The 60819-nt window shown below is 59.0% G+C and overlaps 2 protein-coding genes across 3 annotated transcripts; one reads left to right on the top strand and one right to left on the bottom strand.

Moving 5' to 3' along the window:
- Nucleotides 1–2416: 2416 nt before the first annotated feature.
- On the top strand, nucleotides 2417–17145 carry FTCD (formimidoyltransferase cyclodeaminase). The gene is made up of 14 exons (XM_072970556.1): nucleotides 2417–2470; nucleotides 3160–3343; nucleotides 4009–4137; nucleotides 4990–5078; nucleotides 5169–5348; nucleotides 6282–6419; nucleotides 6503–6634; nucleotides 10458–10519; nucleotides 10884–11013; nucleotides 11101–11262; nucleotides 14420–14463; nucleotides 14679–14817; nucleotides 15998–16093; nucleotides 17059–17145. Exons 1-14 carry the CDS (start codon nucleotides 2417–2419, stop codon nucleotides 17143–17145), a joined length of 1626 nt encoding a protein of 541 aa, XP_072826657.1.
- Nucleotides 17146–20144: 2999 nt separating this feature from the next.
- COL6A2 (collagen type VI alpha 2 chain) lies at nucleotides 20145–48469 on the bottom strand. 2 transcript variants are annotated; one of them, XM_072970542.1, is made up of 28 exons: nucleotides 48339–48469; nucleotides 37278–37417; nucleotides 36540–37138; nucleotides 36263–36283; nucleotides 35463–35528; nucleotides 33938–33991; nucleotides 33811–33855; nucleotides 33534–33560; nucleotides 33257–33283; nucleotides 33116–33160; nucleotides 32589–32642; nucleotides 32232–32294; nucleotides 31919–31981; nucleotides 31570–31659; nucleotides 30814–30876; nucleotides 30175–30237; nucleotides 29875–29937; nucleotides 29441–29503; nucleotides 29119–29169; nucleotides 28754–28789; nucleotides 28440–28502; nucleotides 28277–28339; nucleotides 28054–28089; nucleotides 27831–27876; nucleotides 27328–27480; nucleotides 26691–27143; nucleotides 26546–26584; nucleotides 20145–21257 (listed from the first exon to the last, which is right to left on the bottom strand). In XM_072970542.1, the coding sequence occupies exons 2-28, from the start codon at nucleotides 37402–37404 to the stop codon at nucleotides 20659–20661; spliced, it is 3072 nt and encodes a 1023-aa protein (XP_072826643.1). In that variant the 5' UTR covers nucleotides 37405–37417; nucleotides 48339–48469; the 3' UTR covers nucleotides 20145–20658. The 2 variants fall into 2 exon arrangements, with proteins under 2 accessions (XP_072826643.1, XP_072826647.1); XM_072970546.1 differs by lacking the exon at nucleotides 20145–21257 and adding an exon at nucleotides 22432–23505.
- Between the last annotated feature and the right edge of the window lie 12350 nt (nucleotides 48470–60819).

Here is a 60819-nt window from a genome sequence, read left to right as displayed (position 1 = left end):
TTTCCCCGGAGGCAGAGCCGGAGGCCAGGATTCAGAGCAGGGCTGTGGGCAAAACGGAAGCACAGCCCCCTGTTCAAAAGTTAGGAATTTCAAGGCCGGGGCAACAGAGCCTGAAACCAAGTGCGGGGCCCCCACTGTGTGGGTACTGCTGGTGAGGCTGGCCCGGGAGGCGGCTTACCTGGGAGGTGATTCAGGAGGCAGGACCCCGGGTGGGGGGGCCCGCACGACGTGTGCGAAGGGCCCTTGGAGCCTGCTTCCCGCCTGGCTCTGGGCCCCGGGGCCTGGGGCCCTGGTCCCTATGGCTGGAGGATGGTAATAGAAGCCAGCATCTGGGCACTGGTGAGACGGCTTTTCCCGGTGAACGGCGGGGCGTTCCAGGGCCGCCTCCTCAAGGAGATATTTATAACACCTGCCAGAGTGTCAGCGCCTCAGAATCACCCCCAACAGCTGGCCCCAGCATCATGCTGGGTCCCGTCCCTGAGTCTGTGTCCCCAGTCGTGGGCAAGCCCTGGCCCGGAACCGTCTCTGAAGGAAGCACAGAGCCCCTGGCCTGTCTCTCCTGAGGCCTGGAGAGGGCAGGTGCCCCCCCGGGCCCCACAGTCAGGACGCCTTCAGGGTTGGGCTTCGAGCGGAGGGGCTCTGGCTCCTCCTCTGCTGTGCGTTTGCGGGTGCTGGGGTGACCTGTCCCTTGGTCCTCACAGCCTGGGGTGTTGGTCCCAGAAGCCCCAGCTCCTCAGGCCCCTGTCTGTCAGCTTGGGTGCCGTGACAAATACCACAGACGGGGCAGCTTAACAGAAACGCATTTTCTCACAGTCTGCAGGCTGGAATCCAAGAGCAGGGTGCCACAGGGCCGGTTCCTCCTGAGGCCGCCCTCCTTGGCGTGTAGACGGCCGTCTCCTCCTTGTGTCCCCATGTGGCCATCCCTCTGTGTGTGTCCGTGTCCTGATCTCCTTCTCACAAGGACGCCAGTCCTACTGGCTTAGGGACCACCCTAGGGACCATGTTTTAACCCAACTACCTCTGTGAAGACCCTGTGTCCACATACGGTCACACTGGGGATCAGGGCTTTGACACACAAACTGGGGGGATCACAATTCAGCCCAAACAGACCTCACCCCCTCCCAGCTGTCAGGCTTCCCCTGGCTGAGGCTGCCCACCACCTGGGGCCTCTGCTGGGGGCAAGGCCATCTGGTAGGCACTTCCACCCCACCCCGGGGCTGCGGGTGTGCGGGAGGGACTGGCGTCGTGTCGGAGCCGGGGTTTGGAGAGCTGCACTGGTTGAGCCTTTGCGGGGTGCCTGGTGCTGCTGGGACCCGCAGTAGGAGGCAGTACGGCCGTCACCCACACTCGCCCGCGTTCACCAGGGAGAGCCGCGGCGGGAGAGGGCCGGCCTGTCCCTGGCCTCCGGGGGTGTCTGGGCTCACCGAGCCACTCCTCCCTCTGCCAGTCCCCGTCAGCAGCTGCTGGAGGGGGTGCTTTCTGAAGCCCGGAAGGCTGAGGGTCTGAGAGATCCGGGCATCTCCTCGGCTGGCCCCATGGTGACTGCTGAGGAGGGAAGTACCTTCAGATGCTGGTCGCTCCAGGGCTGTGTGGGACGCCTGCTTCCGGGAGGACGGCAGATGGGGCGGGGGGTTGCGGGGGTCCACGTGCTGCCAGCGTGGCTGCGTGATGGGTGGGCCTTTGCGGGACAGAAATATCCATGTTCGAAAATCACTGAGGGTTTCAAGCAGCATCGGCCTGAGCGGCCCCCTGAGCTGAGGGCCCTGGGCTGCTATCCGGGGGTGTGTCGCCCCCTGTGGGGGTCCCTCGGCTGCAGGGAGCAGCAGCCCGGAGAGCTGGGCCCTGTGTGCCTGCCCCACGGGCAGCGCCTTCACACTCGCCCTCACGCTCACCCGCGTGTTCTCCCTCCTGACCAGTTGAGCTGACTTCTGCTGAGAGGTAGGCCCAGGGCTGGGGCCTCTCACACGATCCCCTGCAGCCCTGAAGCTCCAGCTGTCACCTGAAGAAACAGGCCAGAGGTCACTTGGAGGGCCACACAGGGGGTCACTAGCTGGGATTGGAGCCCGGGCTGACCTGAGGCCATGGCTCATGAGGACCTCCCCCTAGGGTCCAGGTCACACGTCCTGCTTTCAGGGGAGCCCACCCCCACCTGGGCGGAAGCATCCATCCTCCTCCTCCGTTGGCAGCCCCACAGGGGTCCCAGTTCTGCCCCTCACCCCCGCCACGCCCGGCCACCCCTGGTCTGCTCTGAGTTTGCACAGGTGCCACAGCCCACCTCGCGTGACTGGTGGTTAATGAGAAGCCTGCCCAGGGGAGGGCCCTGCCCGGTGCATAAATGTCCTGCCAGCGCCGGAGCTCATCGTCCCTCCTTCCTGCCTCTGCCCTGTGACAGGAGCAACGGATCAAGGCCTGGACCATGTCCCAGCTGGTGGAATGTGTCCCCAACTTCTCGGAGGGGAACAACCAGGAGGTGAGGGGCCTGGGCGTGGCTGGGGGCAGCACAGGGGCTCAGACAGGAGAGGGTTGTGCTTGGTGTGGGGCTTGGGGATAATTTTCTCCAAAAGGGACGTGCCCTATGAGGATGGGGGCTTGGACGTGACCAGCGGGCTGTAAGGATGTGGCGCGGGGTGAGCAGCCAGGCAGGGGTCCTGGCCTGGATCTGGGCGTGGGGTCTGGGCAGATCACTCGGCCTCTCGTGTGAAAAGGAGAGCCCTCCAGCCGACCCACCAGGCGGGTGACGGTCTCCGTGGGGCGTGGCCTCCCCTCCCCACACCTTACACGGCGGGCACTGCTGTTACCTTGATGTGACCTACAGGAAACTGAGGCACAGAGAGCTGGGTAGGCCTTCCTGCTGCCTCAGAAGGTTCCGGACCTTTCATGCACCTCCTCCCGTGCAGGCCACCTGGGGGCCGGGGCCCTGACCCTCTGTGACCCTGTCCTATAAATCACCTTCTCAGGGCCCAGGCAGCCCCTCTGCCCAGGCTCCTGCCTCCACGTGTGCTCGTTCCTCCTCCCTGGGGCTCCTGCTCTGGGGAGTTGCCAGATGCTTGGCACCAGCTCCATGCCCGTGTCTGGGTTGGGGCAGGACAGGCACGGCCCCCCAGTTCCTGCTCTGTCCCCCATGGGGAGACCGAAGCACAGAGTGGCTTTTGTCCCCAGGTGATTGAGGCCATCTCCCGAGCTGTGGCACAGACCCCGGGCTGCACTCTGCTGGACGTGGACGCTGGCCCCTCCACCAACCGCACTGTCTACACATTTGTGGGGCGCCCCGAGGACGTGGTGGAGGGGGCCCTCAATGCTGCCCGGGCCGCCTCTCAGCTCATCGACATGAGCAGGCACAGAGGTGAGGGGCCGAGCACCGGCGGCCGGCCTTGCCCGCAGGGCTTGCGGGGGGCATGGTACCGACAGGCCAGCCCGATGCCCCCTTGGGCCCCATCCACGTTCTGGGGGCCCAGGTGTGACCAGCAGTGAGGCTCTTGTGCTCTGAGCAGGCCCTGGGAGAGGACGCTCCCCAACCTGTCAACAGCCCACGAATCAAACACATTTCCTGGGCAGCAGGGTCAAAGGTGGGTGGACACCCAGGGAGCTGGTCAAAAGGGCAGCGTCTCTGGCCGCTCACAGTGGGGGAGGGAATGCACAAGTGATCCCATTGGTGAAGAGAGACGGAGGCTTATCTCAAACAGAGGAGCCGCCTGAGTGGAGGGGGCATGGGGGCCGCCTTCTCTGGGGGAGGGGTGCTGCTGATCCAAAGCCGGCAGCTCCGTCTGCCCCATGCGAGGCTGGGGCTTGAGAAGGAGGCGGAGACTTTCTGAGAGCTTGGAGTTACCCCTTTTAGGAGAGGGTGGGGCTCCCTACAGAGATGCCGGATTAGCCGGAGTACCTGCTTCTTCCTGAGCTCCTGTGGTCTGAGTGGATGGCTGGTGTGCGTGTGGAAGGGGCCAGAGAGGGTGGGGTCCACCCCGCGTTCCCCACCGGGACCTCCCCTTTACCAGCCCCCTTCTCTCGCAGGGGAACACCCTCGGATGGGCGCCCTGGACGTGTGCCCCTTCGTCCCGGTGAGGGGCGTCACCATGGACGAGTGTGTGCTCTGTGCCCAGGCCTTTGGCCGGCGGCTGGCAGAGGAGCTGGGCGTGCCAGGTGAGTGCCCTGGAGCATGCCCGGTCCAGGGGCTCCCCCAGCCGGGCCTCCTCCTTTCACTTCAGTTCCCACCAGCAGCAGCCATGCCTCAGGTCCTCTGCTCCTGCATCCTTAAAAATGCAGACTTTAAGGAAAAAAACTTATTATGCAGATTTTTGACAGACAGGAATATGTCCCTCTTCTCCCACACTGAGACAAAGTGCAAGGCTGGGCCCGCGTCAGGGAGGTGCTGCTCCCGCGCGTGGGGGCGTGGGGCCAAGTAGCCGCCCTGTAAGGACTGTGCCTGACGGATGGAGAACCCTAACAGTCTGCCCTTAACGGAACGACTTCACTTTGGGGAATTAAGCAAACGGAGGCGAGGCCCCACACAGGGCCTCGGGCGGACACGTGAGCCCAGTCTAGCCCTGCGACCTGGGCGATGTGGGCGGATGGACAGGCCTAGGGGAGGGACACACGGGGCGTGGAGTCTGTCACAGCGCTTGTGTGGGTGTCGGGAGTCGGTGGGGAGTTCCTTTGTGCTGCTTAATTTACGGGCAAGTTTATCGTTCAATGAAAATGTATTTTGGAAGGAAACATGACTCTCCTTCCAGCCCTGCACATCCACTCCTAATGCTTGTGGTCGTGTGCCGGCTTTTCCTGGGGCTTCTGTGCAGGGGCAGTAGGGGTGGGGTGGAGGGTCCCGCCCATACACAGTGCCCGTCCGAGACCCTCCAGGCCCATCCGACGAGGCGCAGAGGTAGGAGCGCCGCCAGCAAAACGGAGCTGCGGCAGGCCTGTCCGGTCGCTCCTCCGGGGACAGGGGCTCTGCGCGCCCACCGGCCGGGGGCCTGACCGGCCAGGCTTGCCTTGCAGTGTACCTCTACGGCGAGGCGGCGCGGACGGCCCATCGCCGGTCCCTGCCGGCCATCCGGGCCGGGGAGTACGAGGCCCTCCCTGAGAAGGTGCAGTGACCCGCCAGGTGGGGGGTTGGGGGTGGGCTCTGCGCAGGGGCCCTCCTTCCCCTTCCCTCACCCGGGGCCCCCCACCCGCAGCTCAAGCAGGCCGAGTGGGCACCCGACTTCGGGCCCAGCTCCTTTGTCCCCAGCTGGGGGGCCACCGTCACGGGGGCGCGGAATTTCCTCATCGCGTTCAACATCAACCTGCTTGGCACCAAGGAGCAGGCTCACCGCATCGCACTCAACCTCCGGGAGCAGGGCCGCGGGAAGGACCAGGTGGGCGGAGCTGGCTCGCGCACGGGGTGGGGGTGGGGGGCCTGTGGAACCCCGAGGGGCCCACCAGGGAGGCTCAAGGCTGGGCCACTTGGGGAGCCTGTCTTTAAAGGACATTTTCCATGAAAGTGGGCAGGGCTACGGCTGTTGTTAGAATATTACAGTATTTCCTCATGGATAGGGAGACAGCTGCTTCTGAGTCCCAGGTGCCCCCATATACCTTCAGATGCCCCCGAGTGCCCCAGGTGCCCTAATCCACACCACAGTCTACCAGGGCAGCTGTCACTTCGTTTGAGCATCACTCCTGGAGAAGGTTCTAGTTGGACGCAGGTAGACAGAGACACCCGGTGAGGGAGTGGAGGGTAACATCCTGCAGACCTGTCAGCTCCCACCCTGGGGACCTGGGCCCTGCCAGGCAGCCAAGGCCCCTGGAGCCCAGTTTCCGTCTGCAGACTCAGTTGTCTGCAAGCACAACACAAATGTATAGCATCTCCCAAATCCTTCCTTATGTTTCAGTTAAGTCAGAGGTCAGAGATCTTCCTGGATGGACTGAGTCACCTCAAGGAGTGAGGGCTGAAGCTGGCCTCTGGGGTGAGGGGTGGGGTGGAGGGAAGGGACGGGCCCACAGGACAAGCTTTTGTGAAATGCTGGCCTGGAGGCAGCGCCTCGTGTGGGGTGGGGCAGGCATCTCGGTGCTGAGCCCTGACCCTTAGGGGCCTCAGTTTCTTGTGGTGGGCAGGTCCCTCCCTGTCTCCACAGAGACAGTGGGAGAGCCGCCTGGCACTGGCCATCTGGGCAGCACCGCACAGGCCAGGCCTGCCTCATCCAAGCATCTGGGGATGAAGGGAGCCCCCTGGCCAGCTGGGCAAGAGGCTCTCAGCACGGGGCCCAGGAGAGGCTGGCAGGGCCAGGTTGGGAAAGTCTTGTCCTTTGCAGCCAGGACGCCTGGAAAAGGTGCAAGGCATTGGCTGGTACCTGGATGAGAAGAACCTGGCTCAGGTGTCTACAAACCTCCTGGACTTTGAGGTCACGGGGTTGCACACGGTCTTTGAGGAGGCCTGCAGAGAAGCCCAGGTGAGCAGGGCTGTGGTCCCCCCCGGGGCATGCTCACACCCAGACCCTGGGTGCTGACTTGGCCTGACCTCTGACCTCCCCAGGAGCTGAGCCTTCCAGTGGTGGGCTCGCAACTGGTGGGCCTGGTGCCTCTGAAGGCCCTGCTGGACGTGGCCGCCTTTTACTGCGAGAAGGAGAACCTCTTCCTCCTGGAGGACGAGCACCGCATCAGGCTGGTGGGCTGGGCCCCAGGGAGGGTCGGGCTGGGCTGGCTGGGCCCTGGGCCAGGATGGGGGGCGGGGGACCTGCCTGGACCCCCCGGCTGAGTCTGAGCCTCCTCCTCTGCCTCTTTGCTCTGTTGTCTGGGCCCCGAGGTTGAGATTGTGCTGCTTTCATTTGGGGAACTCTACTGAGGTTTTCTTTGAGAACTGAGATATGTTCCATCTTGTAAAACCTCTGCGGAGGGGACAGCGCCTGTGTCTCGTGGGGGGACCGGCACCCCTCCGTCCTCCTGCATGGGGGGGGTTGGCTGTGGACATAACACTCAGCGTCCATGATTATTCACAAAGTGGCTCCCTTGTCCCAGCTCCGCCTGGCCTGCTCTGGGTGCAGCAAGGCCTTGGCTGCCCTGTTGTCCTGGCCTCTGAGTCATTTTGTTTTGAGGGTGTTTCTCACAATGAGCACATGATTGGATTTCCCTGAAAGGTTTTGCTTTTTGGTAGTTGAGTTTATCCTTTTGTATTGACTAATTTAGCAGATATGTCTGGAATTACTTTTGTCCTGTTTTTAAGCATGTGAGGTTGTAGTTCCCCTCCGGTTTATGGAGGAGTTAGTCTAATTTTTAGGTATTTTGGTGATTACCTTTATTACTTAATATATTTATCTCTAGTTTGATTTGTTAATTTAAAACCTTTATCCAAATGTATCAATTTGATTTATCAGTTTTTCTTATCACAGGCACACTTTGGAGAAATCGTAGGTTTGGTTCCAGACCATTTCAATAAAGCAAATATCGCAATAAAACAAGTCACAGGGATTTTTTGGTTTCCCAGTGCATATGAACGTTATGCTTACACTCGACTGCAGTCTGTTAAGTGTGCAATAGCGTTATGTCTAAAAAGAGTGTACGTACCTTAAGTACTTCGTTGCAAAAGAACGTTAACCATCACCTGAGCTTCCAGCGGAAATCTTTGTGCTGGTGGAGGGTTTGAAGCATTGCTAGACTTACTGAAATGTGACAGGGAGATGCAAAGTAAGTAAATGCTGTTGGAAGGATGTTGGAAAGATGGTGCCAACAGACTAACTCTATGCCAGGCTTCCACAGACCTGCAGCCTGGAAACACGCGCGGCCTCTGAAGCGCGGCAGGGCGAGGCCCGCCTGTGCACCGGCTGCCGCTGTGGAGGCGAGAGGGGACGTGCTCAGCACTTGCTCCCTCTTCTCTTCCTGCGCCGTTTCCTGATTTTTTTAGAGCTGTGGTATTTTTTAGGGGGGGTGTTTCAGTGGTTAAATATGTAAAAGAATCTTCCTTGAAAGGCGGCGACTCTGCCACACGCGTCCTGGTGTTGGTTAGTCTGTGCCGCTTTCCCTTTGGAGCGAGGTCTCACTCTTGTTTCGTTTCAGGGATGCTTTCTTCTGTATTTTTGAGCCAGTTTTCGGTTCTTTTTCTTCACAGTCATCAGCTACACTGAGGTAGTGTTTTCTTCCTCTACGTGGTCTGTCTTTTCTCCACTTTCTTTCCATTCCTCTCCGCCACGTCCACTGTGGTCTTCTGAGGCCTGGCTCCTCAGTCACTGATGCAGTCTGCGGCCTGGTCTTCCCTCCAGCTGCCACAGAGTTTTGTGTAACTTTTAATTCTGATGTAATTTCCTCCTCGCAGAGAAGGTGCAGCAGTACCAGGAGCTCCCTCATCTCTAGATCCACCCATCGTTTGCATTTTGCCCCATTTGCTATATTATTCTTTCTCTGTATTCACATAGAATCGCATTTCTTTTTTCTGGATCATTTGCGAGTAGATTGAAGCCACTGTACCCTTTACCCTGAATTCATTCAGGGTGTATTTCTTAAGATCAAGGACGTTCTCTTACACAATCTCAGTGCGATGTTCAAAATCAGCAAATTCAACCCGGTACAATCTAGTATCTAATCTGCGGCCACAATCAAATTACATTACTGTCTCCACTCCAGGGTCCAGCCTAGACCAACAGTAGCTTCAGGTGCCTTGTCTTTTGCGGCCTTTAATCTGGGCCAGCCCCTTCCTTGATGGTGGTGATGGGCTGTAAAGTGCAGGCTGGTGGTTTTGTGAGGTGCTGCTCGCTGGGTACCAGGCTGACCTTTCTCGTGCCTTTAGGCAGGAGCAGCCCAGAAGTGACGTGGGGTCCTCCTCAGGGCCTTACTGGGTCCCTTGGTCAAGCTGGTGTCCCCTAGCCAGGGTTATTCACTGCTATGTTTCTGTTTTCCCTTTTGTCGTTAATAAGCACTTCCTGGGGAGGTAGTTGAGGATGTGCAAATGCCCTGCTCTTCTTGAATTCCAGCCACAAGTTTAGCAGCATGGAGAATTTTCTGACCTCACCCTTTCTCTGCGGGAGCTGTCGCCTCTCTGACGTTTGTTTACTCCTGGTCAATGTGTTTCGTACTCTCTTCTTTTTTGGGGGGGAGGGGATAATTAGCTTTATTTATTTATTTATTTATTTATTTATTTAATGGAGGTGCTGGGGACTGAACCCAGGACCTCATGCGTGCTGAGCACGCGCTCTACCACTGCGCTGTACCTTCTCCTTCACTTCTTTTCTTTTTAAAATGTATCATTTTATACTTTTTATCTGAAAGTTCTGAGGTCTGTAGTCCCGGAGGTCTGACTTTGCAGATGGCCGTGCCTGTGGACTCTCACAGCAATTACTTCTTCACATGTTGTGTGATTTTTGATTGTGAGTGACTGTTTGGAGTCTCATCTGTGGCAATTCTTGGTTAAAAGTTTGTGTTTGCCTCTTTTAGATGCTTGGGCCACTTTAGATGAGTCTTTTGCTCGGAGTTTTGGAACCACACAGTAGGGAGTTCTGCGTGAACCGCGGCCCGTCTCCCCATCAGGGACGCTTATGGTTAGAATTTCCAGGAGAGATATTTCTCCTGCTTCACTAGAGAGAAGGCCGAGACCGGAAGTGTCCCTGTTATTTCCTGTGGCGGGTGTTTTTTTCCCATCTCATCTTTGGAGATGTCATCTTTCAGGGGTGTCCAGTCTGGCCCCAACTTGTGCAGTCTTAGGAACCCCCACTCTCGGGGGATGCTCAGATGCCTCCAGGGTGGACCCACCTTCTGGGCAAGACTTTCTGGGCATTTCTGGCCTTGGATGGTTTCCAGGCGCTGAATCCACTCTGACAGTTAGCTCCTCTGAGGTTCTCTGTGGCCACTGCTGGCTCTCAGCGTGCGCTCAGCCCCGTCTCCGGGCTCCCAGGGAGGCCTCCCGACTGTCCCGGGGCCGCTGCTTCATGTCTCTGAAGCCTCGCTTGCCCGTGTCTATTCTGCTTGGCTCCAGTGGCCCGGGGCTGTGCCGCGGGCACCTGGCACCTCGAGTGTCCGGAGCGTCTGCTCCTTACGGGGCTGCTGCCACCTCTGCCTCGGATTTAGGGGAGATGCACATCTCCCCCGTAGCGAGTCTCACATTTGGGCAGATCAGGCCGCTCCCAGACTCTAAGGACCAGGCAGATCTGGCCCCTGAGGAGCTGGAATCTTGTCCAAAGAGGCAGTTTTCTTGGTCCCTTCCAGCAGCAGGCTCATGTGGGGGCAGCACGGGGGTCAGTTCTCTGGGGGGGTCACCAGCAGGCCCTGCTCTCTTGGGGCCTTGGTCTCCGAGTGGGCAGCACGCTGGGTGTGTCAGGCAGTCCTGAGGGTGCCTGAGGCCATGCGGTCAGCAGGGCTGCTGGTGGGCAGGGGTGTGGCCTCTGCGCCCGGGCCGGCTCCCCACAAGGGTGCAGATGCACCGCGGGCTCAGGCAGGGCCAGCACCGGAGCCTGCCTCGCTGGGGACTGGGCCGGGCGGCTCCCTGTCACCCACCCCTCTTCCAGGTGGTCAGCCGGCTGGGCTTGGACTCTCTGTGCCCCTTCAACCCCAAGGAGCGGATCGTCGAGTGAGTGGCACCCCCGACCCCCACGCCTGCGTGCAGACACCTGGTCCTTCCAGAGCTCTGCTCTGTTGCCAGGTGTGGGGCTGGGGGCCTTTAGGGAGGGGAGGTGCAGTGAGGCCCCAACAAGGTCCTGCTCTGTCCTCACACAGCTCCTGGCTGGTCACAAACCCTCCCTGGGGCAGCTGCTCTGCAGACTGGGCCCTGTCCCCTCCCCATGCTGGTGCGGGTGGGGTGTGGGGTGGTGGCCTGGAGTCAGGGACCCTGGCCTGGCCAGCCCACACTCTCAGCCAGGCAGTCACTGCCAGGACCCTTCTCTGATACCCGTCCCTGCACGGCCCGAACCCCACCCAGCACCCCACCCCCGCAGGTACCTGGTCCCTGAGGGCGGGTCCCAGCAGAGCCTGGTGGACCAGCCCCTGCGTGCCTTCGTCCGCGAGGTGGGCGCCCGCTCGGCAGCCCCGGGGGGCGGCTCCGTGGCAGGGGCCTGTGCAGCCATGGTGAGCGCAGGCCCGGGTCAGGCGGGGATGCTGGGGAGGCTGGGGCAGGGCCTCGGGGCAGGTCATACACATGTCTCCTCGCCCCAGGGTGCCGCGCTGGCCTCCATGGTTGGCCTCATGACCTACGGGCGGCGCCAGTTTGAGCACCTGGACGCGACCATGCGGCGTCTGATCCCGCCTTTCCACGCAGCCTCGGCCAAGCTGACTGCGATGGTGGACTCTGACGCCCGCGCCTTCGAGGCCTACCTGGTGAGTTGCAGCCCTGGGCGAGGTTGGGGGTCAGTGGGCAGTGCTGGTCTGGAAGAAAGGTGGGCCTGGAGCACAGGGGGCTGAAGCCCAGAGAGGCTGGAGGGAGAGGACAGTGGTCGGCTGCTACTGGGCCCTCCCTCCCTGCTGGTGCAGGGCTGAGCCCAGCAGGTCTGGTGCAGGCAGGACCCCGGGTTGGAGTCTCTGTAGGGCTTGGTGGGGGGAGGGAGAGAAGGACAGCTGCCCGGAGGGTCAGCCAGGCTCAGTGTCCCCTGGCCAGCTGCCCCTTGAGTCCTCTTGGTGGGTGGCACCCAGATCTGCCCATGCTGGAGGAAGGCAGGGTCCCCAGAGGAGAGCTCACATGCCAGGAAGGTCTGGAACAGAAATCTTCACAGGAGAAATGCGGGTGAGTCAGGGTCTCAGAGAGACCAGAGAAGACATTCAGCCATAAGACAAAAGCAGGCCACTGGGGAATGTTCACATCACACGGACACACAGGTGGTTAGGTCCAGACAGCGCTCACCTAGGAGGGGGGCAGAGGAGGGGCCTCCATCAAAACCAGGGGCAGAAAGGTCGAGATGCAAGTTCAAGGCCAAGAAGCCCCAGGGCAGGTCCGTGAGCAACCCCAGCGGAGAGGACCTGGGACAAACGGGCGTGAGGGAGCTCGGACTCCGTGGGTGTAGGAAGACCAGCCTGAGAAGGTGTGAGCTTCACCAACACCAGGCATCCCAGGGCCTTCTGGACAGAGCCGCCCCGCCGGCAAGACTGGGCGTGAAGGGAGGACGTGGACCAGGGGACCTCCGGGAGGTGACCTCTGGGAGCTGGGCACCTTGGAGAGCATGAACAATCAGAGCTCCGTCTGAGGAAGTTGTGATGCTGGAAGAGGTGACCGTCTGACTAGAGCGGGTCCTCAGGGAGGCATACGGACCGATACCGTCTTCTGTAAGGACTCTTAAGGCTGAATTTCACTTACTTGCTTTTTAAAATAAGTGAAACCTTCAGGGGTTCAGAGTTCACAAGGGCAGAGGGTAGCTGGTGCCCCCAGCACACCTGCCCTGCCCCCCGAGCAGGTGCAGCTGCCAGTGCCCAGTTCCTGGGATCTTTGTGTACGTTCCTGTGGCCCCGTTTCTCTTTTTCTTACACAAATGGCTCAGTTTTGCCTCATTCGCCCTTCACGTGACGTTCTCCTGGAGTGGGGACACCCTAAGGCCCGCTGGGCTGCCTTGGGCGGAGCCCTGCTGGGGATGCAGCTGGGACACGTGGGGTGAACAGACAGTGTCCGTTGGAGGCGTGCGGTGGACGGGCGGTAGGAGTGAACTCGGAGAAGGACTCTCGCCCCAGGGTGGGTGCGCCGCTCACTTGAAGGGTGCTGTCCGGCGGGCCTTGTAGAGGTTGTGCGGTCCTCACGCCTCTTCCCCCGACCCGTGGGCTGTCAGACGGGGCGGTCTCGCCGCCTGTCTCTTGGTGCCGCCCTGGCGAGGGCGGCTCATTGTGGGCGGGGCAGCGGGAGGACCGTTTGCCCCCTTTTCAGGGAAGTGAGTGTCCTTTTCTTTTCCATCTCTCGTGGTGAGCTCCCTGGGACTCTTCTCGAGCCAGGAGCCCCAGCTCGTGCTTTGACCTCATTTCGCTTGTGCTGGCTTCTGACAACGCGAGCTGTGTCTTTTTTGTTGCCGAGTATTCAGTCTTTCTGCTCTTTCCTGTGTTCTGTGTCATAGTTGAATGGCCTCCTCAGGCCAAACTTACTGGACTTCTCCCTCGGAGTTTCCAGTCGCTGGTGCTGATGAGCTCACGACACTGAGAGGTGACTAAAGAGAAACGTCAGCTTACATATAAAAATTAGTGTGTAATTATTAACACTAAAAATATTACAAATTCTTACCACTACAGATAGAAATAAGACAAATATAAAAGAAGTGGAGGGGGAAGTAGAAACATGAAAATCTAATCAAAAGGCAGGAAAGAAGAAGAAAGATAGTTAGCGAAGAGGAGTGGTTCAGAGAAAACCTAAACTAAAATGATGAGACAGAGACACACCCAGCCAACAGTCACCCGCACACAAACGTGAGCCGGGGAGACACTGGCGTGGTTTATGCTCCTGCTGAGCGGCAAGAAGATGGACTTCCAAAAAAAAATAAGGAACAGCTTTATCTTGCACCAAATACGTTTGCAATCTCTGGATGGAGTCAGAAGCTAGATGTATACCTCCCTCTGTCCCCTAGACAACCTCACAGTAGCTCAGAAAATACGTCCAACTCTGGGGGCCAGGCCTCCTCAACCAGCCACAGACGTGGCCTCGTGAAAGACAGACGTGATTAAAATCAGGGGAGTTCTGCCCAGTGGAGACGCCACCACCAGGGTCTGGCCACACAGATTCAGCAGGGTCCTGCGTTCATGGAAAGGAGCAACGAGCCGTCGCAGGACAGGGCACCAGCGGGGCCCCGGGGAGGCTGGTGTGTCAGGAGGGGCAGATTCAGCTTCTGGGGTCCTGGGAGAGTTCGCTCTTGCGCAGGGCTGGTGGCCCAGCTGACTGGTAACAACTTTGGGGTGGAGATGTGGCCAAATCTGCAAAACTGAAAGGCGCAGTCCCCACCCAGCGATCCCCGGACCTGTCCAGAAGCCCTGCACGTGGGTAGGGCTAGGGCACCGGGGTGTGAGCGGGAGAGCCTGGACATGGCCGCCCACAGCACAGGGCGCTCGGATGAGGACAGGCCTGCCCGACCCAGGAGAGGCACACACCCGCGTGACCACCGCTAGGTGGCACCTTTGGGGAGGGAGGGACACGGCCTGAACCTTTATGTCTGCTCTTTGGGGGCCGCACGGCTGCCTTGAATGGAGCCAGTGCTGTGGGGGGTCTGGGGCTGGAGGACTTGCTACCCTTCGGCCCCTGAGGGCACAGCCCCCTCCTCTCTAGTCCCTCAGTGCCCAATGCGGAGGCCTCGCACCAGTTTGCCTTCCTCTGTCAGGGGCCGAACGATAGGAAGTTTAATCCACGGACCCACTAGCAGTGCTCATCCGAAAGTATGTCTGTGCCCGGTTGCGGCGCCGGCCCTGGAGCTGCGGTCCGGGTGTGGAGGCTACCTGACTCCCCCAGGCCCCTGTGTGGCCAGAAGGCCCTCTTCCTCAGCCACTCCCCTGGGCGTTTCTGTGTTTGCTCTGACAGAAAGCAGTGAAGCTGCCCAAGAACACACCTGAGGACAGGGACAGGTGAGTGCAGCAGTGGCCAGGGGGCGCCGTGCCAGGCTGTGGACGCCAGCTGCCCTGAGAGGCCCTGATACCTTTCAGCCCACCTCTGGTGTGTTGTGATTAAGGAACAATGCCCCTGCGGCCCCCCCAGTTCTGCCTGCTTGGGGTGGGGCTGTTGGGTGGGGCTGGCGGTGCCTGGGTGCCCTGGGCTCGGACCACTGAGCCCTCCATTGCAGGCGCACAGCTGCCCTGCAAGAGGGGCTGAGACAGGCGGTGGCCGTGCCCTTGGAGCTGGCGGAGACAGTGGCCTCACTGTGGCCAGCGCTGCAGGAGCTGGCCCTGTGTGGGAACCTGGGCTGCCGGTCGGACCTACAGGTACAGGGAGGGGTCCGCTGCCCGCTGTGGGTCGGGGGCAGTGTGGAGGGTCGTTGGGCTTCACAGCTGATCACTGTATGTTTGAGGAGCCCGGCCTGGACCCGAGCACGTCGCAGGGTGTCTTGGCCGGCCTCAGCCAGCAGGGCCGGCTCAGTTACCCACCTTAAGGTGGAGAACTAAGGGTCTTGTTCAGAGCATCCCAGCAGAGAGGCAGAACCTCAAATGTGTCTACAGAGTCCACCCCTAACCGTTTCCACAGACCCTGCCCCACTCCTTCCCAGCGCCTGTCCCTCCAGAAAACCCCACGGCAGCTCACAGATGTGTCCACAGCCGGTGTGCAGAGGGCGTGGGGACCAGGGACATTAGAGCGGGTTCTGTAGCCTGTCCTGAAGCCCCAGGGCTCTCAGGGTCTTTACAAGACAGACACCTGTGTTTGGTGTCCAGCCCTGAGGCCCCTTGAGAATGCTGACAACGTATGGAAGCTGCTGAGCCCAGAGACCAAGTTCCCTGTGTTCTGGGCACCCCCTTGGCCCATGAGGCCTGTGAGTACCTAGCACACGGTGCTCACTGTTGAAGGCCTCCTTGTGGCCTGCTCTGGCCAAGGGCCATGCAGCTTTGGTTGTGGGGTCACGAGCACTGAGGCCAGTGAGGTGTGGACCAGGCTGTGGAATGGTCAGCTGAGGGTGGGCCTCTGAACGCTCAGTGGCGTGGGGGCCCTGGGACATCCCCAGGGAGGGCCAGGCCTCTATCCAGTGATTCCCAGCTCCAGAGGGCTGTGTAGATGCTCCCCCTGCCCGTGTGACCCGAGGGGGAGGGCTGTGCGGGAAACCGGGCTCCCGAGGCTCCAAGACTTTCCCCCATGGCCAGGGAGAGGGCCGGGAAGTGACCGGCCTGGGCCTGAGCCGTGCGCCAGGAGGCTGGCTTCGCTCAGATGAGAGGAGCTCGAAGCGGGGATGGATGGGGTGTGTGTTACCTCTGTCTCTGGATGGGGCTTCTCTGCTCGGAGAGAGGGCAGGGGTCTCCTCAGAGCTGTCCTGCTGCCTCGCGGGAGCTCCCGGGGGCTTTACGGACAGGGCACGAGCCCCTGCGGCCGCATCCCCGGCTCCGGAGTGGGCCTGGCGAGCCTCTGCTGGCCGCCCGTCATGGTGCTGGCCCCGCCCCGTCACTGGGACTCTTGCAGGTGGCAGCCAAGGCCCTGGAGACGGGCGTGTTTGGTGCATATTTCAACGTGGTCATCAACCTGAAGGGTGTCACTGATGATGAGTTTAAGGACCAGGTGTGTAGGAGCGTGGGCCAGGCCCCAATGGGGGGCTGGAGGTCCACCGACGTGGGGCCTGGGCACCTGGCCAACAGGTCCTCGATGGAGGGGATGTCCGTCTGATGAGACGGTCCCGCACCTCCTGTGAGTGGATGAGGCCTGGCCTGCAGAGCGTGGGCACCGGCGACGGCCGAGGTCTTCTCTCAGGGTCTCTGTGGAGGCCTGGGCGCCTGCCAGCACTCCCTCTTTCCCTCCCCTGCAGCTCTGGCCAGGCTGGGGCTCCGAGCTGGGCTGGGCTGTAGCACTGGCAACACGAGGTCTCAAAGACCTGTCACCAACCTACGCTGTTATTCCACTGATAATTTAATTGCTATTGTTATTAGAGTAAAATTCACAGAACGTGCAGCTCACCAGGTTACAGGGTACAATTCAGTGGCATTAAGCACATTCATGGTGTTGTGAGGCCACCACCGCTTCAAGTTCCAGAACTTTCTCACTCCAGAGGGGACCCTGCAGTCACCTGTTCCCAGCCCTGCCACCACCCATGTGTCTCTGTGATTTGCAACAATCTTTAAAAAGCAATTTCCTGGCTCGGAATGGGAGCACAGTGGCCTTTTCGAAGGCCAGCCGTCTGCACCTGCCTGCTGCAGCCAGGCTGGGCTTGGCCATCAGGGAAGTCACTGTCCACCACTTGGGCACTGAGATAAAGGACAGGCTACTTGAGTGCTGCCCCTTCAGCATCGGGGACTCAGCCCTGCCCTGGGCAGTCATGGCTGAAGTGGGATGACCCAGAGCATTGAGACTGGGGTCTGGTTGGCCCCACATCTCAGAAAGGAGAGGGGCCCCTCCCACCCCCACCAAGAGACCCATGAGGAGCTGAGGTCCCCAGGTCAGGGGCTTGGGGTCACCTGGAGTGGACACGCTAGGGAGGTGGCAGAGAGGCCTGGCCAGTGGGGTGATGACCAGGTCTCTCTGTCCGTCAGGTCCATCAGCGCATCTCCAGCCTCCTGCAGGAAGCCAAGACCCAGGCAGCACTGGTGCTGGACCGCCTGGAGGCCCGGCAGGAGTGACAGCTGGGGGGGGGACCTCCCTGTCTGGAGGACAGGGCGGCTGTGGGGCCCAGAGCGGGGAGGGTGTGGGGGGCAAGGAAAGGGGGGCTGTGGTGGGGGTGGGCTCTGTCTGGGGTTGGTGGTGTCACCCTCTGTCACCTGCAGCCTCCAGTAAAGTCACAACACACCAGTGCCTGTGGAGTGCCTGCGGGGTACCACAGGGCGGGGGCTGGGGAGGGCTGAGCTGAGTGTCAGAGACAGGGACTCTGGGACCTACGCGCACAAGGAGACGGGTGGGAGGAAGTGGGGGCACAGCATGAGGAGACAGGGGCTCCTGGGGTGCCCGGGGAATAGGGCCTCATAACAGGACCCCTCACATCTCACGGAGGGACGAGGCCTCGCTGCTGCATGGGTGGCAGAGTGCAGAGTCCTCCGAGGTGAGGGGTGGCCACGCCAGCTCCTCGCAGGGCAGGAGAGGGGGAGGAGGAGCAGGTGGCCAGGAGTTCCTGGGGAGGTAATGGTGACATGAGGGCCAGTTCCCGCGTCCGGGCCGGAAGAGGGGAAGCATCGGACCCTGGGGTTCTGGTTTGGGGGTGTCCCGGGCACCAGTGTTGACTTGCCTTTTGAAAGCTCTGGGGCCAAGGCCCAGCAGTGGGGGTCCTAGGAGGGTGGCTCCCCCACCTCCCAGCCCATGACCCCTGTGGGGCCTGGGTGGTGGGAGGGGGTGTGGTGGAGAGTCCCGGGCCTGGGGGCAGTAAGACAAGACACAGCCCCACAGCAGACCCGGGTCCAGGGTCATTGCTGCCCAGCCGAGCGACGACACAGGGCAGTCTGTGGGGTCCCAGATGCGGCTGGAGGAGGAGGGGCCGAGCACAGAGTGTGTGCTGGGTGCCCTGTGGGGACGCCAGGACAGGCCGGGGCAGGTGGCCGTGTTGCCCCAGGAAGGCAGCATCCTCCAGGCTTCGAGCTGCGAGGGCGTGAGGGTCGGCTCTGCTAGGGGAGACTGGGCACCAGGTGGCTGCAGGTGGAGGTTCCCAACTCAGTCTTAAAATAGGCGATGCATCACACGGTTCAAAACCCAGCACTTTACAGATTCCTGTGGAGAAGCCCCACTGCCCTGTGCCCACCAGCCCCTTCCATTCTCTTTAGGAAACCGTTGAATTCCCTCTTGTGCCCACTTAGCGTTTGTTTATGCAAACACAAATGCACATGAACACATGCTCTTGACTCTTCCCTGCTCTGTGAAGGGAGCGGATCAACAGCTGAGTTTTGTTCCACTTAACAAGATGGCCCGGAGCCCTTTCTCGTCTGCACTGAGGGGCTGACTTCGTGTTTGTTTCAGCCTCTCGTCCTTTCCCCATGGTCCCTTCACCGGTTCTTGTGAAATGCAACATACATTCCGAAAGGTGCTCCCACCCCCAGCCTGTGACAAAGCATGTCCTGGGAGGCCAGAGTCCTCCTGACCCCTGGCCCTGACCAGCACAGCCCTCCTCCGTGGTGACCACATCTGCTTTCAGGTGGACGTCTGGCGCAAGTACACACTTCCCACAGGGAGGCTCGGTTCCCCTGTGAGCTGCCGCTGGGGTCTGGAAGCTGGCCCACACCCTGGGGGGACCCCACCTACTCGCTCACCAGCGTCTGAAGTCCCTTCCAAAGGGACAGGCGTTCCTGCCTTCCTGGGGTCGGAGGCTGAACATGAGGGGCTGGCATCACAGAGAGGGCCGTCCTTGCTCTGAAGAGGGGGCCCTGTGCAGGGCCCAGCAGGCAGAACGCTGGACACGTGGAGGGAGGGGCCCCTGCCACCCCCACCCTGAGCTCTGACGGTCACAGGCGCCAGCGCTGCTGTCTGAGGCTGGGGCTGCTGGACTCTTCTCTTTCTTGCTGGCACTTTGTACGGTTCTTTGGGGGGATGGAGGGGGTGCAGAGGAAGAGAAGGCACTTGGTGTGAGGCCCTCCCCTCCAGCTGTAGGCTGTTCAGGCAGATGACAGGAGAGGCAGAAGCGCCACAAAATGAGTTGGTCACCCCAGAGGGAGGTGACTAAGGTGTCAGTGTGGTCTGGGCTGAATCGCCCCCCTCCCCAAATTCGTATGCTGAAGTCCTAGCCCCCAGGACCTCAGAATGTGGCCTTATTTGGAAACAGTCACTGCAGTTGTAATTAGTTTAGCTGAGGCTGTCCTGGAGCAGAATGGGCCCTAACCCAGCACGACTGTGTCCTTGTCACGGGAGGAGCGGGGGCACGGACACGCCCGGGGAGAACACTGAGAGAGTGTCCCAGTGACGCTGCAAGTCCAGGGACTACAGGAGAGCCTGGAACAGACCCCTCCCTGGAGTCTTCTCAGGGGCGCGGCCCTGCGAGCACCTGACCTCGGCCTTCTGGCCTCCAGACTTGTTTCAGGCCCCAGGTCGTGGCGCTCTGTTAGGCCAGCCCCAGCAGACGATACAGAGCCAGGGGTTTAACCGGACACTTGACAGAGTGAGCTTAAAAGTAAGAGTCCCTGAAGTGGCCACAAACCAAGACTCTGTGTCTCACTTCTCATCCATCTCTCTCTGCTTCTCTGTCCTGCTCATGTGTGCATGTGTCCCCTTCGTGTCCATCACTTGTCCATTCATCATGTCACCTATTTATCTCTCAGTCACCTATCTATCACCCATCCTCACTCTCCCGTCTCTCTCTCTCTCTGTCCACAAAATTTCCTCATGCAAACCACCCACATCCCTAAAGTGCTCTGGCGCTGGTCTGGGGACAGACAGAGACTCCACTAACCAAGTACATTGTTTTCAGCTCAAAGCCAACTGGACGAAGGTGGAGTCCAGAATTGATACTGTCCAGTTTGTACCCTTGAGGGTGTGGTGGCCAGTGCCTGGAGGCAGCACCTGCCTGGCAGGACAGGAGGCCAGGCTTGGCACATCTGGGTGCACAAAGCAACTGGGGGGTCCCGGGGGTATGATCAGTCCTGGGGATTACTTGCATGGCCTCAGCACCCCCTTGGCACAGACACTTGGAAGCTGGGGAGCAAGAGGGGTTTCAAAGCCTTTATTGGACTGGGGTGTGTGCACATAGGGGCATGCAGGGTCTGCTGTCACAGCTGAGTCTGATGGCGGCAGGTAACCCCCAGAGGTGAAGTGGAGACCCGGGAGCAGGGCTAGGAGGGCTGGAGGGGCCAGCAGAGAGCCTCTGGAGGGCGCCAGAGGGGAGGTCGAGTCTGGTAATGAGGCTTGGCTGAGGGAGACGGGGCCCCCCAGTGAACCCCAGGAAGCCTCTGGGGTCCTGGGAGGGCGTGGGGAGTGGGCAGTGGGTGGATGCAGAGAAGGGATATGGGCTGGGCGGTGCCCAGGGCGCCAGGAGCCCGAGTGGGGGGTGCGGGGTCCTCTGTTTCTGATTTTACACCCACATGTGAGGAGACAGTCCTCCCCGCGCTGGACCTCTCAGTGGGGTCTGAGTAGCACCACGGACAGGAGGACAGCGCCCGCAGGACTGGGGGCCGGGGGCGGGCGTGCGGGGGAGGGCAGGGCGGGGCGCGGGGGGAGGGGGGCTAGCAGATCCAGCGGATGAACCTGTCGAAGAAGCCAGGCTGGGCCAAGCTGTCGTAGTCCTTCTCGCGGAAGACGGCAGCTGCGTCGCCCAGGCTGATCTTGGACAGCACATCGGCGTCCACGTCACTGCCCACGGCCACCACGGTGGGCACCACGTTCTGCTTGCGCATGGAGTGCACCGCCTCTTCCAGGCTGTCGTTGCCCGTGACGCCGTCCGTGAGGAACACAAAGGAGAGCTCGGCGTGGCGGCGCACCCCCGCCTGCGCGCCCAGCACCACCTGGTTGATGGCGTGCACGATGCCCGCGCCCACGTGCGAGAAGGAGTTGAGGTAGCGCGCGCTCGCCAGCGCCTCCTGGATGACCGTCAGGTTGGAGGTCAGCGGGAAGGCCACCTGCTGCTCGCGTGGGCCCCCGAACTGCAGCAGCGCCACGCGCGCGTTGAGTGGGTCGTCGTCCCTGCGTGCCAGTGTCAGCCGCCGGGACACCTCCTCCACGAAGCGCCGCGCCTTGTGGAAGTTCTGCTCGCCTAGCCGCTCCGAGCCGTCCAGCAGGAAGACGATGTCCACAGGCCGCTGTGTGCACTGGGCCACGTACAGCTCTGCGGGTGAGACGGGGTGGTGCGCAGGCGATCCAGGTGAGGCCCGGGTGCCAGGCCAGCACCCAGCTCTTCATGCGCCCCGCCCACAGGAGCCACTCAGACTGCTGGGGCTTCACCCAAGGTCACCCGTGGTTGGGAGCCTTCCACCCCCCAGCACCCAGGACAGGGGTCCAGGCTCCCATCCGGTCTCCCTGGGACAGACGCATCTCTCCTGGTTGTGCTCCCATGGGAAAATGTCTCCAAAACGGAGGCTGAGGGGCCCCCGTCCACCCTCCCAGCACCATCTCTGACCAGTGGCCTCCTCCAGGCCCTCGTGGGCAGGCTGGAAGGGGTCAGTAAAGCCCCTTCTTTTGGCCCAAGAACTGGATAAGCCCAAAAGGGCCACGGTCTGCGGGGAGTGGGGGTGGGAAAGAGAAAGGCTGTCATCACATCTGTGATTGTGTAGAAGGACCTCATGAGGACGCCCAGATGCACGGGCCCACCTCTGGCCATGAGCCCCCTCACTCCCTGCTTCCCAAAGCTGCCTAGTGCTGGCCAGGCCACATCTCTCCTGGCCCTGGGAGCATCAGACAGGGAATGGGCCTGTGTCCTCTCTGACTGGAAAAGGCTGTAGTGGGCAGTGCCCCCTGCTGCAGCCCAGGTTACCTGAGGAGACCCTTGTCCCCATTTGGACAGTCACCAGCCCTGGAAAGGCTGGACAGCACGGGGACAAGGCTGCAGTCAGTGCTGAGGCCCGACCTCTGGGGGACGTGGGCACCACTGCACTGCCTGAAAACCCACTCCACGTGTGGGACCACAGGCTGGGTCTCCGTCCAAACACCAAGAGCATGCAGCCAAGCCCCTCCCCCGGGACACTGCCGAGATCCCAATTCTAACCGCCAGTGCGGCTGGGTAGGAAGGGGGCTGGCCCTCCTGCGTGGGGCCAGCTCCTAAGCCCCTTGGGCACCTCTCCTGACCAGGCGGGAGAGGTCTTGGTCACAGCCCAGGCGTGCTGACTGGGGCCGGGAGCTCAGGGATCCCATCAGAAGGAGGTGACCCGTGGCACCAACCACAAGGGTGTCAGGATCCTGCCTGGGCCCCGCAGGCGCCAGGGCCCCCTGCACGGCCACCCTGGGTCCAGGCGAGCAAGCAGTTCACCCCAGCAAGTCGCTGACCGCAGCACACAGTCACGCTCCTTGTTTTCCAGCTTTTATAGAAAGTTTGAGATGAGCTCCCAGCACGTGAAGGACACTTCTGGGAGTGTCTCCTCAGTGCTGGGCTATCGGCGGAGGAGTGAGTGTTCCTCGCGGGCGTGTTTTTAAAGAGCTTATTAATGGTGCAGCTTATCTTGGTGGCAGAGCGAATGAGGAGCAGCTTCTGATTAAAACCCACACAGCTGGGGCGTTCTCTCATGTCCCTGGACCTCTAAGTCCAGGCAAGCAGAGTCAAGTGTGCAGGGGTCGCTGGTCTGGGGGGAGCCTTCCTCGATGGATCAGCCAACATGGCTACAGAAACGCGTATGTAGTGACCTCGGGCTCAGAGGACTCGGGGTTCTTTATGAGGCTCTGCTCTCACGTCTTTCTTTTTGGCTCAGTAATGGCCCTAAAAGATGCGCACGTCCTGATTCTGGAGCCTGTGGCTAGGACCTTATATGGCAGAAAGGACTTTGAAGATGGGATTAAATTACAGACCATGAGATGGGGAGACTGTCCTGGACTATCTGGCCCTAAATGCCACCACAAGTGTCCCTATAAAAGGGAGGCAGAGAGGCTGGGCTATGGAAGGGGAGAGGCCATGTGGCCACGGAGGCAGACATAGCAGCTGGAGGCCCGAGGGGTGCGGCCCTAGGACACCTTGGTTTTGGACTTCTGGCCTCCATACTGAGAGAACAGGTTCCTATTAGCTTAAGCACCCAGTACAATGGAGGCAGCCCCCGGAGCTAGTGTAGCCGGGTAGGGGCTGTGCCCGTGGCTTCAGCAGAGTGCCAGCGCGGTCTCAGGGTCCCCCACGATGTCCCTGTGCACCAGCTTAAAGGTGTCAATGAACAGATCCATCCAGTCCTGCCGCTCGCCTCCTGTGGCGAACTTGGCCCTCTCCGCGGTGTAGACCAGCACGGCCACCAGCCTGGAGTAGGCGGCTGGGTCCTGCGTGAGCTCCGTGGCGTTTAGCAACTGTTGGATCAGGGGGATGGTCCTGGGGAAGGAGGCATCCGGGCCCTCTTCCGTGCGGAGGAAGGTGACCGGGGGCTCGCCACCAGGCCGTGGTCCATCTGCAGGGATTCCAGAGAAGGCTTTAAGGGACTTGGTCAGCGTGAGTGGGTTTCCGGCCACCTCTCTCCTCGGAGACGAGGAAGGACCAAAGCCAGCAACGTGGACTAGGCTCAGTGAGGGGGTTGGACGAGGAGCCGGGAGGCTGTAGCTCCCCTGCTGTCGGCTTGGGTGCCAGAGCTAAATAACCAGGGTGTTGAGCCAGCAGCACAGCACGGACTCGGAGGGACAAAAGCTGGAGAACCGCAGGGCTCTCGGCACAAACGGCTGAGCTGAGGCAGACTGGGCTCGGGCAGTGGCTGCCTGCTCAAGGCGCTGCCCCGGGGCCACCCCGGGCCCCTCAACATGCTCAGTGCTGCCAGGTGAAGTTCCTGCCGGTCCCAGCCCAGACCTGGTGACAGGCAGGGGCCCCTCTCAGAGCAGTTACCTTGGCCGCTCCTGGTGATGAGTCCTCCTCTGCCCTTCAGACGTACCTCTCCCCGCCCAGGGCCGTCTCCCCGGGACCAGGGAGCGGACACTCACTCTCTCCCCGTCCCGTCCCTGGGGAGGTCAGGGCCCAACCTCCGGCGCCTTGCTCAGTGCACCACTGCCTCCTGCCCTCAGGGTACCTCTGGGCACGTCCAGTTAGCCCACCCGGGTGGCCTGGTCACGTGGCCCCCACCCCGCCCTTGTGCCTCCCCTCCAGGGCGCCCGCCTTCCGAGAGCCTCCTGCCTGGGTCTGGGGATGCTGGGCTCAGCTTCCTGCAGCAGCTGTCATGGAAAAAAGCTGCCTTTGCCGCCTCTGACTGGGGTCCGGCTTTGTTTCTCTTTCACGGCCTCATGGTTCTGCCCCAGGGGAGCTGCCCTTGGCCTGGTCTAAGCTCAGACGTGGCTGGGCGTCTGGGTGGATGGGGCCGTTTGGCCCAGAAGGGCAGGGCTGTGCCAGAGCTGGCGGCATCCATCAGGCACCCCGTTTGCTCAGCCTTCTGCGTGCTGGAGTCACTCGTGTCAAGAAGGTCATTTGTAGAAGTATATTCTATAGTTCTGTCTGCTTTCTTCCCCGCTAGTCACAACGTCTAATTTACTTGGAAATTTCTAACTGCTTTAAAGGAGAATGAGCTTGTGAGTTTAGTGGTAGTTAGGAAAAAAACGGTAGGGGTCTCCAAGGGGCTGGTCCCTTGCATTGTTGGGTCCTGGAGGCTCAGGAGAAGCAAGATCACTGTGCTGCGGGCTGGTGCTACTCCAGCATCGAAACCAAAGACATCACAAGAAAGGCCACTGCAGCCCAAGCTCTCTCATGAACACAGATGCAAAAACCCTTAACGAAACACTAGCAAAGCAATACACCATAACATTCAGACACCACCACCAAGTGGGCTCTGTCCCAGGTCTGTAAGGCTGGTTCAACACTCAAAACTCAATGACCGCCGTTCACCAACAAGCTGAAGAAGAAAGCCCACTGACCATACCAACAGGTGCGACGAACAGCAACTCAGAAGCCCACACCCGATCACGGGAAAGCCTCTCGTGACGGGGGGGGGGGGCGCCCTCAACCTGATAAGGAACACCCACAGAGGCCTCAGCTGACTTTGTTCTCGTGACAAAGCTTTCCCACCAAACTCACCGCTGGGCCCTGGCGCCAGGGGCTGGAGTCAGGTTTCTGCCGTCCAGGGACCAAGCTGACTGCAGGACTCCCCCTGGGGGACCCCGGGTGCCCTGAGCATGGGGGCACAGCCCATAGGTTGGCTGGGCCTCTGTGCGGACCCAGCCCCTTTGGCCCAGGCAGAGGCTGGGGTTGGTGCTCCTGGGCCAGCCTCTGGGGCTTCGGGTGCTTCTGGGCGCCTCACACAGCCATCTCCAGCTGGCTCGGCACCGCGGGCCCAGGTCGTCTCTGGGACGACCCCACAGCTCGCCGACGGCCATGGCATGATCGCTGGTGTAACCTTGGTGAGCGTTTCCTTGGAAGTTCTCTGTCAGAGTATGTGTGGGGGCCCCGGTCCCCAACTCAGCACAGCCCCTCCTCTTGGGCCCCCTTGGCACCTTTGAATCTGCCCAGGGGCCCACCTGACGCCTGGGAGGAGCCCGCCCAGGCCCGGGAAGTGTGACCTCGTGGCAGACGTGGATGTGGACGCAGGACCCGCGGTTCCCGCCATGCTGGACCTGCCAGCACAGCCCAGCCCAACCCTGGCCGTGGTGGCCTGCCCCCAGCTGGCTCTGGGGGTCCCACCCTGGCGCTCTGACAGGCCCCGCACCCAGGGCTCAGGGGGATAGTCCATGTTGGCTCCAGGCCCAGAGCTGGTGAGGACAGGGCTTGTCGCGGGGCTCGTCTCCTGGTGCCTAGGGCAACCCCCGTGGGCTCCAAGGCCCAGTCACCGCAGCAGAGCTGCGGAGGCAGGAGTGCGATGCCCAGCGGAGGTGGGCGACACCATCCTGCCCCTTCCCCATCCCCATGGGACACTCTGGGGATAGTCTCCAGCATCCCCAGCCTTGAGCCTCCCACACCAGTGCAACCATGTCATTGGTCAGGAAGGGTGTGGGGGGAGGGGCTGAAGCCCCCTAAAGGTGTCCGCTTCCAGAGGGAAGATCAGACCACAGCCACTACGGCTGTCAGTTCAGAGGCCAGCATGCAGCTGCAGTGGCTGGTGATGCATTTGCCTCTGGGAGGGTTTAACACCAGCCATTTTGTTTACTGGATCCAGTACTTTGGCCTGCGGGAACCGGAAGTCCCCTGGGGTGTCGGTCCCTCTGGGCACCTCAGCCGTGGAGGCTGTGAATCTGTGTTTGAGACCAGGGCCCGGAGAGCCCGGCGCAGTGATGGACCCCCTCTCTGCATGTACCAGGTGAGTAGGGTGACCTAGGGGCTCTAGGTACCAACTGTACCCTCCAGCCTTCTCCTCCTAGTGCTGGGGTCCTGGAGGCCCGGGAACCCGAGGTCTGCAATCAGATTTCTCATGGCAGACCCAGACCCACAGGGGCACTTCCTGGGGTCCCCGCACGGCCCTTCCCCCCAGCCCTGGGCGGCAGGCTCTCGTGGGGGCGGGGCTCAGCGTCGCCCTCTGTTACCTGTTTGGCAGGGAAGGTCCGGGCACACGATCTGGGGGTCTAGGAGAGAGGAGAAGAGTCGGGGGTCGTGGCGGGCTCCCTCAGCAGCCCCCGGCCCCTTCCCTGGCCACGTCCCCAGCCTCCTTGGGCCGGGCCACATGCTCACCCGGGCACAGGACGTCCTCCATGTCATCGATGAACTTCTCGGCCACCAGGTCGGAGAAGAGCGTCATGTTGCGCACCTGCTGCGGGTTGTCGCAGGCGATGGAGTACAGGTTCTCGCTCTCATGCTTCTCGTGGAACATGTCCCCGATGCCGATGGCCGTCACCGTGACGTCGTGGTTGCACAGCGCCCGCAGGTTGAGGTCGTCGTCCCGGGGGTCATGGCGGCCATCCGTGAGGACCACCGCGAACACGCGGGTCTTCTGGCGCCGGCTCTCCTTGATGAGCTGGTTGTAGGCGAACTTGAGGGCCGAGGGCGTCCAGGTGCCGCCGGCAATCCACTCGAGGTTCTTGACGGCCTCCTTGAAACTGGACAGTGAGTCGATGCGCTCATCGTCCAGCTGGATGGCCTCGAAGGTGCCCTCGTGGCTGTACTGCACGACGCCCACGCGGGTCCCTGCAGGTTGGCAGGCATGAGAGGTGGGCCCTTGGCAGAGCTGAGACCCCCTCGGAGACCCCTCCTTTGAATTTGTCCACACTCTCTGGTGACCGGTCCCTCTGCTCAAGAGTGAGGCCTGGCGCAACCCTGCCCCACCGGACAACCCCCGTCTCCGCCCCCCGCCAACCGCCGTGCAGCTGACCCGTCTCCGACTTGGGATCCTTGGCGATGGCCCCCAGCCTGTTGACCACATTGATGACGAAGTTCTTCTCCAGGGTGAAGTTGGTGTAGCCGATGCTCTCGGAGCTGTCGATGACGAACACCACGTCCAGGGCACCGCAGCGCTTCTCACAGTCTGCGGGGGCGGGGGGGAAGGGAGAGGGGTGGGGTGAGCGGGGGGCGGGGCCAGCGGGGCGGGGTGAATGGGAGGGGCTCGGTGAGTGGGGTGAGTGTGTGTGTCCGTGGACAGGGTGCGTGGGGGACGGGGTGAGCAGGGTGAGGGGTGACAGCACTGACCCCTGGCACCGGGAGGCACCCCTGGACGCTGGGCGTGCAGCCAGGTACACCGTGGGGAACAGTGGCCATGAGCGGGAGGACAGACCTCGGACGATGACCCTGAACCCTGGACAAGAGCCCGCAAGGACACAAGTGCCCAGCCCATCCATGGTGGCCCAGCTCCCCCACCACATGGGGGCCACAACTCACCACAGCACCCGCAAGTCTCCCTCACGTAGGTCATAACGTCGCACTCCTGCAACACAGCCAGGTGAGTCCCGGCCCAGCTGGGAGGTGCTACTGCAGGAAGTCTGTGGCCCCGTTGACCTCATGCTCTGACCCCGCCCCGCTGACCTCTAACCTGCCCCTCTGCCTTTTCTTTCAAATTTTAGGAGGGAGGAGGACACTGATTCCATCGCCCGCTGACACCTACCGTGAGGCCAGGGTCTCCTGGGGGGCCAGGCTCTCCCTGGAGGAGGAAGGGTGGCAGTGAGTGAGAGGTAACACTTGTCATGGCCGAGGCCAGAAGGGCCCGACTTATTCTCATGAGGGCCCTGCAGGCCCCTGCACACTGACGCCATGGGTCAGAGTGCCTGTTGGCCTGGCTGGCCCAGGGGCTGTGGCCTGAGGGCCGACGGGACACGCAACTGACCTACCTCGGGTCCTGGGGCTCCTCTCTGCCCCCGAGGGCCTGGCTCACCAGGGGGACCAGGATCTGCCTGAGAAGCAAAAGGGCAGGTGGGCTCCAGCAACACTCTGGGAGGTCCCCACACGTGGCCCTGCCCTGGGCTGCGGCTTGACTGGCCAGGAGGTACTTACAGGCTCACCCTTCTGGCCCTTCCTCCCGGGTTGTCCTTTGGAGCCAAAGTCACCTCTGCCGCCCTGCGACAGAGGACGCCCGCGTTAACAGTGTGGAGAGCTCAGCATTGCTCCCACCCGGCCCCCAGACCTCCGGTGATCTGCCTGGGAGGGACATGCTTTTTTCAGGAGAACCCTAGCCTGGAAGTGCGGGTCAGTTACATGCAACTGCACGTGGCGTTTCAGGCAGGCCCAGGTTTTCAGTCTGAAAGAGACTAGAGCATGGCCGGCTCCCACTAGCGACTCAGATGAGCAGACCACCCCATAGTACGTACCTCAGGGCCGCGGGGTCCAGGCTCGCCTTTGTCTCCCTGGGAAGCAAGCACGGGGGGTCACTGGACACGGGACCCAGGGCTGAACAGCCGGGGGCGTCCCGCCCAGCTCTCCGCAGCCCCTCCCTTCCCTCTCGGGTGGGCTTGGTCATCGAAATCTGTACAAAGCCACGCAGGTGCCAGAGGAAGCCTGCAACGACTCCTGGGGGTCCTGCCTCTGCTCCTGACAGCACCCCGAGCCCTCCCCAGCCTCGCCTCGCGCCCCAGGTGGGAGGCTCTGGGCGGCACTAGCAGGAACCTTTCTAGTCAGGGCTCTCCCGACAATGTCCGCCCCCTCCCTCGTGTCCCTCTTGCCTGCCAGGACTTACAGGTGCTCCTCGGGGTCCAGGGTAGCTGAATCCAGGCCTGCCGGGGTCTCCCTGGAGGACAAGGGAGGCCGGTCAGGGCAGATCCAGTGGGAGAGGTGGAGGATGAGCTGTCGGCTTGGACTGGGTGGGAGAGGGGCCGCATGTGCGGGGCCAGGTCTTGGGAGGACCTGCCGTCCCTGAGCGTGAGAACACGGGCCCGGGGTGCTGCGTGGCCCCCTGATATCCTCCCACAGCAAGGAGGCTGGGCCTGGCATGCTCCCAGAAGCTTGGTGGGGGCTCAGGCATCCCCAGGCTCATCCCGCCAGGTGGGAAGAGCGCATACCTTAGGGCCAGGCTGTCCTGAATCTCCGCGGGGACCAGCGTCACCAGGGTCTCCCCGAGATCCCTGAAAGCAGAGAGGAAGCAGGGAGTTGGCACAGATGGGAACTGACCGTATCCAGCTCTGACCCCCAGACAACACTGCTGCCCTGTGGGTCTGTCCTCTCCACCTGCCCTGTCCCAGGCCCCACACCACCTCTCCCTTGCGTGCTCCACCTGGTAAAGTTGGACCCCTCAAGGCAGGATGAGGGTGTGAGGTACATGGGGGCCCTTGGCCTCCTGTCCCACTGCCCAAGTTTACCATGAGGACAGTATCCTGCCTGAGGGCATGAGGACCCAAGTGGACTGCAGGGGAGGGGAGGGGGACAATAAGGTCGAAGGGCAGTGAGGGGCTTGGGCCCCAGAGTCATGGGCCCTCCCTGGCGTCCTGCTACTGACCTGCTTCCCAGGCTCCCCGAGAGCCCCCTGGGGGCCTCTGGGTCCAGGTAAGCCTCGGTCTCCCTGGAAAGAAAGGGAATGAGGATGCTTCAATCACCGTCAACACTGGCAAGGGCAGGGCCCTGTTGCTCTCCAGGAGATCCCCAGCCCTGACCACAGCGGCCCCGGGAAGGGTCTGCAAGGGTACGGGCAGGAGAGGGGTAGACGGGGTCCTAGGTGCAGCCCCTCCAGCCAGGGAGCTGGGTGCCACCCTAGGAAGGCACATGGTCTTTCTGACAGCCCACCCATCGCCCCACTTACCTTGGCCCCTTTGTTGCCAACCTCTCCAGCCAGGCCCCGGGGCCCCTCAGGGCCAGGGTCCCCCTGTGAGAAGAGAGGCCAGATTAGTCTGGGGCACATGTGGGGGAAGTGAGGACAGGGGACCATTTAACTCCCTGGGGAGGAGGCCCCAGACTGAGGGCGACGCTGTAACAGCAGCCTTGCCCACCCAGCCTCATGCAGCACAGGCGGGGGCCACCATTCGTCTCCCGGAGGAGGAAGCCCCTCCTTGGGGCCCTTCACCCACGTCTCACAGGGAACTGGCTGCCCTCAGATTTCACCACAGAGACCAAGACCTGCATCAGCTACAGAGGCGCGCGTGTGTGGTGGGATGCTGTGGGGTGGAGCAGTACACAGACTGCACAGCTGTGCACGGACGCATGGACCTGGTCCTGCCCAGGCCCCTCAGCCAGGAGTGCCAGTGAGGGCCAACCTGTCTGCCTCCTGCTCTCCCAGACCCTGCAGGGTGTGCACCCCAATAGTCAGACTCCAGGGGTCGCCTTTGTTCTCCTAGGTGGACCTTGGAGGGGGTTTTGGTCATCCCTTGTCATAGGCGCCCTGCTGGCACCAAGATGAGACCCCTGTGTAGACGCAGACATGGCCGAAAATGTGGACACTCACCTTCTCACCCTTGGGGCCGTTGCTGCCTGGGCCACCCTTGGTTCCGGGGTCTCCCCTGCGCCCCTGCAGAGAACAGGCATGTGGGGGAGGGCCCTGATGGTGGGGACCTCACAGGAACCCCACACTCTGTTCTGCCCACAAGCACTTTGGTTTTGGGGTCTGGGTTCCCTCCAGAAGGCTTCAGCATAGACACTGTCCTCTGCTGGGCGGCTTGGCCCAGCCAAGGGTTCAGGAACTGACGAGGGCTGGTCAGCTTGCCCAGGAGTTTAGGTGACAAGATTAGGACCTAGCTTGGACCAGCTGTCCCTGAAGTCACTCAGTTTCCTTCTGGGTTAGGCCAGGCCTCGGGATGTGTCCCCTGTGAGGACCAGCCCCGGGGCTGGGCCCCACCCATCCCGCGACAGGACACTAGGGGAGGGCTGGGTAGGGCCCCTGTGCGGGACCACAGGGCTTGGGTCTAGGTTTGGCCCTTGGCAGTGTCCTCCCAGGGGGCAAGGTGGGAACACAGGGCCACTTCCCTGGCAATGAGTGTCTGGCGGGGCATGGCTAGGCGGCCCTTCCTGGGGTCTGCTGTGAGGGGACAGAGAGGCACACTGGAGGAGCCCGAGCACACGGGGTTTGTAGGGGCCTGAGCAGGGTGTGTGCTGAGGGAAGTCGCAGGAGGGTGAGGCAGGCGGGCTGGGCCTGGAGGGAGCTGCCCGCCTCGCCACTGTGCCAAGCTCTGGCCCCAGGGCCTGTGGGAGAAGGTGAACTCACGGGTTCGCCTTTGGGTCCTCGGGGCCCAGGCCCACCCTTGGCTCCTTTCACGCCGGGACTCCCCGGGGATCCGTTGTTGCCTTGATAGCCCTGCAGAGAGGAGACAGCTTGGGCATGGTGGCACAACCTGGCCGCGTGCGGGCGGCTTGTGGGGAGCGCCTGCTGAGGGGCCCTGAGAGCCCAGCCTGCTGTGCCCCCGCCTCAGGTGAGACCATGTTTGCCTCGGGGTGTGGTCTGCCCGGGCATCTGGCAGTGGGGATGGAGAGGCTGGCCTTCCTGCCCCCCCCTGCCTCAGGCACCGCTGGTGACGGCTGGGGTGCAAAAGCGGGGACCCGCCAGGAACACTTGCCTTGCTTCCTTTTGCCCCGCTTTCCCCTGGGGGCCCTCTGCGTCCTGGGCGGCCGGCGTCCCCCTGGAAGGGTTTGGAGAAATCAGACTCATGTCCCTCCGATCCTGGCAGCAGGGCAGGACCCGGCGGTGCTAGGGGCACGTGCCTCCTGTCCCATGTCCGTGGAGCCTGCCCCGTGTTGGGGCACCCACAGCCCCCGCCCGATCTGCTGGGTGTCTCGGCCAGGCTCCCCCCTCCCCAGAGGCCTGGAGCTGCAGGCAGGGGAGGCCCTAGTCTGCTCTGGCCAGCACACTGCCTTGGCCAGGCCACCTACCTTGGCGCCTTGGTCTCCTCGCTCCCCAGGGCTGCCTGCTTCTCCCACGTAACCATCGGGGCCCTGCAAGTAGAGGGCGGGTTGTGCTAGGGTTGCTACCCAGAGCAGCCCTTGCGTTCTCCCTGTGAACCCAGAGCCAGCTGACGAGGGGGAGGGTGACCAGCACCCTGTCGTCTGACTGGCTGCTGGGACCCCCCTAGGCCTCGGTGGGACCACCACCAAGCTGCCCACATGGGAGCCCCTCAGGACTTGGAGCAGCCACCCTTGACCTGACCCAGGAGCGCCCAAGGTCATCTGGTCAGGTTGTGACCCCAACCAGGGCCAAGGGCTCAAGCAAAGCTGCCACGCTGTGCTCACCCGGTCCCCGGGGTCTCCCTTGCAGCCAGGAGGTCCGATGCGCCCCAACTTGCCCTGAAGGGGAAGAGGGGGCAGAAGATTTGTCAGTGGGGCATTCGGGGGGAAGGGGAATGGGCGACTGCCGTGGGGCGTGCGCATCAGTGGCTTGACTGTCAGGCGGCACCTGTGCGGGGCCTGCAGTCTGCGGTGTGACGTGTGAGAGCATGTGAGCCTGTGTGTGAGTGTGAACTGCCACTCGGGCCGAGGCGGGCTCTGCAGGCCAGACTGGGATACTCCTGACGGCTGGGCCTTGCTTGTCAGGAGCAGGTGTCCCCTCGTGCTCCTGCAATGTTTCTGTTCGCCCTGTGTCCACCGGCGAGGTGCAACCTGGGGCCGCCCAAGCCACGGACTGTGGGCGTGGACGGTGGGGCCCAGAGGTCCAGGCTCCAGAAGGACTGAGTCTCGAGGGGGTCGTGCTGGTTCTTGTGACTTGGAAATGCTGGCAGGCACTCCCGCCCCACCCAGGGACGGAGCCCCACACCCCCTACCTTCTGTCCATCGGTCCCGTTCTTGCCGGCCAGGCCAGGGGCGCCCTGGGGGAGAGGGAAGGAGGGACTCTGTTACCCCTGGCAGTCCTTCCCTCCCTGCGGGAAGGGGGGCCCACCGACCCAGTCCACCTGTCTGCTCACCTTCCGCCCATCGGCGCCAAACTCGCCCTGCGCAGGAGGAAATGGGTTGGTTAGCTCTGGTCTCCAGCATCACAGACGCCGCTGCCTCAGGGGCCCAGGCCTGCCCTCGGACCAAACACGAGGCCAGAGGGACCCCAGAAGGCCACTGCCCGCACAATGCTGGGTCTCGTGCCCCAGCAGGGACCCCAGGCTCGCAGAGGGAAGGGACCACAGCTGAGGGGTGGGGCCAAGGCTGGAGCTCGGCTGGGAGGTCTGGCCGCTCAGAGTGGAATCTCACCTTCTCTCCTTTGAAACCAGGAACACCCTGAGGTCGGAAGGAAAGAAAAGCAGGGTTAGCAGGGCATGTGTGTGCGCTGGGACCAAGCAGGCCCAGGAGAAGAAGGCCACCAGGGCTCAGGCTGGACGCTTGGTTTGGGGACGACGTTGGAAAAACAGAAGCTCTTCACTCCCTTGGGTCAGAGGCGGGGATGGTGGGCTGTGCTGGACACATCCTGCCCCCACTGGCCCTCGGCTTGTCCCTGTGTCCCCCCAGGTCAGGGTGAGCAGCAACTTGCCTTGGGTCCGGGAAATCCAATGGGGCCTTCGATGCCTGGGTCTCCCTGTGGAAGAACAAAGGGCCATGAATATAATCCCAGCCTTGGGGAGCTGGGGCCAGCAGGGCAGGGTGGAGAGCACACTCACCTGTCGTCCCTTCTGTCCAGGCTCTCCGGGCTCCCCCATGTTGCCCTTGGCACCCTAAAAGTAGATGACAGGAAAAGGAGTAAACCGAGGCAGGGAGGGGCGGGGTGGGCCACCAGGGACCCCGTCACAAGCTCCTGGGAGGTGGAAGAGGGGCAGTCTAAGGGTCAGCATGGACCCACCCAGGGGACGATGACAGTGCCACGTAGGGACATCCCAGAGTTGGGTCACCTGACCCTGAGAATCCTGGTCTCCATCAGAATAGGGCCCGTTTTTACCGGCTTTCCTGAGCCCTGACTGACAGCTCTCTGAGAAGCCGCCTGCATGATGGGGCGGGAGCAGCCTGGGGCTGGGGTGGGGGCGCCCAGACCAGCCTGCAGGGTTCCAATTCTGCACCGGCCTGGCGCACGCCCACACCTTGTGCTGCTACGTCGGTTCCTCTAGGCCTGGTGGGGACAGCTGTCACCTACCAGGGACAGGCCGGGGCTTTAGGAAGCCACCAGGGTCCTCAGAATCAAAGGTTTGACTGCATAACGTAGGACTTTATGAAGTCAACGGATCTACTTGTTAATAGGCTTCTAATTTCAGCACAAAGAGTGCAGCAGGAGAGGCAGTCAGACCAGGGCAAACTCAGGAGCAGAGGGTCGGGGGAGCCAGGAAGAGGGGGCGGACAGACATGGGAAGCAGGGGCGGGCAGAGGCCTCTGCACGGCTGTGCCCCAAATGGGCTTCCTTCTGTGTCCCTGCCACCAGTATCACTGCCCCCCCCACTAACCTCGGTGACCCCTGGGCCAGCTTCCAGTGTCCTCCACCCATGGGGACTGGAGACACAGCCCTGCCACGGGCTGCCAAAGCTGCCTCCGGGGGCAAACTCATCCCCGATACTGGCTGAGAGGTCCTGAGCCCCACCCTGGAGAGGCCAGGGAGGCAGTGGGAGTGTCTGGCCAGCAGCCTGCAGACGAGCGTCTAGACACCGCGCTCCCAAGTTCAGAAAGAAGGAAACAGGAGCCACTTGGCAGTAACTTTCTCGGGAGCAGCACCTCAGACTGCCTCGTCTCCCCGGAGGCTTTTTTCCTCTCCTGCCTTTCTGACAACCTTTGACGTGAACACTGGCGTTTCTGACACCCTGGCAGTGACTTTGCAAGGATTTCCTTTTATATACCTCTGTTGACACAAAAACGCAGGGCCAGCCTGACCCCTTAAAACCTACTCATTTAATAAACGACGGGGGTGGGGGCGGCTGGGGCGAATTAGCCCCGTGCTACTGGCAGTGATGCATCTCGCGTTTGTTCCGGTACTCGGGCTTGATTACTTCACAGGAGCGTTTTACCGGCAAGCCTTAATTTAAAGAAGTGTTTGTACTTTCCTCAAAGTACCACGTGAAAGAAAGTCGATCAGGACTGAATGTTTGTTCCTCAGGGTGAGAAGTGTTGAGTCCACCTGGAGTGCAGTTGGCCCTAAATCTGGAGGTCAAGAGAGGTCGGGGCTTTCCTGCCGCATAGACCCCACGAGCGGTCTGGGCATCTTACCTTCTGTCCGCGGTAGCCCTTGGGCCCGGGGGGCCCTGGGATCTCCAGACAGCTCACCTTGTAGCACTGAAACAGGAAGCAGGGGAGCGCGTGAGGCCAGGAGAGCGGGAGGGAGGGCGGTAGCCTGCGGCCCACCAGACGCTGGGCCACCCTGAGCTCGGGGCTGTGTGCAGGAGCAGGCTTGGGAGGTGCCCAGGAGCCTCCTGTGCCCACCGAGGCGGGGGCGGGGCTCCACCTGAGGGCTCTAGTCAAGCTGGGGGCCGAGGCCGAGGCCGGGTTGAGCCGAGACTGACAGTAGAAAGAATGAGATTGCTGCGGCTTGTCCCCTTCACACTTGCGTGTTAAGCTGCTGTGTTTGAGCAGCTCTGCTTGGACAGGGCGTGCCTGCAAAAGCCTGGCTGAGGGGGGCAGCCCTCCTGGGCTGTGAGCTGGCTTGGGGGCGCCCAGAGCTGCAGGCCCCGTGCTGGGAGCTGGCTGGCCCCTCCTGGTCTGGCTCAGGGGGTTGGAGCCCATCAGCCCGGAGAGCAACCCTGCACCCCGACCCTCATCTGCTGGTGTGTGCTCGGTGGGAGACCCTAACGCCAACCTCCTGGGCTAAAGGGCCTGGGTTTGGCCCGGAGCCTTCGTCCAGGCCTGGTCTCCGGCCCTGCCAGGAGCAGAGGGTCTTGCTCCCTTGCCCCCTCTCACTGTCCTGCCCCAGGGAGCCCCAGGGAGCTGGGCGCGGGGGACGTCTCCATGGGTTACTGCCTCCGAGGCCCCGGCAGCTCTGGGCAGGACCAACAGAGCGGAAATGGTCTCACCTCTCCGTACGCTTCATGTTTCTGTGGAAAAGAGAGAGAGAGAGAGAAAGCTTGGCTACCTGGGAGCTGGCGATGCAGTTGCTCTGTGCCTTGGGTGGGGCGCAGGACACAAGGGCAGACAGGACCCTGCCCGGGGCTCGCCCTCTTCGGTCGCCTCTCTCACAGAGGGGTGAGCTGAGGCCCGGGTGGCCGACTGCCTGCTGCTGGGCTGAGTGAGCAGACCCCAGGGCTCTGGACCCTGTCCTCCATCCCTGATGTGGCGGCCCCAGCAGCTCACCATGACCTTGATGATGCGGTTGATGGTGTCCTGGTCGATCTCGGTGGAGTCGGGCCGCATGGTGGCGTAGTTGTTCCGGTAAAGCTCGTGGGGCGTGTTGGCGATGTCCCGCAGGCCCTGCTCATTCACCTGCATGTTGGGGGGCACCGCGAACAGCCGGATGCCCTCCTCGCGGGCCCGCTCAGCCTGCAGCTTGATGCCCCCACACGGGCTGCCAGTGACGTGGCCGTCGGTGATGACCACGGCGAAGTTGACCACGCCCTTGCCCACGTGCTGCCGGACCTCCCGGGTCATGTTTGCCAGCATGCAGTCAGTGAAGGTGCCGCGGCGGAAGGAGCTGATGCTCTGCAGGCTCTTGGTGAAGGAGGCCCGGTCACTGCCTGGCGGGCTGAACACCTCCACCAGGTCGGAGAAGTGCAGGCCGCCGTAGCGCCAGCTCAGGGCCACCTGGTCCAGGTAGAGCTCATCCTGCAGCTGGCTGATGAACTGCAGCACAAACTGCTGCATGTGGTAGAGCAGGCTGTCGGTGGGGGACTGCATGGTGACGCTCTCCGACGTGTCCAGCACGAAATACACGTGGATCGGGCAGTCGGCCTTCTCTGGGGACATGAGCACGTCACCGGGGCGCCCGGGGTCCCATGCAGACAGGTGGTCTGGGGCTCTGCCCACCAGGCCTTCCTGCAGCCCAGCCCTGCCCCCCGTCCTCGCCTGGCCTCACTGCACCCTCACCAGTGGTACCTGGGCAGCTGTTCCTGTCGGAGGTGGTGGGGGCGATGACCTCCTGCTGCTGGGCGTGGAGGGCCCCCAGGAGCCCCCAAAGCAGGAGGGCGGAGCAGGGGCCTCGGAGCATCTTGGCAGCACCCATGGACCCTGATGTCCTGCAAAAGGGAGGAGCGGCTGCTGCAGACAGTGCTTCACCAACACATCACCGTGCCCCTCCCCGTCCCCAAGCCCTCCTCCTCGAGCCCTCCTCCCCAGATGGTGGGGGCGGCACGCACAGTGGTCAGCCAGCATGTGGGCTCAGAGGGGCGCCCTCTCCCCCTGTCCTGGGTGGCGGCCACAAAATTTAGTGGGTACAGAGACTGCGAGCTTCAGGCTCTGTTTTGGGTGGGATGTTCACGACCCCTCTCTGCCCTGCAGAGCCTGGGTGTACTGGGCAGACAGGGGCATTCTGGGCACTGAAAAGCCAGTGATTGGCATCAGTGATGACAGAGCAGCGAGGGGGCCCTGGGGGTGGGCATCAGGGGAGGAGGATGTCAGAGGAGGAGGGGCGTCTGGGGAGGAGGGGTGTTGGGGGAGGAGGGGTGTCAGGGGACGAGACAGGCCCAGGCTGGGGTGGGCCTTGCCTTAAGCTTGACCCCAGTTATCCTTCCAACGGAACTGTGCTGACTAGGGAGGGGAATGGCCTGCGGGTGGATACAGACAGGGCTGGCAGGCAGTGGGTACCAGTCCCACTTTGCTGGGAGACGTGGGGCCAGCTGCATGGGGTGGAGGGGACCCCTCTCAGAGCGGCCACTGTGCCCTGGCATGTCTCCATGGGGTCTGATGCTGTGTCCAGACAGATGCAGAGAGAGGACCTCGAGGTGTGGGTGGGCGGGCTGGGCCCTGAGTGCCAGGTGTGAGGGGCAAGGGGACCCTCTGTGGAAGGTGAGGGAGGCGACTGATGCCGTGCTGTTCCAGTGGGGACCCTGCGACCTGGTTCTCACACCTACTCTGCTGCCCCCGGGGGGCCCCGGGAGACAGAGGGAGAACCTGCTGCAGCTGCAGCTGCAGCCCCACTGGGCCTGGAGCCCCGCCGGCGGGCAGTGGGGGCCCTCGCACAGCTGGGAGACAGGAGGCGCCTGGAGGGCTTTGTGGGGAGCAGAGGTGTCAGAGGCACTTTGGTGCAGTTTTCCTGGAGATGCCTCTCGACCCTGCGGAAACCTGCCCCTCCAGCCAAGACGTCAGAGGACCACGGCCCTGGCCCATGTCTTGACTGCACCTCATGACAGACCGTGAGCTAGAGCCACCCAGCTAAGCCTCTCCCGAATTCCTGACCTGAATGAATTACGAGAAAGTAAATGCTTATTGTTTTAAATCACTAAATTTGGGGTACTTTATTACACAGCAATAAATCATTGTAGAAAGAAGACAGTGAGACAATAATTTCAAATTTCAACAGGAAAACAAAATGACCCAAGGATGTCTCCCCATCCACCTTATCTTTCAGGTACAAGGATAAACATCTCAGATATAAATGAGCTCAGATCCATGCCACCTACATAGCATTCCTAAATGGTAAAAAAAAATTCTGCAAGGAATTTCTGCAAATAGTAGGGAAATGAATAAAAATAAATAAAAAGCAAAGAAACTTGAGGGGAGAGGGTACAGCTCAGTGGTTGAGTGTGTGCATAGTATGCATGAGGTCATGGGTTCAGTCTCCATTAAAAAGATGGAAGGAAGGAAGAAAAAGAAGGAAAGAAAGAGAAATCTAATTACCCACCCCCCAAACAAACAAAAAGCGAAGAAACTTGAGAAATACAGTAAAACGTATGAAGGGAAAAGAGCCAGGAAGCATAAAATCAAAAGCCAGAAATATCATATAAATCAGTGTGAAAATAAGGGTGAATGGCTTAAATTCTACTATAAAGACAAACATCTCTGAGTTGGGTCAAAAAATGAAATTCATTTGGATGAGGTTTGTGGGATCACACTTCAAAAAGAAAGTCACAGATGATGCAAAGAGAGCGGAGTGGGGAGGGACGGATGCAAACGGAGAGGAAGGGGGCAGTGTTGCTGAGACCCCGGAATTTTAGACAGAAGGATGAGGGATGGGGCCCAGGAAAAGACAAAGGCTGCTGCGATCCAATTATAAATTTTATGTACTTAACGTCACAATACATATAAAGCAAATCTGTGAAAAGTCAAAGAAAAAAATGACAAACTGCAATCACAGTAGAAAATTTTAACTCATCTTTTTAACATAGTGACAGATCACATAAAAAAACAGAAGAATTGAAAGTCGTGTTTTATAAAATTTTGACAGTAACAAGTAGGGAATAGGGCCAAAACTATAATCAGAAGAAAATACGTAGCCTTAAATGTTTTTTGTTACAAAATAAAAAATCAGTGTAACAAATTTGGCATGTAGTTAAAGACACCAGGGACAAAAAAATTTAACAAGATAAATCTCAGGAAAGTAGGAGAGAGAAAGTAGTAAAAAATAAACCGATTGGTTTAAAAAACTCACAGTAGAATAATAAATATATTTGAGAGCTGGCTTTTTGAAAAGGCCAGTAAGATAGAAAAAAAATTTAGCAAGTCTAAGCAAGAATAAAAACGATAAAGCACAAATATGGAAATAAACAAATGTAAGAATGAGTAAAATAATGATAGATGAGGAGGGTTTTTATTGTTGTTGGTTTTTAAGAGCACACCAAGTGCAGTTCTAAGCTAACAAATGTGAAAGACCATTTTCTGGGAAAGTGGTCTCATCTCTCGAGACGAGGTACAAAACATGGACCAAAAAATCTTTGAAGAAACTAGAAAAGATGAAATGACAATGAAATGTCTTCTATGATTACTCTGCACCAGACACTAGGCTACATGTTTTCTTTTAACCTTCACAACAGCCCTCAGACATAGGTACTACTATAACCCATTTCACAGATGTGGAAACTGAGACCGAGCGGCGTAACTTGTCCCAGGTGCTCGGCTAACCCAGGCACCATCGTTCTGAGCCCAGATGCTTGATAACTGGGCTCCCATGTATGGCTTTCATTACAACAAAGCAACACGGGCAGAGCGGACACAGACCAGGAGCCAGGCGCCCTGATGCGTGGCCACGCTCTCACATTCTTAAGGGTTAAAATCTCCATGGCCTGTTAGTAAGTGTGCAGTATACTTTTGTTGTTTTAAATTCTGCATTAACACATAATGACCTTCTTAGTGTCTTGTAACCCTTTTGATTGGAAGCCCGGTTTGCCTGGTATTAGCACCGCTACCCCTGCTCTCCTCTGCTTCCTATCTGCACGGAGTGACATTTTCCATCCTCTCACTGTCAGCCTCTTTGTGTCTTTGGGCCTGACTGTCCTGCAGACAGCATATAGTTGGACCTTGTTTTCTTAAGTCCATTCTGCCAGCCTCCGTCGTCTGATTGCGGAGCGTAACCCATTTACAGTTAAAGTCATGACTGACAAGGAGGCTTACTTCTGAAGTTTTGCTATTTGTTTTCTGTACACCTGGTAGCTCTTTGGTTCCTCATTTCCTGAGTCACCGTCTTCTTTTGTGTGTAGCTGATTTTCGTACTGAAACGTGTAAATCCCTCCCTCACGTCTTTCTGTGCTTATTCTTCAGGTACTTCCTTTGTGGTTGCCATGGGATTACACTTCACACCCTAAAGTCGTAACACTCCAACTTGAATTTATACCAGCTTGACTTCAATAACATACAAAAAACTGTTCCTTTACAAGCTCTCTCTGCCAGTCAATTTATTTTTTAAAACATCTATTTGTTCCCCTCTCCTGTCCCAAATGCCGCCTCCCCCACCAGAATAACTGACATCCTGACATTTGTATTATTGTGCCTTGCTTTTTGCTTTTTCTTTTTAAATAAATTTTATCATATATTTATTACCAAAAAAGTTCCCTCCCCATCTTTCAGTTATTGATGTCACAAAATTACATTTGTATACATTTTGTGTCCAAAAACATAAACAAATAATATTTTTAATGCATTGATCCCTTAAATTATGTAGAAAACAAAATGTAGAGTTGTAAACCAAAGTTAACAATAATACCAGCTTTAAGAAGAACCGAGCTGGAGGACTTCAGACTATACTACAAAGCTCCAGGAATCAGAACAGTAGGTTAAGGACACAAAAAGACACATAGATCAATGGAACAGGATAGAGAGCCCAGCACTAAACCCATGCACTTATGGTCAATTAATCTACAACAAAGGAGGCAAGCATATACAATGGAGAAAAGACAGTCTCTTCAACAAGTGGTGCTGGGAAAACCGGACAGCTACATGTAAAAGCATGAAATTAGAACATTCTCTAATACCATGTATGAAAATAAACTCGAAATGGATTAAAGACCTAAGAGTAGGACCAGATACCATGAAACTCCTAGAGGAAAACATAGAGCACTCTTTGACAAAGATTGTAGCAAAAATTTTTTGGATCTGTCTCCTGAAGCAAAGGAAGTAAGAGCAAAAATAAACAAATGAGACCTAATTAAACTTAAAAGCTTTTGCACAGCAAAGAAAACCATTGACAAAATGAAAAGATAACCTACTGAGAAAATATTTGCAAATGATGTGACAGAAAAGAGATTAATATCCAACATATATAAACAGCTCATACAACTTAACATCAAAAACACAGACAACTAGATTAAAAAATGGGCAGAGGAACTGAATAGACGTTTTTCCAAAGAGGAAATAAAGATGGCCAACAGGCATAGGAAAAGATTCTCAACTCTGCTAACCAACAGGGAACTGCAAATCAAAGCCACCATGCGACAGCACCTCACACCTGTCAGAATGGCTATCCTCAAAAAGAACACAAATAACAAACGTTGGCGAGGATGCGGAGAAAAGGAGACCCTCCCACACTGCTGATGGGGATGTATGCTGGTGCAGCCACTGTGGAAGACAGTGTGGAGGTGTCTCAAAATCCTGAAAATAGACTTACCATATGATACAGCAGTTCCACTCTTGAGTACATATTAGATTGATATTAGTTTGTTTAAGTACTAGTCTCTTAAATTATGTAGAAAACAAGTAGAGTTACAAACCATTGTTACAACAACAACAACAACAATGGCTTTTATACCTGTTCACGTATTTACCCTCACTGAGATATTCACATGACTTCAGTTTACTGTCTAGTGCCTTTCATCTCACCTGCAGGACGCTTCTGAGCATTTCTTACAGGGCAGGTCTAGTGGTCATGAACTCGCTCAGCTTTTGTTTATCTGAGAATGTTTTCATTTTGCCCTCACTCTTGGGGGACAGTTTTGCTGAATACAGAACTTTCGGGTGACTTTTTTTTCCTTTCAACAGTTTGATATATCAGCCCACTGCCTCTGGTCTCCAAAGTTTCTGATGAGAAATCTGATAATCTTACTGAGGAGCCCTTGGATGTGACGAGTCACTGCTCTCTTGCTGATTCCTAAATTCTCTTTATCTTTGCCTTTTGACAGTTTGGTCATAATGTGCATCAGTGTCTCTCTAAGTTCACCCTACTTGTCTTGGATGTTTATGTTCATGTCATCCATCAAATCTGGGAAGTTTCTTCACACATCTCCTCTGCCCCCTTCTCTCTCTTCTCCTTCTGGGACTTCCAAAACTTGTATGCAGGTCCTTTAAGCTCTGTGCACTTTTCTTAAATCTTTTTTCTTTCTGTTCCTCAGACTCAATAATTTCCATTGTTTTATCTTCTACTTCACTGACCCTTTCTCCTGTCTGCTCAAATTGGCCTTTGAATCCCTCTAATGAAAAACTGAAAGTTACTGTAGCCTTCAGCTACAGTATTTCTTTTTGGATTCTATCTAGGCTTTCTATCTCTTTATTGATATTTCTGTTTTGTTCATACATTATTTTCTTGACTTTCTCCACATCTTCCTTAGATCCTTCAGCATCTTTAAGATGCTTGTGTTAAAGTCGTTGTCTAGTCCATCCATCATCAGGTCTTTTTCAGGGACTGTTTCTGCTGGTTTATATTTTTTCCTTTGAATGGGCCATATTTTCCTGTTCCTTTGTTTGCTTTTTGAGGTGTTGTTGTTGTTGTTGTTAAAAATTGGACATTTGAATCTAAAATGGTCACATCTGCAAATCAGATTCTTCCTCTTCCCCAGGGCTTGCTGTTTTTGATTTTCTGTTGGTCTGTTTGTTTCTGTTTTTGATCACTGTAGGCTGTCTCTGTGCCAAGGATCAGCCTGAGGAGTGACTGTAAGGTTTTCTCACGTCTTTTCTGAGCCTTCACCTTCCCCTGAGCTTGGGCAGTGCCTGTCTAATTTTCCCTCTATATGCAGTTGCTTTTAAACATCATAGTCTTCAATGTCTGGCTCCCAGAAGGAGAAAAAGAGAAAAATGAATGACAGAAAAAAGGTACCAACCCTTTAAATCCCCTGTAAGTCAACTCAGCCAGAGAGGGAGCAGCTGGCAATGACAGGGAGAAGTGTAATAACAATGGCAGCCTCAATAGATTTTAAAAGAAAATATCATAAAACTATCTTCTCTGTTTACAACGGGATGATGTTAGGTGTCAATAACAGAAGGAAAACTAGAAAATTCACAGAATTGTGGAAATTAAGCAATGCACTTTTAAACAACCAATAGGCCAAAGAGGAATCACAAAGGAAATTAGAAGATAATTCAGAGACTACTAAATGTGAAAACAAGTCACACCAAAATGCAAGAAACACAGCAGGAGGAGCGTGAAGGAGCAAGTTACAGTCATAAAGGTTTACATTAAAAAACAAGAAGGAGCTCAAGTCAGCAACCTAACTCTACAGCTTAAGGAACTAGAAAAAGAAGAAGAAACGAAACAGCTAGTAAAGGAAGGGAATAATAGCAATTACAGCAAAGATCAGTGAAACGGTTAACAGAAAACCAACAGAGTAAACCAATGAAACCAAAAGTTGGTTCTTCAGGAAGATCAGCATCGACACACCTTTAGCTCGTTGGGCTAAGGGAAAAAGAAAGGAGACTCAAGTTACCAACCTCAGAAATGAAGGTGGGAAATCACTACTGATTACACAGAAATAAGAATCACGTGAGAGCATGGTGACCGGCTGTGCAACAGCCAATCAGATAACCTAGGTGGAGTGGACAAACTCCCAGAAACACAGAACTGGCAAAACAAAACCACGAAGAAACAAATTCTGAACTGACCCATACCTACTGAGGAGATTGGATCAGTAACTGAAAAGCTCCTGACAAAGAAAAGCCCTGGTGAATTCTTCAGAACATTTAAAGTTAGAACTAATATGAATACTGCTCAACCTCTTCCAAAAACTGAAGAGGAGGGAGTATACCCAAACTCACGCTATGAGGACAGGCTTACCCTGGTACTGAAGCCAGACAAAGGCACTACAAGAAAAGAAAGCTGCAGGCTAATATCCCTTATCAACGTGGATACAAAAATCCTTAACAAAATATTAGCAAACAGAATTAAACAGGATAGAAAAAGTACTAAACATCACGACCAAGTGGGATTTATTCCTGGAATGCAGTGATAGTTTAATATATGAAGATCAATTAATGTAACACACCACATTAACAGAGTGAAGGAACAGCTCACATGACCATTTCAGTTGATGCAGAAAAGCCTTTTGATAAAATTCAATGTCCTTTCATGATTAAAAAACTCAGCAAACTGGGAATAGATGGACACCACCTCAGTATAATAAAAGCCATATATGAAAATCCCATAGCAAACATCATACTCAATGGTGAGAGACTAAAAGCATTGCAGGAAAGGGGCTAAGCATCACTAAGTCACTAGGGAAATGCAAGCCAAAATTACAGTGAGATATCATCTCATACCCATTAGGATGCATAGTACCAAAAAACCAGAAAACAACAAATGTTGGAGAGGATAAGGGGAAACTGGAATTTTTGGTGGGAACGTAAAATGAGAGCTGTATGGAAAACAGTATAGTGGTTCCTCAAAAAAATAAAAATAGAACTACCATATGATCCAGCAATTCTACTTCTGGGAAAATACATACTCAAAAGAATTGAAAGTGGGTCTCAAAGAGCTAGGTATACACCCTGTTCACAGTAGTATTACTCACTCTAGCTAAAATGTGGAAGCAATCCAAGTGTCCATTGATGGACGAATGGATAAGCATAACGTGGTCCATCCACACAATGGAATATTATTCTGCCTTAAAAAAGAAGGAAATTCTGACACACACTATGACATGGATAAACCTTGAGGACATTATGCTGAGTGAAATAAGCCAGTCACAAAAAGACAAGTACTACATGATTCACTTATATGAAGTACTTAGAGTATCTCGGACATCACAGAGACAGAAAGTAGAATGGTGGCTGCCAGGAGCTGGGGAGCTGGTGTTTAATGGGACAGTTTCAGTTCTGCAACAAGGAAAGCGTTCCAGGGCTGGATGGCGGTGATGGTAGCACAAAAATATGAGTGCACTTAGCCCCAGTGAGCTGTACACTTAAGACTGGTTAAGATGGCAAATTTTGTGTTATGTGTATTTAAGCATAATTTTTAAAAATGAGGGAAAAAACCCTCTTACAAATTAGTAAAAAATGATCTCTCATTAGGAACGCGGGGCAGTCATAACCAGGAAACAAGCAACAGTACAAATGGTCGGTGGTCAAACTGCACAGACACCAGGGACGAGCAGACAGACCAGCTCACACCGCCCCATGCAACTGGCCAGCACTGAAGCACAGTGGCGTCACCACCCACAGTGCCGGTGCCAGGCCCACGCCTCCGATGGCTCTGACCACACGCCTGGGAGCCTTGACACTTTTCAGAAATTCTGACCTGGACTCTGCTCTCCGAGGAGCAGGGGCCCCTCACAACTGGGATCCCTGCCCTGCATGGGCTCCTTACAGGATCTACAACCGGCCCCCAGAGGCTGCCCACCGGTGTGGCTCGGGTGCTGACGTGTTCAGACCCCCTGGGCAGGTGTGCGTCCGGCTCTTGGAGAACGTTGCTGTGCGACACGACCCAAGCCCAACACGTGGTCCAGGCGGGGTCAGGCTCCCCCAGGTCCCAGTGAGCAGCACTCCAGGAGCCCCGCTTCGGTACCAGTGTGCCCCACCCAGGGTCCCCTGGCTTTGCACAGACGTTTGAAAGAAACTGCAGGGAGGACCGACCCATTGGAACGTGGGAAAGAATCAAGCTATTTGAGTTTTTCTTGAAATAATCACCAGAGCTAGGTTTTCCAGCATCATAAAGCACTTGGGGCCACGAACACAGTCTACCTGCACTTGAGCGGCCGGAGCCCCGGGTGGCCCTGGTGCTAAGAGGGCTGCCGCTCCTGAGCCTGCTCCCCTCCCACAGTGAGGGCACGGTCTCAGCCCACACCCTCTCCTGCAGCCCCGGGAACACCCTCGGGTCCAGCTCCTTTTTCCGGGCCCTAGACCCTTCCAGGGAGCTGTCTGAAGGCCTCCTGCTGCCTGTGGCTCCCCACGACCTCCGAGGGACCTTAGTGGGCCCCTCCCCTCAAACAGAGCTGCCTGCGCTGGCTGGTCACGCAGGGTCACCGCTGGGTATGGACGTGCACTACCTGGCGCAGGGGCCCAAGCCCCACCCGACAGGTGACCGACCCAGTGGCCTGAGCCCAGCTTTCCTCCTGGACATCACCGTTCCTGTGGCTTCCAGTGCAGACATGCCCCACTGCTGCCCCAGGCCTGCTGCCGCCCTCACAGGCCTCCCAGCTCACTCTCAGGCAGCAGCTTCTCAGTGGCCAGAGGGCCCAGTGGCCCCTGAGAACCACATCCTGCTGAGGGGACACACCTGGGCCCCTTGTGTCCAGCCCCTCGAGCCACCTATGTCCTGGGGGCACAGGCCTTCTCTCTCCAAATGACGGTAGGAAGGCAGATAACTTACCTCCTTGGAGCCCCAAGTGCCCGTCTGGCCTCCTGGTTCTGATGAGGCAGGCGGGAATAAACCCCAGGGTAAGACGGCCTCCAGGCCAGAACTCCTTTACAGGGGAAACCACCCCCAAACCAGGGAAATCTGTGGACCTCAAGCCTCCTTCTTTTTGGGTGTCAGCCTACAAGGGACATCCTTTCCTTGGGGACAGTGGGGCGGCCTGGGAGTGTGGGCATGGGAGCCGTCGGCTCCTCCCTGGCACGGGGCAGCACTCCTCCACGGGCCCTGGGCAGGGCAGGGCGGCAGGCACGCCGCCCCCCCCCCCCGCCGCCCTTTCTGTTGTTGCTAGTACCAGTAGAGGCCTCTCAGCAGTTGACCCCCCCACCCCCCAGTGGTGCTGGGCCCGGTAGGCCCTCTGCTGAGCCCTGTGAAGATTCCTGGGTGGGTGTGGGGCCGGCCCAGCAGGGGAGCCACCAGGCACAGCCAGCTGGGCCCCCACCGCACTCCATGCGCCCCCCCAGCCCCCCAGCTTAGTCTCCCTCAGCTGACTTTGCAGGGGGGTGCCTGGGGAGATGCCCGTGGGCCGCCAACAGCCTCAGAGGAACTGGGGTCCTGCTGCGTCCAGTCCTGGATGGGTGGGGTGTGACCTGCCCTCTCTCTCTCTCCGCCTCACCCGTCGCTCTGGGTGTCAAGAGGCTCTTCTTCCCCTGCTGTCCCAGCTGGGAAGCTGGTCCCTGGGGAGCGCATTCGAGGGGCCACTCCGCCCAGGGTCCAGCAGGAGGAGGGACACCCGCTCCCTCCCGGCCCAAGCGGGAGGCGAGGGGCCAGCAGCACTGGAGACCCTGCACCCAGTTTCCAGCGTTGGGGACCATCCCATGGGGGTGAGTTGGGCTCCTCAACCTCTGAAGGTGTCCCCGGGCCAAAGACAGAGCCAAAGCTCCCAGAAGCGGCCACGGGTCCGGCGGCAGACCGGGGACCTGGGCAGGGAGGGCGGACGGCCCGGAGTCTCAGCGCCGCGCCGGGAAGCGGGGGCCCAGCTCGGCCCCAGGAGAGGAGGGGACAGCCGGACGGCCCTCGCGCCACTTCCCGGGCGCGGACGTTGGGGAGCCCAAGCGAGGGTCGGGGTGGAAACATGGGCCACCCCGCGGGCAGGGCCCCACAGGGCGAGCGGCAGTCCAAGCCGAGTGGCCGCGTCCCGGCGCCGAGCGGGGCGGCGCTGCCCCGGGCCTTACCTGACCGCGCGTCGGGCGCCCTCCCGGACCCGTCCCAGCGAGGAGGCTCCGGGCTCTGACCGCGCCGAGTGGGCAGGAGGGAGGGGCCGCGCCTACTCCCCGCCCCCCGCGGCCCCGCGCCCGCGCCCCCGCCCCCGCCCGGCGCCGCGGCCACCGGGCGGCGCTGCGGCCCCGCGGATGGCGGCGGGGCGGGGGGGGGGGTGCCCGAGGGGACAGGGTGCGGCGAGAGCAAGGGCCGGGTCGGGACGGGGCACTCGGGGGGCCGGGAGAGCCCCCTGCCGCCGGCGTCCCTGCGAGGTCCGAACCCCTCCCAGCCCTGGCCGCTGCTCGGAATGGGACTTGACGCCCCTGCTGCCTGCAGCCCACCCCCCTTTCCCCGCCCCCTGGGACGTCTATTCCGGGGTCTGGGGCGCCTCCGACTCGCCACTCACTCAGACCTCGGAGGAGCAGCCCCGGCTGCAGGGTCCTCCCGCCCGGCGTCCCCTCCCCATGCTCCCCTTGCGCACGACCTGCCGTTCTGGGACACGCAGCTCTGAGACCCACGGGTCACAACGTGTGTCCCCGCGGTGGGGTCCTCGCCCCTCGGAGGTGAAGTGCCGGCTGGGGAGGGGCGAGAGCTGGTGCTCTGGGCGGGTAGTGCGGGCCTGGTGGTGCTGGCTGGACCCCGCTTCCCTGCAAGAGCCCGGGGGCGTGTGCGTTTAGGGCCACTGTGAGGCCCTACCTGAGTCTGGGAGAGGGTGGGAAAGGGTCCCCACTCCCCTAGGAGCGGCAGCCCCCGGGATCAATGCTCCTCTGTGAGGTCGTGTGTGGGCAGGAGTGGGGCCAGGTCCCTGGGCTCTGGGACAGGGTGCATCACAGCCGTCCTCGGCCTCGAAGGGGACCACACAGCGGTAGGGGTGGCTCCAGCCTCAGAGGAGCAGCTTTGAGGGTCTCTGACTTAGTCCCTCCTCCCCAGGGGAGAGGGACCCCAGAGCCCCTTGGTTGCCTGTGTGCTCCCTGCATGCAGCCCCTCTGGTCTTCCTGAACATCTCCCTCCCTCTGCACCCTGATTCTGGTACAGCCAGGTCCCATCTCCTGGAGGGATTGTAAGGTGGCCGAGAGCAGGGGTCTTTATGTCCTCAATGAGCCCAGCAGTAGTGACTGTTCAAGCGGAGGGGGACACCCTCCCATGTGAGGAGGGACATGCGGCCCTTGCAGCCTGGCGACAGGACAGGAAGCCCTTGCTCTGCCGTCCAAAGGGCTTGCAAGTTATGCCCTGGCTGCAGCACCCTGCCTCCCACCCGCTCCTGGCCCCCAGGGACTCCTCAGGCTGGACTCCATCAGGGCCTCCCACCCCCCACTGCCCACACCTCCCTGGGCAGCACGGGTCCCTCATCTCCTCCCCAGCGGCCTCTCCAGGGTGCGGCGGGTGCCTGGAGCCGGTGGCACTGAAGGAGGGGGGTGAGTGTGTGAGGATGTGTGTGTGTGTGTGTGTGACGTGTGTCTGTGTGCAGCTGTGAGCGTGTGAGTGTGTGTGTGTCTGTACAAGTGTGCATGAGTGTGGCAGCCACGTGGTGGCCAGGAAGACCAGCTCAGGCTCCCACTGCCTGGAGCCCGGCTGAAGCTGGGGGTGGGCAGGTGCCTCGCAGGAGCTGCCCCTCTGGGCCCTCCGCACGCTCTCTGCGGCAGCACTTCCCAGGGGGCTGCTCCCAGGGGTGTGAGCACAGGTGCATTCCTACCAGACCCAGATCTTTTAAGGGGTTCATTTGGCCCCAGTGTCCCCATCAACATGGCCAGGGCAGTCTAGGAACGGCTCTGTGGGCAGCCACTCCTCCACCCAGCCCCTCCCCTTCCCAGGGGGCTCACCTCTGGTCTGAGGGCTCGCCCCTCATCCTCACCTCCTCCCCTGGGTCCTTCAGAGCCAGCGCCCCATCAAACCTCTGGTCACATCTCGCCCAGCCCTGGTGCCTCCTTTTCAGAGGATCCCACTGAACACAGGAGCGCTGTAGGGGGTTCGTGCTGCCTTGCCCCCAGCTGGCAGGCCGAGGGGCCCCATCCAGGTTGGTGAGGGGGGTAGATAGCTCCCGGCACAAGGTGGATGCCCCAGTGCTAGATTCCACTAGGGGTGACTTGGGAAAATGTGCTGGTAGAGGGAGCACCTTGCAGGTGTGACCACTCAGGTGGCTGAATGGGTCTGTGGGTTGGCTGGTTAGGGCAGAGTTGCACTGGTGGTCCTGCAGAGAGACAACGGGAGACCGAGGCAGTTAACCAGCAGCTAGAAGCTCAGAGTGGGAGCCAGAGGCATCTCTGGCCTAGAAAGAAATCTCGTTTCCTGCAGGAGAAATGCTGAGGGCTGAGCAGCAGCTGATGGTGACAGTGAGGCGTCCCCAGCTCCAGGTGTGCTGACGGCTCAGCCATCGTTGGTCTGTGACAGCCACGACCCTGGCCAAGAAAACCTGAGACCCTGAAACCTGGGCTGGGCCATCTGGGTGGGAGCCCTGAGGATGTGGCTCTGCAGACCCCTGACCCCTTGGAACTTGCAGGGCCCCATTCTCCCCTGCAGAGCCAGCCCTTCCTCTGTGCTGGGAGAGGATACGGGGGCCTCCCTGCCGTAAGCAACAGGGGCCCCCGTCGGAGGCCATCCTGGCCTGCCTCCTGGCTGCCAGGCCAACGCCTGGGAGAAAGTCCAGTGCAGCCTGGTTGGGGACGTGCGGGGCCTGCTTAGAAGGAACCAGGTTGCACATCAGAGGAGCTGCCGGAGCCAGGCAGCTGCCCTGGGGTTGGCACTGGAGCGTCCTTGGTCCCCGGACCAGAGCAGGAGACTGGATAAGCAAAAATCATCGACTTGGGGACAGTTCCTCAGAACTTAGAATTTAGTATTCTGGCAGGTCACAGGGCAAACTCAGCTCTGGGACGGCGCACAGAAGCCCAGAGAAAGTGAGGCCCTTGTTGAGCAGTGTACAGGTTCTGGAGCTTCCCTGGAGGGCGCGGAGGGAGGGACGGAGGGGCCGAGGGCAGCGCCTCCAGCAAAAAGCCAGGATCCTGAGTCTTTCTCAGACGGAGCTTATGTTCCTACCTGGAACTGCTGACTGCAGAGGTGGCCTGGTGGCCGGGCCATGCCCTGGCAAGTGTATATTGTGAGTCCCCAGTTCTCCCCAAAAGGCCTGCAGCGTCTACTTGGGTGACTCAACACAGGGGATAGGGGCCCGTCAAGACATTCTGAGGGTGACTGGACACGGCGTCTGTGTGGACACTGACCCTGGAGGCCCACAGCATCATCACGGCCTCCCTGTTGGAGGAGGGGCTTAGTGGGCCAGGTGATGAAAGAATCCTGGCAGAAGTGTTGGTTACAGTGGGGTCCCTGGTCAGACTGCCCAGTGATCATTTTCCTTGTCCCAAGTGTGCAGCTGGCCATTGGAGTCACTGCAATTGGGCTCCCTGTGGTGTGGTCACAGACATCGCAGTGGGGACCCCTCTGCGGCCGAGGCAGTGAACCACAGGCTGCGTGACATGCTGGAGGTCACGGCCTGGAGGATGCAGGTGGGTGGGCCCTCACATCTCTGGGGCGACAAGGGCTGCAGACTGGCGGGTCCTGGAGAGGCCCTGCAGACCAGTGGGACTCAACCGGGCAGCAGCCCAAGGGCGCCTCCTGTGCTGGACGTGGATCCTCGTTGTAGTGGATCAGTGAGGCTGTGGACCAGCCATCAACTTTCCAACCCAGTTAGAAGAGGGGCTCAGAAGCTGCTTGCAGTCATGTGGGAGGATGTCAGTCCTCGTTCAAGGTTCGGCCTCAAGGCCGAGCTGCCTCTCCCCTCTGCCCGGACGCAGTCGAGGAGCCTGGGCCCCTGGACGGCCCCAGAGCAGGACACAGATCCCTGCAGTGATGACATCGCGCACAGGCCTGCGAGGGGGGAGGCGAGTGGGGAGGCGAGTGAGCAGGAGGCCATAAGACACGGGTGCCCCAGAGGGTGGGAGGGAGCCCCCTGAAAATCCAGGGATCTGCACTTCAGGCAAGTTTCAGGGGCTGGTGGTCAGGGGCACCAGGATGCCCCCCAAAGTAAAAAGTGGCTGCGTCTTGGTCCCCGTTCGAGGAAGGAAGCACAGGCCTGGCAGGCCTTCCGGGCTCTGAAGGCAGCACATTCTGCTCTTAGCAGTGTTGCTCTGACTCAGGTCTTAGGTGACCGGGAGGCAGCTTTGAGGGGGCCTAGGAGCAAGAAACATCTGTGCCGCAGGCCGGCTGGGTGCAGGCAGCGCTGTGCTGGGCTCTGGCGCTGGAGGCGTCAGTGGGAAGGGAGCCTGCGGGGCCCCTGGTGGGTCCCGGACTCTGGAGCAAGGCCAGGCTCTGGCTTCAGGTTGGACTGCTGGAGGCGGAGCGCTGCTTTGTGGCCCTGCTGGGACGCTTGCCCCTACCCCTTTCTCCTGTGGGGGGGCTGTCAGCACGCGGCCCCTGCGAGGCCTCTCTGCCTCTCCACGAGGCGGTGACAGCATTAGTCACTCAGTGCTCCACACTTCCGTGGAGGCAGCCGACAGCTCACCCTGCAGCTGCCCTCGCTGTGGGGGAGACTTGGGGGGACCTGGCCAGGGCCTGCAGTAACCTTCCTGGGATGCGCAGCCCGCGGAGACGGGGCGGCCTCCAGTGCGTGCAGGCCTGCAGGGCAGTGCCTTGCTTGGAGTGGCCCGGAGGCGGGCGCTGAACCAGTGAATCCCTGAGCCTCTGACATGCAGGCTTTGCAGGGCCTGAGATTCTGTGGACATTCATAGGAGACCCTCAGAATTGCCCTCTGGGCCCAGCCCACCTCGGCTGCGGGGGTGACTGGGCATCTGCATGGTGTGCAGCTGACCTCAAACTGCAGTGGTGAAACCGGAACCCCCGGGGCCCCTGCTGTGGCTTTATTTAGGCAGCCCTGGGGGCATCGAACTCAGGCCTTTACTGTCTCTTGGGCCAGAAGAGCCTCCCCTCGTCAGTCCCAGGTTAGTTTTCCTCGACTTGTCGAGAGGGGCTCGTCTGACGTTCCAGAACCACGGGGGGGGGGGCTCGGTCTGTGCCCGCCCGCTCAGTGCCGCGTGCAGACTGAAGATGGCTGACCGTTCATCCTCGGGGACGTGGGACTCACGGTCACACCAGCGCCCACACTGGCTCCTGCCCGGCTGTTCCTGCAGGCAGAGGTGGGCAGCTCAGGGATTCCGAGGGGCAGAGGGATATGGGGGCCCCCAGGGTGAGCTGTGCCTCAGCCAGAAGTCCCGGGTCCGGGGCCCTGGCAGCCTCTCTGCCCTGCTGAGGTCTGCAGCCCGGTGCTCTCAGCACCCGAGATGCCTGGGTCAGATGACACCTTTTCACTGCTTTCAGTCCCATTTGTGGGGGACAGTGTGAGGGTGAGCAGCATAGATACACTTTGACGCCTGGGAGACTGGCGGGTGCCAAGGAGAGACACCTGTGAGCCTTCAGAGGGGGAAGGAGCTGTGTCTGGCTGCCGCCCCGCACTGGCCCAGCGGAGGAGAACTGGAAAGTGCCCCTTCCTTCTCCACCTGCCTGTCCTTGGTGGTTCCAGGTGCACAGGCCCTCCATGGCTTTCCCGGCTTTCCGGTGCTCAGTGCACCTGGTGGGGCGGGGCCGGGTGGCGGGCGTTGCCCTTGGCCTCAGAGATGCATCTCAGAGATGACTGTGTGCCCACATTTCCTTTGCTCACTCCTGGAGCGGACGGAGTAATTCTCCGCTCTCCAGGGACAACCCCGGAATTACAACCCCCGCCGCTGACAGGCAATGCCCTGGAGTCAGCGACAATGTGAGGGCTCCAAGTCGGCGTAGAGCAGGGGCTTTGTCGTTTTAGGCCGAAGCTACGTCACTAGTCTGAAGTCTCTTGCCTGGCATTGGGCTGCGGAGCGCTGCTCCCATGATGACTCAGGGCACTGTGAGAATTTGCGTGGCCCGCAGTTCACGTCTCCCATGGGAGCCAGGATGGAGGCCATGCCCTGGGGAGGGGCCCGCTTGCGGTGTACCGGGTGGCGGGAAGGCCGGTTCCCGAGCTGCCCCTGGTGGCAAGGGTCTGTGAGTGTCCAGTGGACCCAGCCCAGCCACGCGGTGCCCCTGGGGTCTTCACACCCTGTGTGTCCGGCCTGGGGCCTGTGGCCACTTCTGGGAAGTGAGGTGGCTGGAGGGCAGCAGTCCCCAGGTGGTGTCCACCAAGCTCCCCTCGCCAGGCCCGATGCAGGCCTGTGTCACGGGAGCCTCTGAGACAGGAGACGGGTGCTCACGAGGAGGACAGGTGTGGGAGAAAAACTGAAGGTCTTTGAACGTCCTGCCCAGTGGTGGTGGGTTTTCCCCTCCACCACCTCTGAGTGCATCTAAACTACATGAACTTAGTTTACAAAATGCTTCAAAATATTTACGCCTCCTCTGACCAGCTGGGCTGCACTGAGCTGAGAGGGTCCCCGGGATGTCCCTTCAGCTTCTGGGGGCACAGGAGGGCCGCCCTGACACATACCCCAGGGTCCGCCTGGCCTGTCGGGGTGTGCGATCGACTGGCGGCCCCACCTGGGGCCTCTCGCTGGGGGCCGGACTCCGTGCCCCCACAGTCTGAGCAGAACCTTGCCCGCGGGCATTTTCCTGGGAGGAGGCCCACAGCTCTCACAGGATTCTCAGAGGTGTAAGTAATTCCCAAGGCACTGCATAGTTTCAAAGAACTGGGACACAAATTTTTCACAAAAACCATATTAGACAAAGTGTAATCTCTCTAAGGTGACTTAGGCGGTCTGCAGCGGCCGTCGCCACAAGGCGACCCCCTCCGTCCCTTCCCCACTGCTGCCCCCCCCACCACCTCCATGCCTGAGTTGTTACCTGCGTCCCATACAAACCATCCCCACACTTAATGGCTTAAAGCAGCACCTAGTGTACTTGCTCGTTGTGGGTGGGGTGGCACTGGGCTGGGCTCAGCGGGGCGGTTCACCTGAGCCCACGCAGGGGGGCAGTCAGTGAAGGCTGGGCGGGGGCTGGACGATCCAGGGCCACGTTACTCACAGCTCCTGGTGGGTCCTGTGGGGCTGGCTGTCGGCTCTCCCCCGGAGGCCTCTCTAGGAACTCAGCCCTGCTTGCGTGGGTCAAAGTAAGACACGCGGACCAGGACGGAAGGCTGGAGGAAGGCGAAGCACTGCAGAGGTTGTGGCCTCTGCTCTCGGTGGTCCTGCTGCACAGGCGACGATGGAGACGTGGTGCCGGGTGAGTGGACAGTGGCGCTGGGACCCACTCGCGCTCGCTCGCTGCCGAGGGAGACAGCGGGGCGGGCCTGGGGCCTGGCTCTCCCCCCGGGGCCTCTGTCTGATGCGGGAGCAGCGTGTGTCCACACGCAGGAGTGTTCTCTTGGTCAGTTGTGTGTATGGTTACTCTGCACTGCTTTGTAAGTTTTTACTAACTAAAAAAATTGCTAATGTTTGACATTGAATGTTTGTGATATTTTAAAATTTATTTTGGAGAGATAATGCCTGCTCCCTGTGCAGAATTCAAAAGGTGCAGCAGGGCGCAGGACGCAGAGCAGGCCCCCGGCAGCCCACTGCGGGCCCGGCTGCGGAGGACCGCCGCCCCGCTCCCAGGGCCACCGGGCCGCCTGGGGGGCTGCCGACCGTCACGCCCGGAGTGTTCAGTTTGGTGCAGTGTATCTTCTCAGTTTTCACGTGTCTCAAAACTTTTTATTTAAACTTCGGCTATGAAGGCTATTGCCCTAGGGAAGAATTCCATCTCAGTGGGATGAGAAAGATGGCGTTCCGTTGTCCTCGGGCTCCCAGACTTGAGGGAAATCTGCCCTCCTGCTCCTTGGAGGACACCGGCCTCTGCTCCCCAGCTGCTCCTAGGTGCTCCGCTGCCTCTGGTTTACAGCAGCTTCCCTGCGGTGTACCTGTATCTATAGATATACAGGTGAATGCAAAGAGCAACCCTGCGGGCACGTGCAGGTTTCTGTTTTTGAATCTGTGGTAGGTATCTTTTGTCAGTTTCAGAAAATTCTTGGTTATTCTCTCTTCAAGTATTGCCTCTGCCACACTGTCTTCATTCTCCATTTGTGCCTTAAATTTCACATACGTGAGACACTGTTGTTACATTATATGTGTCTCTACTGCTCTTTTCTGTATTTGCTTTCTGTTTTTAATTTGTCCTCAGTCTTGACCATTTTCTACTGACCTATTTTCCAATGAATTTACCCTCCCTTCTGCTGTGTCCAACCTGCTGTTAATCCCATTCACTCTGTTTTTACTACTTGTTACTGTATTTTTAAGTTTCAGAATTTCCACTTTCTCTTCAATTTATAGATTACAGTTCTCTTCTTCAGTTCTCTAGCTCACCTTCCATTTTCTTGAGATGTTAATCACATTTACTTTGAAGTTCATGTACGGTAACTCCAAAGCCAGGACCGCTTGTGGATCGATTTCTCTTGTTTTTTTATTTAACTGTATAGCCATGTAGTCCTGTCTCTTGACTGACCTGGTGATTTTTTAAAATTAAATGTTGGACTTTACTTGTGAAAGACGATAGAGGGGCTTCTTAACGCTCGCTTCCTTCTTATAGGAGTTGATTTTATTCTGGTGGGCGCTTAGTTCAGGGGCAGATCGCTTTTTTCCAGTCAGCAGTCGGTGCAATTCAAACCTAGGGTTATGCTTCTGTGAAGACCGGTGTGTCGCTGGTTCTCCCTCACTTTGTCTTTTTCTGAAAGTAGTAGGTTCAATCTGTGAACGTTTTGCTAAGGATTTTTGTGTCTATTCTCAGGACGGATGTGGGTCTGTGTGTTTCATTGCTTTCCTTTTAATATTTTCGTCTGCTTTTGGTATCAGAGTAATGCTGGTCTCATGAAATGAGTTGTGAAATGTTTACTTTTCCTCTGTATTTTGAAGGAATTTATACAGGATTGATGTTACTTCTTTTAGAAATATTTGATAGAATTCTCCAGTGAAGCCCACTCAGATAATTAATTTAATTGCCTTAATTAATATAGGACTATTTCTTCTTGAGTTAGTTTAGAAAAACTTGTGTCTGTCAAGAAATTTATTTCTTATAAGTTGTCTAAATTTATTGGCATAAAGATGGTCATCCTATTTCTTTTTTTCTTTCCCCGTCTTTTTTTTGAAAATGAGGTGGAGAGAGAAGAATTCTATACATTATTGTTTAAGGACCAGCAATAAAACAAGGTTCAAATCTGCAAGCCCAGGGTCTTGCGAGTGTGATTCCTACTGTGTTGGCAGTTTGGGGAAGATTCTGCTCATGCTTCTTTCTTCTCTCATCAGCTAAATAGGTTGTCATCGTATTTCTTTTAAAAAAGAAAGTTTATTTATTTTTAATGGAGGTGCCGGGGATTGAACCCAGGACCTTGCGCAGGTACCCCCTCCCCCATCGCTGTATCTCTTGATTGTCTATCAGATGTCTGTTGGATCTGTAGTGATGTCTTCTCTTTCATTCCCGATGTTAATAATTTGTGACTTCTTTTTAAAAATCAGTATACTTAGAGTTTTATCAAATTTATTGATCTTTTCAAACAATCAGCTTTTTGTTTTGTTGATTTTATCTTTCACTTGCCTGTTTCTTCTTCAGGGCTGGTGTATTTGAGCCTGACCTCCCACGTGGCCGGGTCTGTCTGTCTCTCTGAGATGATGAACAGGCCAATCCGTTGGGGAGGTCAGTGCCTCCGGGTCGCCCGAGATGACAGGGCCAAGGCACACAAGTGGCCAGTCACACCTGTGCCCTGTGAGCCACCCGAGCTGTGGCTTCTCTGTCAAAGGGGCTCTTCCTAGCACTCACGCCAGGCGAGTTGTCCTGCGTTAAGTGACTGCGGGGCTCCAGGGTCAGGACAGTGTTGTGTGTGTCTTGGCCCCCAGGCATCTTCCAAGCTCACTGGGCGGGTGCCAGCACCACTGCGGGCATGTGCGTGCTGGTCGGCAGGACTGTGTGAAACTGGTCCAGCTGAACTCTGGAAGCACATCTGGCGTCCCGCACGGAATGAATAGGAGAAGAGCCAGGAACGCTTGTAGCGATACCCAGCGTCCATCCTGAGCAGCTCTGTTCTCACATTACTAGAAATGAGCACTCAAGCTCGGCAGTGACCCTGGGAGCACTCCCACAGGGTCCCCACTTTCCCGCCCACATGGTGGCTTGTTCCTGCCTGGGCCCACCTCTGCTCTTGTCACTGTGTGGGTCAGCTCCTCTGGTTGGCAGCCCTCTCCTCCCCACTCGTCCCGCAGGGCTGCACCCCCAGGATCGGGGGAGTGTGCAGGTGCAGACTGCCGGGACCACAGGGGCAGCAGTGTCCATCACCTCCCAGGAGAAGTCCTGGGGAAAGGGCAGAGGTGACCGATGGTGGCCACAGGGCAGGGTGAGGGCAGAGCTGGTCACACATTGCATGAGAGGGGAGGGGACACCACAGAGCTTGAGACAGGGCCCTGGGTCCTCTCCCAGAGCTGGACTGTGAGGCCTGGGGCCAAAGCTGACCTGGGATGACTTAGGCCCAGGAATTGGACACTGAATCTCAAAGTCAGGCTGCTACTGCATAGATGCCCGCTGCCCTATACGGGGCGGTTAGGAAGCAGAAGAACCCCCCCAGCATCTTAAATAAAACGTTCCCCCCAAATTAGGAACTCCGCCTGGGAAGGACCTCAGGGGCCAACTGGGGGGAGTCCCATTTCACAGCCCCCGCCCCCAGCTCTGCCGCTGTGGGGCCAGGACTCAGGGCTCGCGCACCCCGCCCCACTCGCACTGCGGTTCCCTGCACCTGGGAAGGGTGGGAGCTGTGACAGCCAGTTTGGGGCCCTGCTGGGTCTCTTCTACTCGCTGGTTGGTGCCCACTGTTGCCGCCTCCTGGCCCCTCCCGTCTCCGCGGGCTGACTCTGGGAGGGGGACCCAAGGACAGCAGCCAAAGAGAAGAGTCCCTTCCTTCGATGAAACCACTTTCTGGCAGGAAGAAAGTTTCACGTTGTCTGACAAATCCAGCCCTGAACAGAACCAGCTTGTCTGAGGGGTAGCAGCCTTGGGACGCAGGACACATGAGCTGCAGCGTGAATTCCTGCAGATGTGCATGGCGAGGGTGGGCTGGCTCTGTGGCTGGCGACGGGGACAGATTTGCGAGTTGGAAGGGACTTCAAGAAAGCGGATCCCAGAGCTCAGGGGAATCATGGGGTGGGATTTTCTGGAACGCCACAAGAGCCCTACCGATTTCTCCTCAGATAAGGACTCCCACGGCCGGAGCGGCTCAAGCTGCAGTGGCCACCATGCCCCCTTACATGGCGCAGGAGGTGTCGGGCCGCGCTGACCAGGACTTCCTCATCACCACCCCGGGGCCACCTGCATGAGGATAAGGCAGTTCAGCAACATGTTGCTCCACACACTTAACCCTCCGCATGTGTGCACATGGTGGCAGGTGCGGGAGGGGTGCTGGCGGGCACTGCTCTCATCTGCTGGGGAGGCAGGTGCGGTCCAGGGCTCACGAGAGGACAATGCTTCTACAGAGAGAGAGACCCTCCACCCCCACGCCCCACCCGGGGACCTGAGCATGAAGCAACCTGGTCGCCTCCGCCACCTTTCCAAGCTCGGGTCCGGCTGGTGAGGGTCTGAAGGGTCTGGCTGGGCTGGAGGCCCCCAGGGTCTGTGGCCCTGGTGCCCGCCTATCCTGGAGTGGCCTGTTGCTGTCATACGTGCCTGGCTCATGCTGAAGCCCCAACCTGGTCGGCTCTTTCTGGAGCCCACCTTCCACCGGCTCTGAGAGCCCTCACAGTGGGCAGGGATCCCTGTCGCTTCTCAAAGGCCCCCAGAGTCCAGCCTCAGTGCCCACGCCCTCTGACCTCTGCCCGCACATGGCACTGACAGGGGCCAGGCTCATGGGGCCCCCACTCTTCGCTGAACAACCCGAGGCCAGCCACTGGCCCTGTGTTGCCTCCGTCTCCCCACCCAGGAGGTGGGTGGACCTGTTGTGTGACACGGTCCGTGAGCCCAGCAGCTGCCCCGTCCATCAGCAGCAGGTCTCCATCCCCCGTGAGGGGCTCCACCCAGAGAGCACGGGAACAGGCCAGAGGGCATCGCCGCCCAGTACGCTGCTGGGGGAAACTCGGTCGACCTCATCACTCCGTCCTGGTGCTGGGCCGGTTAGATCCACATGCCCTCGAGGTTGGGGGTCCCTGCTCTCCCAGCCCCTTAGGTTGGGGCCACTGTCCACACCGGGCCCTGCTCAAGTGTCCTTGGGCGACTCTCCTTCCAGATGCGGTCCCGGCTACTGACCGCTGACGGTGGCTATGTCCACGGCTGCCCCGGGCGTCAGGGCCTCTCACCGCACGGGCGCCTGCTGCCTGGGGCTGGAAGGCGTGCGGGGCTCCAAGCCAGCTGCTGTTGGCCCAGGCACCGTGGGCGAAGGACGTGCCAGGATTCTGGATGCCAGAGACGGGGTGACTGGCCAGCCCACCAGCCCCCACCACAGCAGAGATGCTGCGGCAGGGATCCCCTCCCCCTCCCCACCACCAGCCCACCTCTCAGGCCCTAGGG

This window comes from Vicugna pacos, chromosome 1 (assembly GCF_048564905.1).
Source record: "Vicugna pacos chromosome 1, VicPac4, whole genome shotgun sequence".
Classification (NCBI taxonomy): domain Eukaryota; kingdom Metazoa; phylum Chordata; class Mammalia; order Artiodactyla; family Camelidae; genus Vicugna; species Vicugna pacos.
The sequence above is the reverse complement of the archived record's forward strand: the minus strand, read 5'-3'. Positions and strand labels throughout refer to the sequence as shown.

Bases quoted from the DNA above. Each gene is read 5' to 3' on its own strand.
- COL6A2 (XM_072970542.1), bottom strand. From the start codon at position 37,404: ATGGGTGCTGCCAAGATGCTCCGAGGCCCCTGCTCCGCCCTCCTGCTT. The intron at 36,284-36,539 runs GTGAGCTGCTGG...TCTTTTCCACAG, and splicing joins ACCGCATCATCAAGGTCATG to AAACATGAAGCGTACGGAGA. The intron at 28,340-28,439 runs GTAAGTACCTCC...TTTGCTTCTCAG, and splicing joins AGGGCCAGAAGGGTGAGCCT to GCAGATCCTGGTCCCCCTGG.
- FTCD (XM_072970556.1), top strand. From the start codon at position 2,417: ATGTCCCAGCTGGTGGAATGTGTCCCCAACTTCTCGGAGGGGAACAAC. The intron at 5,079-5,168 runs GTGCAGTGACCC...CCCCACCCGCAG, and splicing joins ACGAGGCCCTCCCTGAGAAG to CTCAAGCAGGCCGAGTGGGC. The intron at 11,263-14,419 runs GTGAGTTGCAGC...TTGCTCTGACAG, and splicing joins GCGCCTTCGAGGCCTACCTG to AAAGCAGTGAAGCTGCCCAA.